The sequence below is a fragment of the Diadema antillarum genome, unplaced genomic scaffold, assembly GCF_040938485.1.
Source record: "Diadema antillarum isolate AM-2024a unplaced genomic scaffold, OU_Dant_1.0 seq00000382_RagTag, whole genome shotgun sequence".
In the NCBI taxonomy this organism is placed as follows: Eukaryota; Metazoa; Echinodermata; class Echinoidea; order Diadematoida; family Diadematidae; genus Diadema; species Diadema antillarum.
The window spans coordinates 2,725,445-2,797,533 of NW_027271380.1; the positions used below are offsets into that span (position 1 = coordinate 2,725,445).

The following is a 72,089-nucleotide window of genomic DNA, read 5'->3' on the forward strand; positions in this document are numbered from 1 at the left end:
ATGAAGGTATAGGACACAGCAACGACGTGACACCACCATGAACACGGCACAAGTCGACAACGCATCAAAACAGAAACCATTTTAACTCATAATGGATACGAGTCAAAATTGAATTTTGATCACTCGGAAATTGCTTCATCACAAATTGAAATATCATACAGGACAATATGACACGAAACGAACGGCAATCTATACAGAATTTCGTCCTATCCCACTTCTCCTATATTAGTAACCACTGACTGATTCGTATAATTGTTGATTGTAAAACGCTTAGACACATTTTGTTTAGGCGCTTTATGAAATGACCATATAATAATAATGATAATAACAAAACAACAGTAATAATAATAATAATAATACTATTATTATTATTATTATTATTATTATTAGCATCATCATCATCATCATCATTTTAGTATTATTACAATACTCCTAGAATGCAATAAATACTTTACTGTCCTCAAAAGAGGATAGGTTCAATAACACCATCTCCCTAGGACCTCAGTTCTCTCGAGTCTAGTTTGATAATTTTCTCTGCAGTCCTCGTCTCTAGCAGGTGATAATGTGAGACGACACGATATGTTGAGCCAGCATACAGGCCTTTGCGAAATTATCCTGCACATGGGAAGTATAACTAGAATAATAGGACTTCCAGCACTTTTTAACCAACGGATGCAAAGTGCTAACATGTAAATTATTATCATCTACTTTGGAAATGAGACAGATATATCGGTGTCTAAGCAGGGGATGTCTTTTTTTATTAATCATGCACCTTGATTCTGCACTGATTGTCGGGAAATGAGTAGGTAACACAGTAAGGAACGGAAGCCGAACAATCAACAAGTGATTCCGCGTCCATGGCATCAGACTCAATATTCTCATTAAAACACCGGGATTATACACCTTTTCATTCAGCTTTTGATTTCTCGAAATTGTTGTAAAGCCGTTCTGCCGTTCCTATCACCCTAACCAATTTATAGCATTCTATATATCACATAAATCACTCAGTCTACCACTAATGCACATCACTTATTTTGCTTGTCTCAGTATGTCTCCGCCTCGCATCAACCGCTTTTTTTTTCTTTTTGAAATCTACACTTATTGTATAAATGCATAAATTTATTATTCCGATATATAATTATTTCCGGAACCGTCTCATCCGAGTTCAATTATTGACACGCTTTAAAGCGCGGGTCTGATTTTAAGCGCATCCCCATCCCATTTCGAAATTAACGAATTGGATCCGCATTCTAAATGAAATGCCGATGATGGAACGGGAAGGGGGAAAGGAAATAGTCGATGCCGCAGACCGGAATTCCCCAAGGTCCTTCGGCGTTGGTAATGGATTAGTTTTCACATGGAATAATCGCCGTAAAAAAGAAAGAAGAAAGTGAAGAGGAGAGGCGGAATAGATATGGAGTGTGAGAAGGGAAGAGAGAAAGAGAGGGAGATGGGGGTGAGATGATGGGACAAGAAAGATAGATTGTCTCGTCTTTAGCTCGACATATCGTTCTGTTTTTGCCCAAGGCTTTTATCTGTTTCTCTGGAAGAGAAGAGGTGGACAAGAGAGGCGATGAATGTGCCTCCTCATTATACAGCAGATTAGGAGAGTGCTGCACATACCGTGCGTTGTTGTAGTGGTCACAAGGGCTTAAGGAATTTCGTCTCGAAATCGATTTCCGATGCCGATCAGGAAGGGAAGCTCGGTGAGCTTCGCGCTCTTTAAAAAGACACAACGGTGTGGGAGAGTCAATTACCGTACTGCATAGAGCAGGGCTTAGTTTGGACTTCCACACTACCATTGATAACTGTCTGCTGGTTATGAAGTTATTCACGAGAGATAGCAGCCGAAAGAAAAGGTGTGCGCCAGACAAGAGTTGAACAAGCACACGGCAGTAACAAAATTCGCGCTCGGAAAAGAACCTCCTCCTCAAAAGTTTTGTACCTGTGTACATTTCCATGGGAAAGTTTACCACGGGTTCGGATTGGATAACGGGAGTTTGGACTCATTTGCATGTGCGTAGCGAAAGTTGATCGTGGTGGATTCGTGGCGGTCTCCACGCTTAGTGTGAGCAGTGTCCGGTTCATGCGTATGTTCACTCCGTACAACCACAGCACGGTATGGACCTCGGTTAGTGCAGTGTGTAGGCAGCCACCTGTGGGACATACTAGTAGATGGTTTTCTGTCGAGACCACTCGCTGTTTGCCATTGCAACCTCTCCTGTCGAAGAGCGGAGCTGATTTTAGCTGCAGCACCTCGTTACTCAGTACACCACCGGCACTTTGATCTAATAAAACGGATTCTTATACTGGATGTGTACTTGGATGTATTATCTCACTTGGATGTCTTACACTTTCTCGAAAGCGGAGAGTAAGTATTATTCAGTCGTTACCCCAGCAAGAGCGTCCTTTTGTTAGGGCACGGAAAGTGTGAAATTGGCACAATAGAGTAAATGGCCTAATAATGCAATGAAGCCAGGACGCGGATTACCACTGAAAGTCCATTTTTAAAAAAAGTATAATGTACCCTAATCTGTTGATATCTAAATTAACCAAATCAACCAAGCGTGTGTGTAGAAACTATTTGGCAATTTGCGCTAGTTTCGATAGCTTTTATTGTGGGAACATGTGAGTTTTTCCCTCTAGTTGATTCAAAACTTGTGTGTCTACACATGGTTAATGGATATGCACACGTGTATATGGTATACATAACTGTATATAAATATTTGAATTGTGTCAATTAAGATGTGTGTGTAAATGTTTCCCTACATGTATTCAAACTAACATTTGATTCCACTCTTGAATACTCTTAAAGTGGATGTCAAGAAATCCTCAACTGCATCCTCTCTCTCTCTTGATTAATGTTATAACGGTTTAGCGTCTAACTTTGCCAACTGTGGAGAATTTGAACTTGCATACCGTTCTTGTAATTCCAAAACATACACGATGTGATATAGATACGTACCTTCACTTATGTTAAGTACAGGAGCCAATCAGAATTAGGGACGTTTTGGCTTCTTATTTGAACATATTTCCGGGTCGTTGACACAAATCAGGCACATCAGGCAAGTGATTTTAGCCACAGTGCAGTCCCAAATTGCTGATTCAATAATAAATGTTTACATGTATCGTACCATAATAATATTATAAATCAATCCCTTAGTTCAAGGTAGACATGTAAAAACAACTTACTACACTCTTCTTTTTATGCTTCGAGAGGGACCACGTTCTACAGGAATTAGACAATAAATTTATTCGCAACACAGATTGTTGGATAGATTAAAGGATATCAATGGCCCAAACATCCGTTGTGGAAATGTTCTGAAAATATTTTCATCTGATCATCACAGTTAAGGAAAAGCACGTTGATAAGCAGACACGCACAGAAATGTATATGCACATCAACACACACGTTTGAACAATCTTTCTGTCTACCTATCTATCTACCTATCTATTTATATTTATATTTATATTTATATGCACATATATATACCATAAATATATCTACTTTGTTTGTTCGGAATGTGGAGTATACTATGTCACTCAGAGTCTGTTAAAGCATGACACTTTTTATTATGACTTCTTTCTCCCAACTGATGAAATGTTTGGAAACGTTTTAAACAAAAACAGATCACGAAAATCTTATATATATATATATATCTATATCTATGTGTGTGTGTGTGTGTGTGTATGTGTGTGTAATGGGGACATTAGGGTAATCTTTTCTAGCTAAGTAAACTACATGTAAATGTGTTAGTGTTGGTTTATTCACAAGAAGTCATGTTATATCTGTTTTTGCTAGCTAATTATCACTGGATAAAAAAATCCATTTAAAGTGACAGACCTGTTTTCTTCTGCTCTTCTATACTTGTCTGTAATTGTACAATGTATCAGAATAATTGTGCGATTGTGCCGTGCATGTGGTTTCCAGGAGGCATACTCAAAGATAGTTCGTGTGACATTAATTTTGTAGAGCCGCGCGCGTACGTACCCGTCGAAAAACAAATGTTGTTCTCATTTACTCTATTTCAGGTTGCAAAATAAATGTCATTTGCACTGTCATGAGGTAAAAATGCATTATTAGAAAGAGAGGGAGAGAGAGAGAGAGGAAGAAATTCTCTCAAAGACAAATGCAAAGGGTGATTATGAACTCTATGTCATTACAGTGACATCATGGTCACATATCCGTAGTAATTACCTTGTGGTTTCCCCAAAACAAAATGTTAAATGATTGTATGTGTGTGTGTTTTATAGAAGCATTCAATATAATCGTAATGTAGGACCCTATTGATTGTTTTTTTTTTTTGCTGTTGTCGGTGCTGCTTATTTCCCACAAATCTGAAACGGCCTACAGCTGTATTTGTGTTTGTGTGTGTGTGTGTGTGTGTGTATGTGTGTGTATGTTTTCACTACAAGTGATATTATCACTTGAGCAACATTCCTTATCCACAAGAGCCAACTGGTTTCCGAATTCAGATATGCACATATTTTAAGAAACGTATTTGTTGAAAATCTTTCACTCTGCATTCCCAGAATACAACCGAATGGTGTCCTTCAATTTTCTCCCTTTTTATTCTCTCTTTTTTTGTAGGCCTGTGATATTATTGTCTCAAGGCCATTTTTTCAAAGAACATAATTTGATACGCAATGTTTTTTTCATTTTCTTTTAATGTATTGTATATATATAGCATCAAATTGTTTAATAACAAGGACAAATCAACCTTTTCGTTGATGTGAATCGCTTTTCTTCATCGCTAGGCGTGATAATTCTGAGGCGTAATGAATGCCTTTCTGTCAAAGTGTGACATTTGGCATTCTTCCAGCATCCGCGTCTCACTCATTATATCATTTCAAGGTATGCTGAAGGCGATTGGTTACATACAGTTACAAAACAATGTTTCCCCCCACGTATAGTAATGGGAGAGGGTTACCGTTAAGTCATGTAAAAACACCGTGTTACCATCAAATATTCCGCCGTTTCTTCAAGTCTGTGTTTCAGCATCTGCAGCAATGATGCACTTCGGCGCATGGAAGTTCATCGTCGTACCGGTCTTTCTTCTCAATTTTTCTTTCCTCGTGTTTACTGTTCAGCCGGTTCTTTGGGAGGGCAGCCCGTTTAAAGTGCACCATGAACGAAGAGAGTTGCCCATCTTGTAACTCTTTTGCTCCACGTGAAAACCAATTCTCAGAATGAAGTTTAAGTGTCGAATTTAGCTTAAATTGTCTTGCTGTCACGCCTTGAGCAGGAACAGTGGTGCTTCCTTTGGGTAATAATCACACGCTTGTCATGGCTAACAATGAGAATCGGGCAACCGGGTATCCTCTCTTCCTTGGGGTCGATACGACAGTTGCGCCCTTTTGTCAGAAGACGGCTTCAATTCCCTGAGAAGTCGATTTTTTTTCTTTTACGCGAGAGAAAACATAAACACCTTTTGAGTAAATTGCCCTTGCATTGGACGAAAAGAAATTGTGGAAATCTGCTATCATAACATCTCCATGATGGGTTCCGCAGCTGCACCCACCTCATATTGTGCAGAGGTCGATGAAATATTTTGCTGTTCGTTGAATTTGTGCCTCTACTCGATCTCCTCATTAGCATTGAGATGAGTGTCAAGTGAAACTCATCCTCTTGCTCTGTATGGCTGCCAAATTGAAATTTAAGTGTGCTCTGTATGTTTGTGTGTGTGTGTGCGTGTGTTTGCGTGTGTGTTCAAAAAGTGTGTGTATATGTGTGTGTGTTGTGTGTCCCGTGGTCCACCTACGCTGAAGATAAACAAGTTCGGATGCTGCGCTCTTAACAGAATGCGTACGCTCGAAAATGAATAGAGTGAGAGTGGTATATTGTTACTTCTACCTACACTCCCTAGATTTTTCTTCTTCTTTTTTTTATTTCTACCTACACGCCCTCGATTTTTTTTTCTTCTTTTTGGCATTTCTAGAGAGAATACTTTGGTGAGTAATATCTTTTGCAACTGAAATCTTCTTGAAAGTCGAGGCGTCTTCAAAATATTGTTGATTCGACGTTTTGAATGTTTTACGGAAAAAGCACGCGTAAGATATATTCAAGGGAGACCTCGATCAACCCCCAAACTAGAGCCTGTGGATCAATACTTCATTCGTGATTTTTACTCAAAATCAAAATTTACGTTTGAGCCTTAATTCCTTCTAGGAGCTGCAGGAAACGGGGTTAATCACCTAAGATTTCTCTCTCGATCTCTCTTTCAATGTATCTTTCTATCTATCTTTCTCATTCAAGTTAGTGTGAAACCCATATTCCTGGAATTCGAGAACTAATGACCCGTCCACTATGGTGAATTAAAGTCAATGATTTCTACTACACGAAACCTCACAAAAGACAGACCTTCACGGAGGAAACAGGGAGAATGAGAATCGAATCGAACTGTGGTTTTGTCGACGAAGAAAGGAAAATAATTGTTCTGACTGTGTGCACTGGTCACTCATCTTTTAAGGTGTGACGTCGCAGCATCAATGACATAGCCTTGTCATCAAGAACTTGAAAAGGAAAAATAACCCCAATAGTAATCTGCAGATAAGAGAAAAGTCCACCAACTCTGTGAAGAGATAATGGAGTTGTTAAATGCGCATACACGTGTAGATAACAACCATCGACTTGTTAGATATCTATTGGAGAAGAACCAGCAGTAACATAAATTTGATGACATGTCAATGTTTAGCAAGTATGCAGTGTATCTTGAACATTGTGTGTGTGTGTGTGTGTGTGTGTGTGTGTGTGTGTGTGTGTGTGATAAATTGTTAAAGGCCACTAGCATTTTACAATATTTTTGACAAGCTTCCTATCATAACCATGTAAGACGATTGAAGAACCGCAATCATGCATTTCTCTTTAATGAGCATAATTTAATGCAATGAAATATATCATCCCACCTCCTCCACCCCCTCAAAAAAAGCAGGTGTAACAGATAAGTCTGCAAATATATCTGCCCTCAGTCAACTATATCGGTTTTGTCCATCACCGTACTGCACACCATACAATAATGTTTACTCAAAATGAGAACTTTGACATTTTCTGAGACACCACGCGCAAGTGATACACAGATGGGACGCAGGCGGGCAGTGTTTTACGGAGAAAGAGTCTGTGCATGGCGCCACAATGTCATTGGGTGCCTGTGAAGTCTGACTTGATTGGCCGTGGAGGGTGAGGGGACTCGGTCACGTGATGCGCATCTTCCTCACGTTCTTGCAATTTACTGCGCAAATGTCAGAACACAGAATCTTGATGGGAACCACTCTGCTGTGCGGGAAATCAAAGACAATAGAGATGTCTGCACTCGAAATGTCATCAAATTGCTATCATTTGTCGGAAGAAACTAACAAAGAGCTTGTGCTTTTGCTGACTATCGTTGTCATGTCATGTTTGATGATCTCCGACACTTTGACGCCTGCCCTTTGTCATTTCTAGAAACGAAGCGAAACTGGTGCCAAAGAAGCTAAAAATCGCAACTTTGAAAAAGATTTTGCTTGGAACCGGAATAGAAATATGGCTGGTCGACGAATTGACGACCTACAGCTGACACTTGATAAATATCCCACTGCAATGAATCCAGGCTACGTGTAAATGTTTGGTGAATCCGTGCATGACGGATCCAGATTCTGCATTGAAATTATGCTGATTGTACTGCTTGCTTTCACATTAGATGTACGAGTGTGGAGAGAGAGCATACCAACCGCAAATTTACTATGACCAAATGCGCTTTTGCTATGATGCTGTTCTCAGGTATATGTCACCATGACCTTTGCAATCCTCACCCTGATTACTTCCGGTTGGTTAACAAAAATACTCTGCCTGAACAGAGGTTAAAACAAAAATAAGAAGAGAAAAGAACAGACACATCATGGAGTTGAGTTTGCAACTACCGAAAACGGAATTCGAGTTTCCGAGCCATATGGCAAAATGGAAGTAGAAACAAGTGCGGCGCAAACGAGGCTGCCGGGAAACGTAGTGCTTACTGTCTCATCAGTCCTGGCTCCTGGTAGAAAAAGGGAGAGAGATAAAAAAAAAAATGAGAGAGAGAGAGATAGGGAGGGAGAGAGAGTTACAGAGAGAGAAAAAGAGAAATAGATAGACAGATAGATATGTAGAATGTATAGATATATATGTAAAAATAGACAGAGAGAAAAAAGCGATATAGATAGATAGAATATATTTAGATAGAGACGGAGAGAGAAAAGGAGAGATACATTGTATAGATAGATGAAGTATATAGATAGAGACAGATCGAGAGAAAAAAAGAGATACATAGATACACAGATAGAAAACATATACGTATAGATAGAGACGGTGTGTGTGTGGGGCGGGATGAGAGAGAGATAGACGGATAGATATATGGAATAGATAGATAGACAGACAAACAGATGGATGGGTACATAGAAAGAGAGATAGATAGAATATAGATAAAGACAGTGAGAGAAAGAGGGAGAGAGAGAGGAGAGAAGGACAGACGGAGGGCACTAAGTTACTGAGACGACATAAGCAACGAGCATGGAAAGTGTGCACAGTAATTAGTGTAACTGGTGGCTTTCCAGCTTTTCAGCAAGTGTAAGTTCTTCCTTACCAAGGCAAGAACAAGGTGGACAATACAGCAACACACGTAAAAATATGTTATATCTATATATTCTGCGGTTTAAATGTCCGTTGGAGATCGCGCAAGGGAGTGATCTCGTGGAATATGTTTTGTTTTGTTTTTTCTACGAGCCGTCAGGAAGATGACTTCCTCTCACAAGGAGGCGCAATGACAGCGACCACCGTTCGAAATCACCCACCATTAAGGTGCAGCCACAAATCTTGGAGCGACATCTTCTCATCCCCCTTGTGGTTTGGTAATTGGGAAGCTGTAATATTCTCCACAGTGCAGTGCCCAGAGAGTACATTTTGCGTGCGCGGGGAGAAATCGCGCGCTGCGACAATTCGTCATAAATGATAGATAACATCAAACCATTTCCTTTATCTCTATGTGGCGTTTTCCCCCTCAAAAGTGCACCAGCGGCGTTTAAGACGTGGTCTGGACCTGAAGGCAAGCACAAAGCTCTCCGATCTCCCACACATCCTCTCGCTTTCTCCTGAAGATGCCGTCGACATTGTCTCGCCGTTAATCGGGTCTGACAGTTGTCGGATCCCGGCGTAACGAGGAGCACCCTGTCGATAGGCCCTTCAGGATAGCGCCCATGGAGGATGGAGGATGGACCATGTGAACTGGGGTCAACACACTTCAGTCTGGGAAAGAACATGACGACTGTGAGGATGTATGTAAGGTAGACATGGCGACACATGTCACTTGTCATTAGTCGTGTTTAAAAACAAAAGGAAGTCTTATTAGATTCTTCTTTCGTATCTCCGGGCATTGAAACATGAATTGCTTGGGAATCGTCACAAATTATTGCTCCCAGTGACATTCTTTCTCCAAGTACAGAATTTCCGTTCGGGAAGTACATTTTTTTTTTAGTTTAATGTACCAGCTTCCTTATCACGTGCCGTACCAAAACAACAGTTTATCCAGTGCAAAAATAAAGCGTGTTTCCCCTCGCTTCCAATTCTTTATTTGTAATAATTTTTTTTTTAAAAATCCAACTGGAGAGAGAAATAGGAGCGTTTTACAATGTATGGAATAGATTATGATACTACCATGCGCATCAAATCCATACACATACAGATTATTACTTAGGCCCTATAAAAAGACATACGTATAGTAGACATACCCTGGGGACAATAACCTGATGTATGCCACTTGTGCGGAGACCGTGAACTTCATATAAACCAGATCACGGATGCACGTGCTCATGAAATTTGCATGGACGTGAAGTCTTCTGCATCCTGAAGGTCAAACGTGTTTTCAGACCTTTATTCTGTTTTGTTTTAAATCCCATCAAACCAGTCTAAAACTGAGTGGCCCCTACATATTATTTAACTAAATCATCTCTATGCTGCCTACAATGCGACCATATCTCGTGTTGAGTTCGACATCGAGTGCCTTGATGACGATGTGATGATTCTAGGTTCACTCTAAAAAGTAGTAGGCCTATACCCGATTTATCCCCAAACGGAATGTCGCAACAATTAATGACCTGGGGATGTTTTTTTTTAAATAAAACAACCCTGACCTGTGTGAACAGGTCTCTTCGGGACCTGCAATATCAGTGGTGTCAATCTGACTGCGAAAGTGCACCCCGTCCGACACACGCAAACCTATACACGCAAAGTCACTGACACTAACACAAACGTTTTGGTTGTAGAAAGGGATTTACCTCAAATTTGACAATAATTCGCAGTATTTTTTAGTGCATCGTAAGTAGATGTGGTTATTAGTCATCGAATTTCTCTCGTTTCCAGTGGAAGTTGCTCGCATCCACTGAGAAACCACTCACAGAGTTGAATGCACGGGAAGGAGTTTGACCAAGCGATCCCCCCCCCCCCCCCCCCCCCCCCCAGCGATCTCCCTGACATAATAATACAAACCAAATACATGTATACCAAATAGTCCGTCATATTAAAATAGGCCTATTACTTCTGAGCTCAGAACTGAATTTCAAATACATTGTAGCTGCCCTGTCCGAAATTGCTTGACGTGATGTAATGAGTAGATAACGCATAGCATGTTGACTTGGCTGTAAGAAGCGGTTACAGCCTCGTAATGCTGAGGTAAACGATGATTTCTGCCCCCTCCCCCTCCCATGCAGTGGTAACACTGCAGAGGTTACTCAACTTTACATAACACCCATTTTTTCTCAATGTTTTCCTTATCAACATCAAGATCAATACTATTAATACAATTATCATCACAATCATCAGAAATATTGTAATTGATAATAGCAGAAGTTTCAATTCATATTGCTCTTGTGAACTCTCCAGAAACCTAAGTCGTCATTGATCGCGAAGTTGGGCTGCCCTCGAGTTTCTGTACTATTCCTTTATTCCTGTACATTTTGGTAAATTTTACTCATTTGCAGTTTATGCAAATGAACATTACAACTATGAACAACATACGCTTGGAATTCAAATATAGTAGCGGATGCCCATTAGCCTTCTTCATCCATGAACCTTTTCACCATTCATTTCTCTGACGAATCCTATTTTTCTTGTCTTCCCACTCGTCTTGTAGAAACACATGACACCTCGTTGTTGATTTAGACGTATTAATCTAAGAAACTGCGATGTGTCTCTTTGCATTTATAACGACGCACCCATCTTCACCTTAGGTAGGGACCACAATATAGTATGTTAATAATCAATAATATGCTAATGATTTATAGTATTCTATGCTAGCATATCTGATTTGGGTTGCTCTCCCTTATTCTAATCATGTTATCATTTAATCAAGTGATTACTTCATCATCCAAAAGGAAGTTGCATTTTGAAAACAACAAATATTATCATTAAGAATATATGATTATTATAGCTATTCACAACCCAACGCATTCTATTAAAGGGATCATAATTCAAATCTGTGTAATGGTGGGGTAGGGAAATCCCCAGAAGATACCTGCGTCTCATTTCCCTACTGTGTCATGTTATTCGTGTCCCAACTCCAACACCGATGGATTCTGAAAACAGCTGCATGGAAATAATTGCAAATATGTACTTGAATATGAACCCAGATCTCAGGACAAAATCTGGTAGGTCACCAACTCAATTTCCATCATGATATGATATCACTAGATTTTAAATCAGAGCTAATGAGTATGCAACCAATATTCATTGTAATCAATCTTATTTTTTAGACTGAAAAAGTAAAAAAAGCGATACAAACGAGTCATAATAAACCTTTGTGTTTTGTTTTTTTTTTTTGCTTTCAGCTTTGCTTTCATCCAGGCAAAATGTAAGCTCTTGCTATGATTTGTCTAATGGCAAGTACACTTGGGATCTAGATCATCTATGGTAATCCTCTCTGCATACATAACACATGTTGTTCTGAATAACCAATATACATAATTCTTTCGTGGGTGGTTTACGGAAACGGAGAAAATCTATTCCAAGTGCATGTTAGCTGGACATAAAGATGCCCGTGCGGTTAGTGACCCTGGCAAAACTCTTTTATTTTTTTCAAACAGGTGGCGTATCATGGGACTGAATTCCACATTTTTTCTTCAACTGAGTTTTTAATCCGGCACAAATATCATCCCTGCAGCTTAGACGTGATCTGGCGAGTGTTAAGAGCGAGGGAATATTTAAAGCCTACTTCAGGTGAAGATACGGTGCCATCTTCTTTAATCCACCTGCCACTTTGCGCTGGGTCACCTGGCGAACATCCCCCCCCCCCACCATGTCGTCATTTTCGTATTGTCGCTTTAATTCAGTTCAAAATTGTCTTCTTTTATTTCACTCTAACTCTGTGAGAAAATACCATAGAATAGACGATTCGGCGAAGCAAAATTTTTCCCTCCTCATGGAAAAATATCTTTATATTGAAAGTTAGATAGTCAGATAGTCTGACAAAACAAAATAAAACAAAACACAGAACACAAAATAGCGCCACCATTGGCACACATGCATACATAATCGCAAAAATATGTAGGGACTTATATATATACATTTATTCATATATACATGGCGCTGAATATTGACACACACTCACACATAGCCAAATGTATATAGATATAGATATAGCTATAGATATGGATAGATTAAATCAAATCATAAGGAAGTGTATCTAGATAAAAGGCAAGAATTGCTATGATGTACAGAACACGAAAGAATGATGTCTTTTCGAGAACTTATATTATCACATGTATTTATGTTATGTTACTTACGTTATTTACATTACGTTACTTATCACCGTCATATATTTTGTTAATTTACGTTTTTGCAAATATTACAAATATGTTCTGCCTATTCATTGTACATAAATTTCTCTGTTTATTTGATGGAAATGAAAATAAATTCTATTCGAATTGAATTGAACTGAATCGAATTGAACTACTACAGCACACCTGGTGAAATCTGATGATTATAGTGACATACTTTAGTGAATGCGAGGGATAAGCGCAGCACCAGGGAATAGTGAGAACAGAATACGACTTAAAAGAAGCTGACATGATGGAATTATTGTAATCCTGGAAGGTGTACAAATGTTCCTGTCAAGATCAACCACGAGGTGGCATCTTGAACGAGTTAACAGGAGCTGAAGGTGTGAATATTCCTATCGGGGGTCACCATGTTTCTCATTCTGCTATCGGTTTAATATGGATTACGTCTGTATAAAATGAGAGCGGCTTGTTCCTGGGAATGAAAAGATGTTTGAGGTGCGTGGAGAGAACTGTAATCAGCTGAGTATTATATAACGTCATAGGTAGATAAAGAGAGACAAGGGAACGTATATGCGTCTTTCTGACGTCACGGGTTCATCTTTATCTTGCGAGTCCTATTTACATTTCCGGACTGCCATTGTTTTTACGTGATATGACTAAAAATCATTTAGGTCGCACCGTTTGTTTGCACAAGCGATATGGTGAAGACTGTGTGAGACAGAGACGAATTCGCGCTGTGGTCAGTGCTCGCATTTTTTTTTTTCCGAAGCCCGTGGGTGCTGGCTGCGGCGCGCCTTTAGCTAAATGCCAGTCGCTTTCCCCGCATGTTGAATTATTTGCTCGTTGTTTTTACGTGGGTACGCGGAAGAAGATCTGAGAGGCGTAGACACGAAAGGGTTCATTCTACGGCCACGTCGCTCAATATTTGATCATTTCTCGTTCGGCTAAGTCAGAATCGTGTCGCATGTTAGGAAACAAGCGAATCTCGCTCTTAATCCGCCGCTACAGTGGTATTGCCGCCGCCGCCCCTAACTTCAGCCGCCTCAGTGCTTCTACCCCAATCTAGGGGCCAGCTACGGGTGTCTCTACATTCACATCTCATGAAGCTTTCGACCTGTAAGTGTGCGTTTGTGCGTTTGTGCGTGTGCGCGCGTGTGTGCGTGCATACATGCACTGTAATATTACCTGACTAATGCACCTAGGAGTGTCCGGCGAGGTTGCGTGTCTGGCTGTGTTTCTAACACGCGGCACGTAACAAAATAATGTCGCTCATACTCGTGGCATTAAAAGTCTGTTTGTTACTTGGCAGGCGACAAAAACAGTTGGGGAGCCCAACTGGCGGACTGCAGCGATCTCTACTGTCCGGCAAAGTGAGAATCTCGTCCTATAGGGGGAATCATCGCCCAGGGGTGGATGCGTTGACTTGTGTTTTATGGTACTAAAGACTTTGATTTCAAAGACTAGACGTCATCACGTGTCACACTTGTCCGCACTCTTTCGTCATATCTGCCTGCAAACTGAGTCACCTGTGACATATCAAGTGCTTGGACTTATCCACTGCCAAGACTTGTATTTTTCTCCCTGACATTTTTCTCTACCTTCTCGCAGACTCCTTTATGCATTGCGTCTTTCAATTTGGTTACACTTTCCATCTGAAGTTGTTTCTAAAAATAAAGGCACCACTTTAATGCCACCCTTTGAAACGTTGTGCCTACCGTTAAGATTATAATTAGATAATGGATAAGGTCTTCCGTGTAAACACACTATAATTGTCCGCTTTGTGTTTGCTCACATCTGCAGGTTGCACCTGAGACACCCTCAGCTTCTGGACTACTAGGAAATATTCGTGACCTGCAGAGGAAAGTTCCGTGCCCTTGTTCAAGGATCTACTCTCATCACAGACCGTGATCGGATCTTACGTATGTACTCCACTGAAAAGCTGCTGCCTGTTTTATAGCGCTCCGTACAACGAGACTGCACAAAACTAATCATCATGCAACTCGGAATTCGCGCGTCCGCGTTACCAGTCGGCATCGTCTATCTGACCACGGTCGTCACCGCCTTCTGACGGAGCGTATTCCGTCACTCGTCGGACGTCGTCACGCACCATCTTTCCTGTTTTAGGCTTTAGCCCCCCTCACCGACCCGCCCACTCCCCGACGTCGCACAAGACCTAATCGGATTAAATCACACATGCTCCCATGCCTCTCAGTGCGACACAGACGCCAAATCAGCCATCCATTTCAACATCAAGGTAAGTCGCTCCCCAAAGTTATCATCATAAATACTAACGTTTTCTTGGTTCACTTTAAATGACTAAGATCATTCTGTTAAGATCTAACGGGATAAATCCATTTGTGTACTTCAAGTTGAAGGGACAAAATCATGAACCTATACTTGGACTGCATGTTTTAAGAGGAGTACAATAGTTAAGTAATGTAATATATTCATGTGAGGACGAAAAGTGCCTACTCAAAACTGTATTTGTTGTCAGTATATGAAATACACATCATGGGCATATTATGAAATATGTGCGTATGTATTCATGTGTGTCTGTGTATGTGTGTGTATCATGCGTATGTGATATATATATATATATATATATACACATTATATACATGTAAGTGTCTGTCTGTCTGTCTGACTAACTGTGTGCGTGTGTGTGTGTGTGTGTGTGTGTGTGTGAGTGTGTGTTGATGGCACAAATGTGCCTCTGACAACCAAGCAGTAATGTTGTCATACTGCTTGTCACAATTTGCATTACGCATACTCCTCTATACACCGGTTGTTCGTATCACCTCTACACGGAAAATGCATCGCTAGGTCAGTGGTCCTCTGGTGGTTTTTGTATAATCTATATATTTATATTCCTTAGTCAAAGCTTTATATGGAGAGGCGCGAATGAAGCGACCAAGATTTGCAAGTTTGTGACAAAAACAGCTACGACCAGACTTTTCTACCTCACAAAACACGGCTTCTTCACGGCTCGGAGACAGCTTGTCTCTGGAGGCAGATCGTGCGGTTATCTCAGCTGTGAATTAAGTCTGCATTAGCGCCACGAAAAAGAAACAGCGACACACGCGAAGTGATCGCGATCACATCATGTTCTGTCGCGGAAGAAGTAGGCAGCGATATTTTGTTGTTAATGTTCTTGTTCTTGACGTTGGTCTTGTTCTTGTTCTTTCCTTTGCAATCCGGGTTATCTTTGCATAATATTGATACAGGGAGTTGGAACCCCCTCCCTGGTTGACACATCTGTTCTGGTTGTTTCAAGGATTGTCGATTGCAATGCACACATCAAGTTCCGTTAAGATCTTCAAGTCTTCCGAAGTATCTGTCATCCTACATACTACAGCATGTACTTCCAAAAAGAAAAATTCGTATATTCTGTTTCTGATAAACAATTACGTGTGAAATACGTGTAATAAACACACTGACAAGCTCTTGATTAATATCTTCCTCGTGATGAAATAATGACCTGGTACAATACCACCAAAGCAGGCAAGAAATTCTGCATTTTCATGATACAATATTACAGACACAATCATTATACCATTTTGCTGTTCGTTTTGTATTTTGACTTTCATTTCTTCCTAAGTTCTGGGATCGTGGCAAGATATGATGTTGTAGTATACAGATGTGTATACAAATTGCAATCTACGCTTAATCGTTTTTCCCAGCGAGATCTGTTTATATCTTTGTTTACAGTCTTGTTACCAAAATAGTATCTCATGAATTGTTTAAAGGCGACCGATCAGCAAACAATAAAACAAGAAGAAAGGCATCACTGGCCAATAATAGAAGCAAGTCTCGTGAGAGGGGAGCAAGACACCCCCCCCCCCCCTCCATCCCCGTCAAGCCTACGAGTCCCGCTGGGTCTATAGAAGGGTCTTCTATAGGCGCTCCAACAGCCACTGACCAAGGAATTGCACTGACCAAGGTTAGCCAGTTAAAGAGCTGACAGGTCTGCCGGCGACGCTATCGATCCGGCGTCATTCCATTCCCTGTCTGTACGTTATGCAAGTTGATCGCATTTGCTATACCTGCCTATGAATACATTAATACAAATACGTGGTAAAAGCTGCACACACGAGCTGCCGAACTATATACCGGCGCCAACGTGGTTCCTCCACATTTGCACCTTGTATCATGATCGTATTGCATCTCGTTATCTTAAACAATTCTCATGTTATCAATCTCCTGCATTATTAATAGAAGATGGAAACAACTCGTGTCTGCTGCGATCAGTGTTCCGTCTGAAAGCCTATAATCACAGAAAACGCACAAAATGCTATATCATATCTGATACTCACATGGCATGAGTAACACCATCTGTTGAGGGAATCTTCTACTGAAAGTTTCGCATTCAAATCTTCTTTTTGCATCGGTAGCGGTAGAATCCAAGAATGCTCAACCAAAACACGTCTTTCTTTAGTCCTAAAAACGAGTCTGTCAGGGATGGTCATATCAATGTCCACAATGAAGACCGATACGAAAAGCTTGATAGAAGCCTCTGATGCACATAAATTGCTTTTAATGCTTTACTGTACAGTTGGTGGTGACTGCTCTGAAGCTAGAATCGAGTCTTATTTTCGTGGTGAAGGTCAATGATGGATCTTTCCTAAGTCTCTATACAAAGAGGACCGGTATCATCAACGCACATTCTGGGACAGCTCATTGGGATTAGCAGGCTTTCATCGAGGCGTCTCATCAATACGGCGCCCATTGGCGATGGTGAGCCGATCATAGGAATAAGGACTATAAGGCGATCATCGTTAGTGAAGGTCATCTCTCGTCAGTACACGGTGTCTCATCAGTGTACTGGCATTTATATACTGTTGTAAAATTGCGGCGTTGCCAATTTGACACAGAAAGGAATAGGGTTGTATTCTCTGGTAAAAAAACAAAACAAAACAAAACAAAACAAAACAAAAGAAACAAACAAACAAACAATCACACAAACAAACAAAAACAAAACAAAACAAAACACAAGGTGGGTTTAGATGTTGGTATGTTTGGATTCGTCTTCTGACAGAGATCATCCATGACAACTGCAAAACTTTCTGACATCTTTCTGAGGTTTCCAAAAGATAGCAACTGCCGAAGGATTTTATGTAATTTTTGACAATAGAAATACACATAATGATACTATGAGCAGTTCTAGTCGGGGCATTATAAGTCCTATTCCTCTTTCAGTATGGGGGAAAGGAAAGAGAGAGAGAGAGAGAGGGGGGGGGGGGAGGGATGACAAATGTTTACACGAAACAAAGTCAATCTTGTTTGGTGTAAAAGCATCACAAGACCAGGTAGGATGTTAGCATTCATGGGCACGTCCTTGACTAACGCTATCTTTTGCGTTTGCAAAACTATCCCGGTATTGCCCAGTAGCATCCTCGACGTAGCAACTGCTAAAGGATTCCAAATGACTTCTGCCTGCAAAATTAACACAGCTTGTTTAGATAAAAAAGCAGAAAAATAGAATGGTTGTCATCATTAGGCATGCTCAATCTCCTGTTAATCCTATTTTGATTCGGGAAAAGGAGAAAAAGGAGGGGGGGGGGAGTGAGCGAAGACATGCTTACACCAACCACAATCAGTTTTGTTTGGTGTAACAACATTACTAGGCTGGTTAAATTGTTAGCTTTTATAAAAGTGACGTTCACATAGGCCATCCATGCTGCTATTCAATTCAATTCAATTCAATTTAAAAGTTATTTTATTTTGCAACAGAACATGAATTAACAAGATATCAGATGGAATGAAATACAATGAACTCAAACCCGCAGTTATTATGCTTTCAAAACGAATATGCTTGCCATGATAATGGAAAGTACGACACAAAATTTGAAACTTGCAAAGCTTTCCCTGACATTTCCAAATGGGGTAAAGTGCTTACAAATTCAATTTTAAATTTTGAAATTGAAAGGTCAAAACAATAGGAGATGATATCAGAAGCAGAATAAATGACTCATTAGAAGACATTTGGACCAGAAACAGTGACGATTTTTTTTAACATCCGCAAAATGTTGCATTCCAAGAAATGATATACTATGATATAAATATTATGATATATGAACTATGATATATATGACATCTTTTCGCCTTCGTTTTCACAGTGGTTCTCTTTAGTTCCCTATTTTGATCCTTTTATTGTCAGGCTAATGGGAGAAAATGAGGGATATGGATAAATAACAGATATTGGTTACACCTCCGTCATTTTCTTAATCATGTAATCTGTGAGTAATTGTCATTGACTTGATGTCAATATATCATTAAAATTATATTTCATATATTCGCTACGTGACTAAGAGAGTCCCACTGAAGGAATCTCCTGGGATGTGCTAGGTCTTTAAGTGATTCCGCAGCTATGTGATATATTAGACTGTCGGAACGATAAGGAGACACCAAGGCTTGTTTCGCAGCAAGACATGTGGGTCAAGGGACAACTTGGTTTGTCTGTCCGTTATCTTATATTATGGCATTTCCAGCTGAAGTTGAGGTCCAATTTTCACTATTGAGGTAAATTCCCTTCCTCACATATTTCCCTGTCCTTTAATCGAGTTCAGTGAGACAAGTTTATCATTGGGTATTATTATTTTTCCGGGGTACCGTGTAGCCATCACCTTGATAATTCCGGAAGTTTCATTTCGTTCAGGACTAGGTATCATTGTTATTGGTCGCATTGGATTTAAGTTCGTTAGGTCCATTTAATTCAATGTCAGGATGATATTGTGTCACTTAGAATTCGATGTAATGGGATTATAGTTCACGACAGTACATTGGTACGGCTACATCAGAACGAATCTAATACAAATATTACAAATTCAAAATCTGCTAGAGCTAATCCCTTCTATTTTAAGATCATGCAAATGCCTGGTAGACCTATATCAACTATTTTAGTGTCATCAAAATTTTGAAGTCGATTATCAAGTGTTGGACAACCGTCGCATATCGTGCCGTCTTCTTTCGAATCAAAACATAGCTGAATTTTAAAATTTTACAGGGCGGCAAAATCGAACTGGAGTATTGACCCATGTCAATTCGACGCTCGCACAGCTCCAAAGAAAAAAAAATCCGGAAATATAATTATCCTGACTGTGTTGTTGCTGCTAATAGAGATTGATTTGATTATTTCCTTAGACGCAAGCCATCGGACCGCTGTTGGAAATATGCGAGTCGGATGGCAAATAAGGAAAAAAAGCCCGCCAATTTGTTGTATAATAGGTGAACAAAATCACAAAAGGCGGATGTTATTAGAGGGCACCGCAAGTTTTGATTGAATGTATTCTCAGCAATATTAAAATCGACCGGACACATTTTGTTTAAGCTTATAATAAAATCGATCGTTTTTGAAGAGGAAAAAAGGCTCGAAACGGTTGAAATTAAGTCGGTATCTGCAATGCATCGTCAAAGGCGTTTGACATTTAGTAATGTAAAGGCCTTAATAGATCAATTGATAACTTCCAAAAGATTTGCATATCGTGTATTCAAAAAGACATTATAGAATCTGCAAGGAGCAAAAAAAAAAAAATGTGAAGGATGATAACATACCCAACGAAATATACATCTATCTATCATCTATCTATCTATCAACCTATGTAGTTCTTTATCTGTATCTTTCTACACACAGAGAGACGCACACACATACACGTATATGAAGCGTGTGTGTGTGTGTGTGTGTGTGTGTGTCATGCATAGTATACGCATATATGGAAGTTATGTATAGGTATAACATTGGAAAAGGGTATGATAAAAACAAAGAAAGGAGCGATGGAGAAGGACATAGGAACCAGTTTGGAATGTAATTCTCGTCATCATCTTGGTGAAACCTGACCTTTTGTAAAACATATTATTTTTACGTCCCAGGCAGCGTTAGTTGGGCGCCAGAAAGAGTGAAAAAAAAAGATAGAGAAAAGGTCTTCCTACTCCTCTTTCTCATTCAAATCAGGGATAGATGAGATAACGAACAGTTATGTGGAGACACATCCCTTTAGCCCTGGCTCCTCCACTCCCCCCCCCCCCACCCCCCCCCCCCCCCTCCTCAGCTCGTAGCCCTCGCAACAATGCTATAACAAACAAGGGCGCAGCCACGTCTTCAATGGACCACAGACAGCCGCGTACGCTTCTCTTGCCGATATCGATCCAGCACGATTGGAAGGTGATCCGCCGGAACTTTCACACATCCCACGCAATTCTTCCTGACATTTGTAAATTATAGATTAAGTCTACCGCACTGATTTATACGAACTTTTTTTTTTTCAAAGCTGTCTCCTCTGTTCTCCATCGGGAGAAAGGAGCCATTCTTTCGAACTTTTATGATGATTATGATTAACCGATGTTTGTACGTGACCCAATTAAATCTTGCCAACCTGACAATAACAGGCCTAGTCGCGCTCATCCACTCTGGGATTTCGTGAGCTCAGTCGGCGGGTATCTTCTTGTGTTCCAGTGGTAAGGACACCAGTTCGCTCGCCGTATGCAATCATTCAGAGGAGATCATCGGGCTTGGGAGATAATTCCATTATGTTCGGGTGAATAATTAGGAATTGAAAAAAAAAATAGACCGCGCTGGAATGACACATCTCTGTATGTAATATTGGAGTTTCCCTACAGCTGATGTGAAGAAAGGACTAACAAATTGCACCTCGTACATATCAATTTCATTATTATCTGTAAGCTTCTATCAAAGGAGCGAGTTTTTATGCGGCTTGAAGAGATGTAGCTTTGAATGATTTTATGTACAGAAGTACGCCGTAGTAATATCAAGAGAGTATCTATGCATCATCAACATCATGTTGGGAGTCCGTAATTTGAAATAATCTCGGTGTGAGTTGCTAGAGAATAGCTCAATCAGTCACTACATGATTGGACCATTGTGGAGTCAGACAATGGGGATAATCAGCCCGCAGGGGCTGGCTGTTTATTTTCGGGGGTATGCTCTTATTGTTCCTAAACGCCGTAATGGACTTGTTTTTTGTTTTCAAAAGGTATCCATCTTTCCGGGGTTGGAGATTTTTTTTTTTCTCTCACATTCGGCTTCCGAAGGTTCAACAGTGGGTGCTTAGCGCCTATATTGCATCGATTGCATGCGATTGCTTAATATTCCTGTGACATTTTTTTTTTTTTTGGTCTCCTCAAAAAGTGAAATTCTGCCCCATTTTAAAACAATTACCTGACCCAGCAGAGCAGCGAATTATGAGAACGTGACGTCATCCCGAGTTCTCTTCCCAAATGCGATGGATATTTGATGGTAAATTGAGCAGAGATTTATAACTTTCCTCTCCCATCAGTAACATCATCATCAGCACACACACACACACACACACACACACACACACACACACACAGTCACATGACTCTGACCAGGTAGGAGGAAACACTTTTTTACCTCCTTACTTTGACCACTCAACGGACACATAATTTTCAGGCCCAAAATGTAATTCTGCGCTCGCTCACGAGTTCATACTAGCGGGATAATGTAATGATGTTAAAGAATTCCTCCTCATCGATCGTGCACAACAAGAACCAGTATGGACCAGCCAGATTAACCTTTGCACAGCCGACCACGTGTTGTCAGATAGACTCTTCTTCTGGCACTCAGTGTTGGTGTTGCCGGCAGGTCGATCCCTCTATTTTATGGAAGACGCTGGCTCCCCAAGTCTTGGCTTGAAGAGTTCTCATCAGACAAGAGTACATGTTTACCGCTCATATTGTCTCCCAGGAGTCGATCTCCGCCATCCACGGGAGTTCTCTCGCGTCAGGCTTTCACGGCATCAAGCTTTCAACTCTCCGAGACGCATCCTAAGCACGTGACACTTGAGACGAGCATCTCACGAGACGATACCACTGTTAGAGTTGTGATCTTCGTGAGGCCTGTTTACCGACTCAACTACGGGCAAGTAGCTTGAATTACCATCGGGGTCGAACGCGGCGATGCTGCGAACGCATTAAGGTCCTGAGACATATTGTTCTTCCTGAAAATGTTTTCTGACTCTGCTGAAAGCTTTATACATGTCAAGGCCTGATCTGGATTAACCAAATTTGCGAAACTTCTCCTCGAGCCAATGTCGGGTTTGTGTACAAGGGTAGGTATTTTATTATACGTGAAAACATGATACAGTGGCTGAAATGTATAATTGATTTGATTTAAAACAGGGAAGAAATGATAGCGGAACTAACATAATGACTTTTTTTTTCGCAGAACATATACGATACATGCATTCCACATACGAAATGACGATGACCATTGGAAATTGGTGTTCATATAAAGAAGCATTATGGCAATTCTAAACCAGCCTGGATGCATCTTCTCGGCTTTGTCATGTCAGTGCTATCACATGGTATCGTATTCGCTAATCTCCCAACACGGATATATTATGTTGATATAAGCATAATCCTCATTAATAATGCTGAAGTTAAGCAAAATATCAAATTGCAATGTCTGTACTATATTTCATTTTTTGTTTTATTTAGGAATATCAAGTAACATTTATGAATCGTGCTGTAAGCATTGTACATTGTGGCAAACTTTCGCGCCCACTTTAATCGGAGTGTCCTTGATATTAACCTGTCTTTCGTACTATACTCGTGATTGTGAATCGTGGAAATGCCAATGTACTTCCCTGGTGTGCTTTCAAATACAGCCCTGATATTTATCATGTCACGACAATTGATGTATTAAGGAGTGTAGAGCCTGGTGTTTACACTCCAAGCTGCCATATGGTCTAAAATCAAAATAAATGCTGCATGCCTGCGTCGCACGTACTATATTGTGTCATCACGGTACTGCCTTGCTGAGTGAAATATTACTATTTGGCGCGTGTAGCAATTATCCAGGGGCCCGAAAAATTATCCTCATACCTCTTGAACCTTTCCCTCATCCATCGTGAACTTCAGATGTAATACTGCGAAGCATTCTAGTTTAATGGTGAAAGGGGGGAGGAAGAAGCACATACCTTCAATATGCAGGCAAGCATACGGTGGTTCAAATAGTCATGAAGTATCAATGAGCGAGAAGTATTCTTGAGGATGTAGTGATCAAAATGTGATTAGATATTTATGAAAAACGAACGCACACTTGCTCTGAGTACAGAATTTCAACCTCTAGCAGTGAATAACGATATGAACCTTTGACCACGGAGGAAAGAATCGAGCGAGAGAGGTACGGTGGTCATTGCAGTGCATTGGCTCTCGCTGGCGCTATTTCTGGTGAGTAATACGCTCATTTTGCTCATCAGCGGCTTAATTGAATAATTCTTCATGCAAATAATGCAGTTCGTATGCCGCCAAAAAACCCTCTTCCATTCCCCCTCTCTATCTCGATCTCTCTCGAAATTCAAGGGCAATGGCTTTCGAGCTGTTCAATGACCACTCGCCCGTAAGGTGACATTTTCCCCCATCTTGATCCCAACGACTCGGGTAACTCTCCGGTCATACTGATTAATTGACATTGGGAATGATGAATGGAAGTGTGATAGAGGGAAAAGAAAATTTAGAAATAATGTCATACACGTTCATACACAGGCACACACGTACAGACACACAAACTGGCATTTAAACACAGCATAATGCACAGTGTACTTTACTAGTATCCTCCGTATCTTGTATGGATATGTCGTTGTCATTACTTCCATATTCTTCTTTCTGCATCTCTTCATGTCACAGTAATTATGTATGACCTAAGATCATCGTAACTATTGCATCAAATCTAATCATATAAAATCGAAATGGTGTATACCAATTCAATAGCTTCTTTATGAATAATATATGTAATTCAAATGAGACATTTAGTATTGAAATGTGAAGCATTATGTAGTATGGAACCTTCGAGTCGGCACAAACGTCAAGGTCTTGTCGAAGTAGACTGGACGCAGAGAACAAGCCCGTAGACTGCGCCTTTGATCATCTGAGAAACATCGGGAAAGACGGGAATAAACAGGAATAAACAAAATATGCGGTGACCGTATACGCAATGCCGGCCAAGTGTGCAGTATGCATGCATACCAGGCCGGCTTGGCCGCGAGAGGTCTCTGCACTTGGATGTCTAAATCTCCCCGCGTGCCGTTGTCCAAAGCATACTGAACGTATTTGCTTTCACGGGGATTACTTGAATCTGTAGGAATCACGACTGGCTTTTGTCGTTGTTGGCTTTTTTCCTTCTTCTCCTTCTTCTTCCGTTCCTTTACCGGCGAACCTGCACAGACAACACCGACGGTATGTCTGGCCTTTGAGGGAAGAGACAGCGCAGAGCTTTGGCGGTTTTTCCCTCGCTTGTTTGACCACTCCAGTCTGATGAGAAGGTTGTTCTACTTTTCCTCGTTTACACAACTCCTTGTTGTTTGCGTTGATATCACACTCTCCCTCTTCCTTTCCCCAGTGGAAATGATCGTGTACTTCGAAAGTCATGAAAGCTCTTTCGGATTTTTTTTAAATGCCTTTTTTCCATCTTGTCTGCTCTTCAAACGAGAGCATAGTTCAAATTCAAGAAAATGTTTTTCCTTTATTCTCCTGAACATCGTTAAAACGGAAGGAGCGATCACTGTCCCGTCGGTGCTTTTTACTTATTGTCATTTGTTCCCTTTCGATTATGATTCATATATGGAACATAATACATTTGCATAAGTGTCCATGCAAGCAATTTGATCTGGGCGCAACTTTTATCTATCCGTGCTTCAAGTACTGCTTTATTGCATTTTGTCCATTTTATATGTCATACCGGTATTTCCCTGTCTCCTACCGTCCCCACTCGTAAATCGATTCATCCCATCTTCAATTCGTATGTCGCTTTATGCTTGGCGCTTTTATGTATTATTTTCTCTTTTTTCCCCCGCACACACAATTTCCCCCGCCCAGATTTAATAAGCCCTCGCTACTTTGACCACTCACAATGTAAAATATGAAGCGCCGAAGAGGGCAGACGTGAATATTGATTTACACTTTTTTTTTTTGGCGCGCTCCGGACTGTCTGCAGAAAGTTCAAATAGACAATTAAAGGAGATGGCATTTAGTTCGCGCGTGAAATGCCGTCTATATTGGTGTGGAAAGCAATATGGTCAATTTGATGTCTGATAAATGCAGTCTTTACTTGTCGTGGCATATAGCTGTGTCGAAATGCCTTGCTCTTTTTTTATTTATAGATACCATGATATTTCTACGGCGAACTGTAACAGTCGAAAGGAGCATACTGTTACAAAAAACAACAACAACAAAACAAGACATAGCTGAAGTTGAAGAAAGACATGCTGCTTTCTTGTCCTTTACTTTATAATTTTGCATATGAATATAATCATTGTATTGATTTATATATCTATCTATCTATTGCTTAAAATGACATCTAGGAATTATGCATGTAATTGATCTCTATAGCACCTTACCTTGTGAACATGATATAGGCCTAAAACATGTTGTAATCAGATCAAGCGAATCAAAGTGCAAAAGAGATGTGGTTCAAGCTTACACCTAATGCTACTCGATAATCGAATCCCTTGAAAGAGAAGACCCGAAGTCAATTTCACGAACCAGTCGGCAATCGCAAATTAGCGCATTTTTTATATCTGTCGGTGCATCCTCCATATTAACCAACGCCGCCCTTCAATTTTGGACTATATAGAGCCTTTAACGCATTCACTGAGTGATTTACTGGCCTCATTATTGCCGCGATAGGTTCTGCGTTTCGCAAAAACAAACGGTCGCTCACCCTGCCCAGCTGCACTTTAACTAGAAGGTCACGGATATACCTGCGCCTTTGGAAAAGCTGTCAGCGCTGCGTTTTAACATGCCTTGCACACGGAAGACAACAGTTAAAAGTGAAACTAAGTATAGATGAGTTATCAACGACCCTTTTCTCTTTTGCACACACTTTCAATAACTCAAATAAAAGCTATACAAGTTTCCTTTGAACGCAATTCCATACCAAGCTCAATTTAGCTTTAGGAGATAAAATAAATGAAAAAAAGTGAAAACTGTTTGAGGTTTTATGGAAATCAGACGTGTAATTTGAAAGATTCACATTTATTCACATATGATATATATATAAATATATATATATATATATATATATATATATATATATATGTGTGTGTGTGTGTGTGTGTGTGTGTGTGTGTGTGTAATTAAGTCCTATTTAATGAAACAATTGCACCATTCTGTTCGTCTGCTTATACTCAGTTAATCGAAGCCAACTTGAATAAGATGCGGGATTACACTTCAAAATATTGTGGATGTTTAGCGTGAGTAAAAGCTTTCATCTTTCAGCATTCGGAATTCGCATTTGCGCATGAGCAGAAAGGGGTCTCTTCCCACCTCTCTGGTCATTCCACAAGTGCGACGCCTTTTTCTAACATATCGTGTCTCGTGTCGCCCGTAGAAATACGCTCTGATCATTCATCATTTATTCATGCAATGGCGGTAAATATCATAAAGGCGCAGGTGGAGGCAATCTTTCAAAAGAACTAGTAAAAAGAGATTCATGGAACGTCAACGTTGAGCAACATTACTTGCAGAGGGAATGGGAAAGATGGAGATTTAGATGCAATGGCTTGGGCACAGGTATGGGTCACGGGGGTCAATGAAGAATGGATCTAGCGACAATCTTATCCGTTACCTCACACGGTGCCATATTGAAATACATACATACATACACACTCGTACTAATATGTACTATATGAATTATACACGCAAAGCAAAACACAACAAAAAATTTTACAAATATATTTTACAGATCATTGAAATAATTTGCGCACATTTGGCAGATAGCGGGGGGGGGGGAGGAGTAGAAACTGGAAACATAAACAGGGTAATGAACAATAGATTACCGTTTATCTATCTCGGAGAATGTAACACCATGTGGAATGTGTGTTACCATGGCAACGGGAAGCTTGGTTCTAGCAAGAGAACGTGTCGATACGTGGCCTCCTGACGTTTTTGGTCGACCGAAAAGGGAAAAAAAGATGGGAAAAAAAGAAATCATCATCATAGTAATAGTAAAGAAATCAGATCATGGAATGACAGTGTCACAGGTTGCAAAGGTGAAAATTGAACTTCTCACACGTCACGTCGAGAAAGAGGCGTATTACTTTGTGACATTTTTATCAAAAGCAGGATCAACAACACCGCAAAAATTTGAGTAATCAAATTATTGACGAAAGAACTCCTGGCAGCAGCGAAGTCAACTGAGGTTTTGGAAGGTGTTCCTTTCAATTATTATTGGAAACCACAGGTAAACTGTTAGAAGGAGAAACTTCATCGACTCTTTGACTTCGAGAGTCGCATCAAAACTGTTAAAAATTTGTTGAAAAGCGGAGTAGCAACAAGAATAGGATATGTGAGGAAATCCACAATTTCCGTGTTTATTCTTTTTTTTCCTTCTTTGATGGAGATGCTATTTTTCATTTCACACACACGTACTCACACATGTACACATACAGTCATTATACTGAGGAAGATCTTTTACTGTTTTTTTAGCGATTTTAGTTTCTCAAAACGTCATTGTGATTACACGACAACAATACTATATGCCCATATTCTCATTCGGTGATCTTGCCTATTGTAACCTGATTGAACTCGGAGACGTTTCCATCCAATGTAAGGTGTTCTCTTTTACCACCATAGCAGTTCAATTCAGCTTTTTTCCACATTCGATGCGTCGTTACGATGTGAATGGCACTTTAAACACGCGTCCCTTTGCGAGGTAAATGTCTACCTTTTTGTTCGTCAGTACTTCAGATATCATTAACCCCTGACCTTCATAACAACTGCTGACGAATTCTATTCGGGTTTTTTTTTTTTTGTATACACAATATTAGATAGTGTAGTAGAACAATATATGCCGAGCTGGGCTATACCTTGCCTAGAATCTGTTTTATTGTGTTGATGATGATGTGGTGTTCCATTTGTTTCTTTCTTTGCAGGAATTCACTCACACATGCATGTACATGTAGGACGTTGGCTTATCATTATCTAATATATGACTTCGACGAAGTTTGATAAGAATCATTGGTTTAGGCGACAAAAAATGCATTTTCTTTTTTGTAGCCACATGCCAGGGATGAATTCCACAGGTCGTATCGTTTTGCGATGTTTGAGGCTGTGGGTGGGGAAAGTATCGACTGTGTCACTCCCTCCTGCTATTATCGTGGCATTCTCACTCACGGCGCAAAATTGCCCTCAATTTAGTCAAACTTCCACCTGCGATATGATCCAAACCGTGGAAGACATGGAGAGAGAAATACAGACAGATAGATAGATAGAGAGAGAGAGAGAGGAGAGATAGATGGATAGATAGGTAGATAGATAGAGAGAGAGAGAGAGGATAGATAGATAGAGAGGGAGAGAAAGAAACAGAGTGGGGAGGGAGATAATGGAGGGAAGGGTGTGTTTCTGATCTATGTTAGGCCCCACAACGAGTTGCTTGTCGAGACACTTTGGATAATTCGTATCGATCAAAACTGTCTCTATGTCTTTTTTTTTTAGAGAGAGAGAGAGTTACCAAAATTACACGGTGATCGAGAATTATCTGTATTTGATAGAAAGATTAGGGCTACGTTTAGGTTGTATAACACGTATCGAAACTAGGATTTACTGGAGGAGGATGGCGTCCTGTTAGTAATGTGGAGCAAGGAAAGAAATGAGAACGTTCTTTGAAAAAGAAAAGAAAAAAGATAGAGGCTGCGTCGTAGATGTCTGTGAATAACGATGCATATTCTGAAGGAAATATAAGGCTTACTATGGTTGAGGTTGTCTCACAGTATCAAATAGTGGAATTAAAGAAAACTAAGTAATAAAACAAGGAGGATAAATAGAAAAACAAGAAAACAAGGACTGTCAAAAGGGAAAACTCGAGCACCCCTGAGATGACTGAGAAAAATCATAATTCAAGGAACTTCCCTAGTCCAATATACGAGTAGAAGTGGCGATAAGAATGATTTTATAGATTTGTTTGGATTAGATGACATGAAAGCTTGAGACAAAAAAGAAACTCGTGAGGAATATGTGATGTCACAATAATCAACCTTTTCAACTATAGGTTTGCGCACTCACCGCGCACATCAACGTGATAGTTTTTTTTTTTTGGTACAATGAGATAAATCGTGCAGTATATTCGCTGATATTTTGTGTTTTGTATCGGGTCTTTCTCTCCAGCTTTTTTCCATCTATCTTCGATTTCTCCTTTACTTTCTTGAAATATATCGAAGACTCAAAAGGGAAACATACCTTGTAGCTCTCTCTGAACCTGATATTCATGGTAATTGTGGTCATGGTTAAGCAAAACCGCACGTGCATCGTCATTAGCAAGTAAAATATATCCAGAATAATACGATGAACTGCGCTTGAACTTTAGAGGATTTCAGGCGGTGATATTGTCCTCGGCCTGTTTTCATGGTAAAAATTCCTCTTAATTATACATGCAGCGTTCTCAGACGTTTGGAAACTCTCCGCTACTGTCCGCCGTCCGTGTGGCGTGATCACGGATCAACGTGCGGTCGATGCAGAGTGGAGTGGGATAAATAAAGATAAATCGCATTTTCCAACCGTGCTAAGTAAGAGCCCATTCACACCCAAATGATAAGAGTGGCCATGCCGAGATTGACCAGGTAAAAGACTGTTCCGGCGTTACTCCGCTTGTGTCCTTTTTAACATCACGCTGGGCGTATTCATCCATCTCACTGCAGAAACGCATCGGTCATGTTGCCATGGCGACGGATGTTGAGGTTGACTTCGGGTTTGAGAAAGGATGCGTTTCACGCTTGAAGTTGAAGTCCCGTCTCAGAGCGTTTCGTGCAATCCAAAATTGGATTCATGAGAGCTCCGGCAAAACACTTTGATATTATAGTTGATATTTTTACAGCGTCTTTTCCACTGGATACAAAGATCTAACTTTCCAACGCAGGTTATTGATGCATTTATTTCACAACTGTTTATTGCACAGGAGTAGCTCTCATTCTGAAGGGAAAAAAGGAAATGAGGAGAAAAAGACAAAACAAAGGCTCGCAATATTTTAAAAATGACGGTTAATTCATCAGGCATTTCCCACCATGGAAATTTGGTGTTATTTTAACGTTTACCCACCGAAGTAGGTCCTTTCATCTATTTGAAGGCGAGTTCGCCCTCAGGGTGATGAATGTCAAATTTAAATGGACGCCTTCATAAGAACAAGCACTGCGCGTGGGCAGTTTGAAATATGAATATGGATTTGATAAATGAATTTGTGATACCAAGGTCTTTTCAAGTCTTCTTCTTCTTCTTCTTCTTTAGACATTGGAAGGACGTGTATGATATTGCCACCACTGTTTAATGTTCGCTCGCCGATAGCGCTCTTATATATTCGGTGTAAACGGTATATCCACGTCCCCGTTGTGAGGATATGGTGTACACGCTGTTGACGATGGAATGGAAAGTCACATCAATCACTGCCTTTGACAAATCAAAGAGTGCAAGTGGGGTGGTCACGAGATACCAAGTCTGATATCATAATATTTATTATGAGGTATGAATTGGGCATGGCAATGACGAATACCACGGCGAGAATAGGGGCATTAAAACCTATTTCATAATTAAACCAATGGCTGACTACAACCGGAATTAACGTTGCTTTTTTGATGAGTTCCAAACACTGACCCATCTGCGCGCACACACACTCACACACACAGACACCCACTCACGAAACCACGCACCCACACACACACGCGCAAACACACGCACACACATGCTCACGCAAAAAAAAAAAATGCGTGCATAGAAAAACAAGGTATTTACGTGCATACTCATGTACCTAATACAAACTTGTACAGGCCTGGCAATGGACACGTGATACCATTTGCTACATTATACTAGTAATTGTCTTTATTTTGTTCAATCGCAGTGGCATGTTATTGAATAAATGGGTGAGCGAGCATCAGTGTGTCAAGTACACACTCAGGACACTCAATCTGAAAATGAAAGAAATTGCAAAAAATACAAAATAACGAAAACAAAAATCTGAGATCTTTTTAAACGTATCGTTCATTTCTACGTGCCGAGTAGAGAGGATTTCATTTGATGGAAATCGAACAGGATAAAGTGGAATATTGTTACTTTATTATTGCATTCTTCTGGATAGTGGACGGAGCTTAATCCGGAGCAGCTGCAGAGGATTAAGGACAACGCGATGGTTCGATCATGGTCTTGTTATCTCGTAAAAGAACGTCTTTCGGAATTGAGATAGGGGAGAACTCGCTCACCAACCACCTTAATAATCGTTTCATTCCACTGTGTAGCTGCATTCTGTGGTCAATTTCGATATGCGTTCCATCAGTTTTAGACGCGTTATGACGAAATGTTCTACCAAAACAAATGCCAACAACACGGGTTGTAGTCCATCCATCTTAACAAGATAGCAGAATTCAGTCGCAAAGGGGTCGAAAGGTCAGTTATGCAGGGCATTATGAAGAAGAAAGTCAAATGTATCGTTTAGAATATTTGAAGAAGAGAGAGAAAAAAAAACCCTCCAAAAATCGGAGAAGGTGCGGGAGAATAGAAAACGAGAAACGGATACCACAGGTGTCATTTCCATGGCAACCGGATGCATGCCGGACGCGTGGAGATATTATTCTCTGCCCCCACTACAGATCCTTAATCCCCTTAAAGCACAGGCTCACACGTCGAGGCGTCGCGGCGATGGTCAAGTTGTCACCTCAGATCCACGAAAGGGGGAGGACATCCGAAGTGGATGATCACCAGTGGTTGCCTCCTCTAAAGATGATGAATGACAATGGATTAAGATATTTTTCGTCACCCGACATTCCACTTTCGACTTTGCCACTTCTGGTGACAGCGACGAGGCGTTAACTCGAGAGAAAAATGATCCGGTACATTCTAGATAGTAGAAATATGTAGGCCTACCTTGTGTCACTAACAACAACTGTTATGTGACCATGTTACCATGGTAACACAAATAAATGAAAGCGAGGAAGCGCCTTACCGTTTAGTTGTGTCGAAATCTTCCTGATGTCGACACTGCTCCTTTCTGGTCAATGGTGTTGACAATGTGGCCTTTCTTAGTCTTGCGATAGCACATTGTGAAGACTGTAATTTTAACTGCTATTTCTGTTTGACTGTCACATGCTTTCTGACTTCATGATTATTAAAGCGAAAGGTATCTAGTTCACACTCCTTTTTTCGTCCCTGTTGTTTTTCCTTGCGTTTGACTTTTGTGCCTTCTTACAACAACTTAACTGTTCCGATGATATAATAACGTTGTTAAACTTTTCCCATTGATTCTCAGCTAGCCATAGGAATTGATTTTACCCCATTTTGATTTATCTTCATTCTGCCGGAATTGCTGTTCCTTTTTTTTTCTTCGTAGAATGAGCATACTTTGTGAGCTATACAATTCGCGTCAACTATCGTCTTGACATTTTGGAGCCCTGGGGAGGGAAGAATAACCACACTAAACGACAATGCGCGTGTGCGCCTGCTTGTGTTTAGATACTACACCCAAACTCATCCAATGTTTCCTCGTATGTCTCACATACAGAAGGAAACATTTCCATTTCTCCGATTACATGCCAATAAGATCTGATCACACACACACACACACACACACACACACACACTCGCACACATACACACACACACGTCGTGTGCAAGTTTTGTCCTCCTCTCCATCGCGTCTTTTCGCCTGAAGCGTGAGGATGTTGTTTGTAGCAGGCAACCCGGAGCCCACTTGTCTTTTTTGCTCCCTCTCTCTCTCCTCTTGCACCTGTTCCTTTCCCCCGAGTTCAAGTTGCCTCCCATCCATCCTTCCACCGCTTGTCCTCGTGGTGAAGAGGTTCCGTACCGACGTTTGACGCGCAATCGTGTCGCAAGCAGCTCGACCACTCTGCTGTCCGCTGCGACGTAACATACCCCCCCCCCCCCACCACCACCACCACCATCAGAAACACCCACACAGACACACAGACACACAGACACACACTTTACGTACATAATTATATCAAAGTATGATAGTATTCTACAGAAAGAAAAGACATACATAGACGAACACACCCATCTTTTGGGGACATAGGATTATGTTACAGGTTTCTGCATTCTTTCTATGTTGTATATTATTTAGTAGTGAGTTGTGGTTGTGCTTTCTTTCAAATTTGTATCATATCTCAGCTCTTCTCTTGATATGAATGCTGTCAATCAACGTTGTAAGCTTGTTTGTTTGTTGTGGTTTTTCCGTCACCTTTCTTTATAGCAGGAAAATGGCAAAAACGTATTAACAACATGAACAAGGACGGTTGTGTTTGTGTTTGTCATAGCAGAGCAAAAATTATGATTTCTGTACAAATTAGGAGCAGATGTATAGGGTTACAGGGACTGGGGATAGGAAAAATGCACGAAGGCAAGAGTTCAAAGTGATCGACATAATTGTATCCCCAAGTGTCACGAACTTCAACGGTAGCTGCAGTCTTGTCATCTAGGCAGAAATTGGGTCAGAGAGTAGCAGTCACCCGGAACGTTAGCCGGTTTGAGGAGGGTTGGAAGTACGGGCCGCAACTAGCAGGTAGCCACATGGTGCGCTAGCACCTCCGCTTCCAGTTCGCCTTGTTTTCGCAGTTTGTGAGTTTTCTCTGGTTTCTGTTTATTTAAGACAAGATAGCATTCGGAATGTGTCATCAGTCATTTTTCAGAGCACTGGGACTTCTCCGTCAATGTTGGAGCGCGTCAGATAATTCTCCTGTGATTGCTATTGTTTTGTCTGTTTGGTGGCTTCTATCACATAGCACCGTAAAACTGATTCGTGTTGACCCATTTTGTCTTCACTGACGCTTGAAAGGAGTTAAACAGTCACAGCACCACTGTCTAAAAATGACAGGGTTAAACAGACCGACATGTGTTTGCAGTCGAATTTGTATAACGCGATATGGATGGAATTGCCACAGGTGGTAAGCAGCAAAGGTCTTTAAGACGAGACACTCCAGCTTAGAGATATCATGATACACCTTTAACATACATCCATATTAACGTGTCTCATGGCTGTGAGATTAGTTCTTGAATAACTGGCGATGGTTAAAACATATAGCGAATTAAGTTGATTGGTTGTTGTAAACGTTTTGACGAAAACAGTGCTGGTGATGTTCGTAATTCCGAAAATGAAATAAGGTTCGTTATCCCGCTAGTAGATTAAGGTTCGTTATTCCGCAGGTTCGTAATTCCGAAACATATTAATTCCATATACCTGTATATTAGTTAATCTAAAAATGAAATAGGTTTCGTTGATCCGAAAATGAGGGGGGGGGGGGGAAGGCGCGTGTACTAAAGAACCTTCGGAATCTCGAACCTTATTTCGTTTTTGGAAGAACAATCCTTCGGAATAACGAGACTTTTTTCTTTATTTTCGAATTAACGAACCTTCGGATTAATGAACCTTCGGAATAACGTACGTCATTTCATTTTCGGATTTACGAACCGTAAGAATGACGAACCTTCTTCTTCTTTAATTTTCGAATTAACGAACCTTCGAAATAGCAAACCTTGTTTTATTTTCGGATTAATGAACCTTCGGAGTAACGAACGTCATTTCATTTTCGGAATTACGAATCGTACGAATGACGAACCTTCTTAAAAACGAATGATAACCGACAGAACTGCCAAGAAAGATTTGGAGTCTCTAGAAGACGGCAGCCGTTTCAGTGCCTCGTCGTTCGCGTCTCTTTATCTAGGCCAGGTTATCATGGTGTTGAACAAAATGTCTGCCATTAGCTGACGGTAATGAGCCACGTTTGGCGAAAGAGAGAGAGAGAGAGTAGTCATGTTTGAATTAGGAGAACACATTTCTGAGGCGTAACGCGAACGTGTCGAAACAAAGTGTTCATTAGTGTCACCGTCTGTTTACCGTAATGGGATAATGTGGCTAATAGTTTGGCCACGTGGTGTTCTCTCCATTGGCTACCCTATGGTGAGTATGTCGTCGGCATGGGACAGAAGGCTGTGTTTCTAACAAGGGGAAACCATCATTGACCAGTTTTGAACAGTGCCGCTGGCTTTATCGCGCATTAGCCGCGATATATACACACGTACATAGACGTACCTGTCACGCTCGCTAATTGAAATTGATCGATGCTTTCAGACATAACATTCCCCCCAGTTCTGCGTTTGACCGTGCGGGCATTTACAATGTGCCGAGCGGGTCACGGAGTTCACGAACTTTTCCCCTCCTTCTTCTTCCTTTCTTCTTCTTTGTCTTCTTTTTCTTCCCTTTCCCACATACCACCAATAGTGGTGTAATGTCTTTTAGAACAAGTGTAGAAAGAGCAAAATGTTCATCCGTCTGCCTCTCTTGGCGTCAGTTCACTTTGAAGAGTTTCGAGGAGTATCCCGAAACAAAATTATTCAAAGATACCCGTGGTATATAACAAATTGTGTACATACCCATCAGAACTATTTCATTCTTTCGTTGTAGCCTCCAACTCAGTCCTCCAATACCACGTAGTCCAGCAAGTGGTAAGACTTTAAGCCGCGACTTAAAGCCGCGTCCAGTGACTTTAAAGGACAAGTCCACCTTCATATACATAAGGATTGAGAGAATGCAGCAATATTAGTAGAACACATCAGTGACACTTTGAGGAAAATTGGACAATCCATTCAAAAGTTACGAATATTTTAAGCATCTGCGCAATCACTGCTGGAAGAGAAGACTACTACAGTGTATGATGTCACATGCGTACAACTATATAAGGAAAATAAAAAGAGAATTTCACAAAACTTTACTTTTTGAATAAAGTACACATTTCTTCGACTTGCTGCTGACGTATGTTAAGGGTAATATTATTCCCCCAGCCTTCTGAAAGAGAGAAGTCATGTGTTCTTTTGTGATGCGAGAAAAATGGAAATATGCTGAATTTTCTTTATTCTTTCTTTATATCGTTGTACTCATGTGACATCACAAGCTATAGTAGTCTTTTCATCCAGTCGTGACTGAGCAGAATCTTCAAAAATTCATAACTTTTTAACGGATTGTCCGATTTTGCTCAAACTCTCACTGATGTGTTCTACTAAAATTGCTGCATTCACTCAACCCACATGTCTATGAAGGTGAACTTGTCCTTTAATAAGTTGTCCTCCGCCAATCAGAAAATCTGCATCTGTCTAGTCTAGTCCAAATCATTGCGCATGAGAAGTGTCTATTTGTTTTCAAACATTTAATTTGTAGAATTCAATATCTATTAGTGTACCATGCAGTTTAGAATAAGGTGATATTTTATCTTACGTTTGATATTATTGTGTTATGTATGACTTCCCTCAAGAGCTCGGAGTCTGTTGCAAAGGAACGCCATTAATATCGTCACTATGTGTACGTGCGTATGTGGATATTGGTGTCTGCTTGCATTGCATGTGTGTTTGTGTTTGTATGTGTGCGTTTGTGTGTGGATCTTTTTCTTTTTCCTACCATTGCCACTGGATGATAATTGGATTTAAGAAGTTTACTATAAAAACATTTCCGTGATGAATTTACTAAACACGCCGATTCGTCATTATTTCAACTGAAATGATAATTGTTGAAAATTTTCTTTTTTCAATAGGAAATTACTTGATGAAAACGTATTCTGACAAAAATGTTGTATTGCACAAATGAAGTGAAGTGAAAATGACCCACTTGAAATGTAGAACAGCATATGAACATGTTGGAAGGGAATATCTTTGTAAACTAATTGCATCGTATTTTTGTTGTTGATACAATATATTCCTATCTTAGTTTGATTTTTATCTAAAGCTCGAGAAGAACAATCTCAAATGTTGATATGCAAACTTTTAACATCATAAAACATGAAAAGACCGTAATTTCCTTGCCATATAGACAATTTCTCGGAGAGCTACGAGCTCCATTCAGACTAATGCAACTGGACAAAAGACCATTTCTTCGTACTTTAGTAACCAATTTGTTCTTGTTGATGGAACGAAGCAATGGATTTCACTCATCTAATGTTATCCCACATGTCCACATCTACGTTAGCGTGCGGTAGAAATAATGACCTTCAAAAAGCTTGCGTAGTTTGTCGAATTGCGGTTGGTTTACCAAAATGTCATATTACGTGATGATATACCACATTGACTGCACAATCAATCATATGGAACAAGGTTCAGATATTTCTCTTCGGTTTCGTTTTGTTTGCTTTTAATTCTTCTCTTTTCGTGCCGAAATGACATCAGGCGTCGTGTTTTTGTGTAGCATTTACACTGGTATACCAACGTACAGGCCTAATCCTCATTTGAATAGCCGCAACGTAACGTACCTCCCGCAAACCATTAAAGGGTATGTACTGATGCCATCGATTGGGGGACATTACATAATCAATGCGTGACGTAAAAATATTGAAATATGTCCGATGCGAATGCATCCGTTTGTGTGTACATGCGGGATTATGTGTCTGTGCGTGTGTGTACTCTTTACATGTGTGTATATGTAATCAGTATATAATGTTTGTGTGGGAGAGACGGGCAGAGAAAAGAGAAAGGGAGATGCGCGTGTGAGTTTTATGTGTGTGTGTGTGTGTGTGTGTGTGTGTGTGTATGCGGGTGTGTGTGAGTGTGTGGTGTGTGTAGAAAGGGGTAGAGAGTATACCCAGTGGATGATGTAGACAAACACGTTCGCGTGTTCCAAATTGATTGAAGTCAATTACGGTGTGGCAAAGAAATGGCTACTCATAATAGTTAGCCCCTAAGTGGACGGACGACCATTCTAATTGGCGAAAACCACAATATGTACTCGAATTATAATGATTATGGATACGAAAGACTTACTTTCAAATGTAGCAAAGCCTCTCCATACATTTTCTTGAAGAAAAAAAATCAATCTGTGTAGTATCTTTCTTGAGTACTCCAAAGCCGCATAACCCGATATTGCTGTTAAACATTACATTATTTTATTATGCAATTAGAATGCTCGGATTTCATAGGAAGTGGATTATTCAGCTTTCAAACAAGCCATTGGGACTTAATTTCATTTTTAACACTTCTTTTTTCTCATTGCATATATATTACCGCCCTATAGTCCCCTTTTATGTTGTAGAGTGCGTTACTGGATTTATGATTTGGTTTGCGTGTTGTGTGTGTGTGTGTTTGTTTGTTTTCTTGTTTGTTTTTGGTAAATAACTGACATGTATCCCACAGATCTATAACGCTATTTCATTTTTACGTTTTGCTCGTTATTACCTTTGTCATCCTCAACTCCCTCGTTTTTCTTGTTTCTGTTCTGTTTTGCAGCATATTCTTATCATTATTGTCTTGATAGGTTTTTTAATACCACTCTCATTACTATGTGAAGTAGTGATAGTATTAGCAGTGGTGAAAATGACACTTGACATAGTAGGTCGTTTAAATGTTTTCAGAAGGCGAATAAACCCACACACTTGCTGCCCTGTTGCCTTTCTTGTATATCATTTCATGTAAAATTGTAATTTCATTCATTTCCTTTGTGAAAGTGGTTCTTTTTTTGTGCAAAGATTACTCGTTTGAGATATCTATTTTTGTGCGTGTGTGTTTAAATATCATCATAATGTGCAGATCTTGACAAGAAACGCCTGCCATAATTATCATAGATTAGTCACCATATGATTTTTTTTTAATAGTTTTGCTGGACATAAAATAAGATTTAAGAAAAAAAAGGAAGTGATGATGCGTGTGTGTGTCCTCCAAGCGATAAGGATAAAAGACAAATGGACCAAAAATCCGTTCCGCGCAGATAGGCGTGATCAGAATAGAGGTATTTCATTGATCTCTTTAATTTTAATCAGAGTATAAGTAGCAGCCGTTGAATCCGGTCGATTCACAGCGAGAGCAATCAATATTGATTAGACCTTTGTAAAGAACTAAAACGGGCTTCGAGAAGACCATTGATATCGATGTAGCTGATGTGTCTATACTGCCTGTGCAGGTTCTGGAGTCCAGATAAACCACATTGCAACACTGCTATTTCAATGCACCGTGTTCCAAATAAAACAATATCATTACCAAACACAAATCCATGAGCAGGTCTCCTACTCTGCCTTATTGAAAGGAGGAAATTGGGGCAGGTGGTCCATAAATTGAAATCAGAAATATTTTTTTTTAACGCAAAGAAATGCATGCATGTTGTTTATTCTTACACTTACCAACTTTATCCAGTCGTCCTGGTCACTCCTGTAATCTGCAAAGCGACACTCCTTACATCACCATTCAAGAATTTCTGTCCAATTGGAGACCGCTATGTTTCGATCTAACGCGGACGGCGCGAATCAAAACAAAAACTCGAGCGCATTGTATATAGTTAACGTTATCTTCGACCACCACATGGAATTATGACGTCATTGTAGTCAACGAGACCGTTCGACCAGTCAATGGGAGTGTGTGGATTAGTGCACGACCGTCTGTTGTGCTCCTGCATCACACGGCGGTCCGCGTTTTGCTATGTGACGGAACTGACAAAAAACATCCATCGAGGAATGTGAGCATTTGATGATAGAGGCCTTGGAAAACTCGAGCTGAATGTAACCGGCGTTGATAGCTTCACCAGTTGAACACTGAATGTTGTACCTTCATTGATCCTTCGCCTGATCAATTATAGGCTTGTTTGTCTCGTGGCAGCTAGTGATAGACGCGAATAGCATTACTAAACAAAGTAAAATGATGTACTGTAAAATTTCATTTCGTCCTACAATGCCATTGAAGATCTTCTAGACCCCAAATTGTCATCTTCATGATTTGTTTCTTTTGAATTTTACAATCTTATGAAACGAAGGACCGCTATACTTCCTTCTCTTCTTTAAGCCATTGGCGAAAATGACGCTTCAGGGTTACAAGAGGAGCGGTCGTCGCAGACAGCTCGCAGACGACACCCCAGTCGAACCTGTTTAGGGCGGGAAGTTATTCCCCGCCATGGCGCTCAATTTTCCGATGCACTCCAATTAAATTTGGATAATGTTCGAGCGGAAGGCAATCTTAAGCGGAACTGTCATAATTTTGCTGCTGCCGGCGCGAGCTGAAAGGGATAACTAAAAGGAACGATGCGATCTGCACTTCCGATCATGAAAACCTCTCACAGAAAGATGGGCGCATCCGGAAGTATTTCTACCGGTTAGACCAGGGTCATTTCCTGCGTTATCATTAGAAGGCATTTTCATGCTCTCTCGTTGTCATTTTTTTTTTACTGCACTTTAACTGTGATGTGATGAGGACCAACACATGCAATTAGAAACGTCCTTAAGGTAGCTAAATAAGGGAATTTTATCCCTACTGTTTTTAATTGAGGGGGATGTCATCCTACTTCCTATGATACTCCCAAGCAATTGATGAGTAGTGATGACAATGCGAAATCTCTCACTCTTCCGGTCACCATATTGACAAAGTTTTTAGTGATGCGGATATTGTTTGCAATTACATGTAAGACGGATCTTTTCCTTTAATGGATTTGTCGTGGTTCAAGTTTGGCAGAACTATCGGCTTTTATTTGCATTTCCTCTGTCCTTCTCTCCTTCTATCTCTCTCTCTTTGAATTTGAGAAGTCGTTTTAACGTGACGGTTTCTTATTTCCTTCTGTATTTCGTTTGTCTTCTTTAATTGTCTGGGTGTCTAGTGTCAATTTAGGACAAATTATCATTTGATATACTATACGTGAACAGAGAAATAACGTCGACATGTCCTTTTATTCAATTTGAATGAGATAGCTGCTCCAATTTGATTTCGAGCAGTTGATTAAAAAAAAAAAAACCTATCTGCAACTATCTGCCAAGACTGGCGACATCACCACAAATGGCATGTTACACCTCATGTCCAGTCTGGGAATATTCATTTTCGTGTCTCGGACACTTTGAATCTGTGTAGGTAATTCTACTTAGTTTTAAATTATGCCAGACAGTATTGCGACAGTGAAACACGACCAGACTATTATTTTTCGATTTTCATCAATCTCGTTTCTGCGCTCCTTTGATGGCCCAGTCTCCGGAATCCTGACAAATCTTGGTTCCGACCGCCTGCCGTACGACGAGACACAGTCTCCATCGATAGCTCCACCGGACGCCCCGATTTGAACCCTGACATTTCCGGTATCGACACCGGCCAGGCCCATCAATACGAATGTTGTATCCCTAATCGATAATTTGTGAGGCGGGAAGATATGTGGGTGACGTCACTAGATGGTCTTCCCTACCGGGTTTTTGGATAATTGGCAGAACTGTCAGTAGCAGAATGGCAAATAATTTCCATGTAAATTAGTCGCACTGACTCGGCTGAGTGTTGTAGAAGGTCATTGGTAACGCCTATGAGGACCATTAACTGGTGTTGCGTAATTATGGCGGTAATGAGATAGATGCGTGAATATATCGGGACTATTAATAGACGACAAGAGACCCAAAATATCCTGAAAGGCGCTCTATAAAATCCAGCCGTGCAAGTGTGCCGATTCACAAATGTGTAACATCACATACCAATCACATCCGATCGAAAGTGAAAGATGCGCCAACAGTGGAGTCAACTTCATGTCTCAACAAGATCAGTCGGCCCGTTGGTCAACTGACGGGAAAAGTGCGTCTCTTTTCCCCGACTTTTTATCAAGTTACTTACTCCTCTTTCTGCTGTCAAGGAAGCGATAGTGCAAACCATCCCTTGCTCCGGGCAATGTGTGCCTTGCTGACTGGTGTAGACTTTCTCGACTGTCGCTTCAAATCGCTCCGCAGTCTCGTGATCTTAGCCTCTTCACTGATAGGGTGTTTAACAACACCTCTGGATGATCAGCCGCTATTATTGCGCCCCCGGGAGGTGGAGATTGAAAACAATTGCCGCGAGCAGGAGTCATTCAGAACATTTACAGTGCCGCGAAACTGATGAATCTGGCACCAATTTTCTCGAGAATGTCGAACTCTGGAAATACATCGTAGACAAACGAGAGTGAAAAACGAGAGAGACAAGGTTCAACTGTTCCAAGTATTCTTTCAGACTTACGATAAAGAGTGGAGCAATTTCTTTAGACAATAATTGCGGCTGGAGCTGCAGTGCCATAGAGCAATTTCATGCTCATTTCATGAAGGTTATCTCTATTCTTGTACAACAGTGCACAGAGCCGGCTGTGACGAATCCAAAGTGGATCATTTAAATTTATTTTATTGCTCAATTGACGCTCACTGATCTCCTCTGTCTTGCTCAGCTATTTGTTATCAATTCTTCGCCCGCATCACTCGTCAGAGTTTGCCCAGGATTTTACCCTCCACTACATCGACGTTTAGAAGAGGCGCTAACCACTTCGGGGAGAAAACTCAGGGTTTGTTCCGGAGTTCCGGACACTGTCATGTAAGTTGGTCAAGTGGTCAATCAGTTCTAGTTATTTCTTATGAGCAATAATTAAACTCTAAATGTCATGCATAAATGCAAATATTCCAAATACATAAATTAAGGGTGTTCAGTTGTTAATTATACAGGAGCTGGATGTGCCATGGCTTTCGTTTATTTGGAGTAATTACTTGGGGCACTGTGGCATAGTGGATAATACTCTTGACTTTAAATGGAAGGTCTCGAATTCGAATCAACTGCCTACGTCCTTAGACGAGATGTGTTAAACCACCTTGCCCCTCTCGACCCAGGTGTATAAATGGGCAAGTGGTATAACTAGGGTAATAATAATGGGCCCTCTGGAAGAGGCTAACAGAAGACCACATTATTATCATCATCTACTCGAGACGAAGTGTTTGAATCAATTCATAAGGGATTTTTTTTTAACAAAAGCAAAAAAAAAAAAAAAACGCAGCAAGGGATGAAAACATTTTTTTCAAATTTCCATCATAAAAATTGATTTTCTACAAACGTAAAAGTAAATTCTCTATCTCGGATCGAGATTATTGCCTTGGGTAGCCCAAGCAGATCTACTTTGGTGATGAAGGAAAGCCTTCAACCAACATTTTTCGACTCTCTTCGAGTTAAGTATTTGGGTCATTTAAAAGTTCAGTGATGTAACAGTGATTCATGCTCTTTACTTGTTCGCCTCTGACTGACTTGAAAGATATATTGCATGTCATTCAATTTCTTTCTTAGCCTCTGTGCTTTGCTCCTCTTTCTGAATCCCTCCGTAAGAGATGCTCTCGAGTACACATACGTTACATGTGCCCAGCACAATTTGTTTCAAATGCTCACAAGGACAAGTTTTCCGCGCACGGCAAAAAGTAGGTGGCCGCTGAAAGTCGACGAGGCTTGAATTAATGCGCCCTGTGTAGCGAGGAATCGGGTTATTCTTCAATGAGCACCGAGAAGTCAATAACCGCTGCGAAATAGATTTGACAGTGAAAGTCTCGCGACATCTTAACTGGTGTCGTGAATGGTCGAAATGATGCGTCAACACGGGTGTTTTTCCAGGCAACCTGAATTCAACAACACTTCACTTTCCTCATCTTGCCGTGGTGCTGCTTCGGATGTTACAAAATACCCTTACAATGTTTGATTTTTGTTTCCATGAATAATGTATAGCCCCTCTCAACCCTTTCCAGCTTCCGTTTTTGCCGGCTTCACCACCGTGCCAACGGCGCATCTCCCCCTTTCTTTTCATTGAGATGGATGAAATCCAAAATGGCTGCCAGACCACTCACTGATATGGGTCCAGACGACATGCACGGTCAAGGCACGGTATTGGCTTCTTGGCGACATGTCGCCACCACTTCGCAGGGCTGAAGTGGCCGGATGCGTCGCGGGGAAAAAACAAGAAGGATGCTATCCTCTCCCCATCCCCATTTTCCCTTAGTTTGCCATTAACTTGAATCACTCATGTCACGTCCCAATATGAAAGCCGAGAGGTGACAGTAGTATTGGTCCGCGGGCGTTAATGTGAAGCATTTTTCGTGTTTGTTTGTGATGTGAAAGCCAGGGCAATTCCGTTTGGTCACACACACACACACACACACACACACACAAACACACACAGCACATCCCCACAAATTACGCATTCTGCCGTGAGTTGTGAACCTGAAATAAATAAGGCCTGTTCAGAGGAATGTGACTTGTGATCAAAATCACTCCAAGTGTATGCTGTACTTTTACCCTTTTGAACAGAAAAAAAGTGTTTATCTTTAGATTAGCATATATGTGATATAATGTTTGTTTATTATTTGTTACAGTCTTCCATCCATAAGCTCCACCTTAAAGACACTATGATGACACCATGAGATATCGTGGGGAACCGAGGAAAGGCAATAACTAGGTTAGTTTATAAAGTGTACCGCGTGACATCTAAACAAAAATCTGAGAAACAAGGATGTGGTGTTGAGGTTGGTATTTTCAGTCACCCTTAAACTCACCATTTATGGCTACCACGCTAAATACATCAACTGCAGTGTTCCTGTAAAGGCTGTTATGATTATGAACAGTAAAGGACCTTCGAAATGTCGGTTCAACACCCAGATCCACAGTTTTTTAGTGGATGACTTTATTTATTTTCAGAACCGTTAATGTCACTACCTTCATCAAATCTGTTTACTCTTTTTGGCTGCAAATGCGGCATCAGCTTTGCCAGTGGAATCACTTCATCCTCTTGAATCTCTGGTTTCCCATGGTCATTCTCCCCTCATGTTACCCCCATACCACCTCAGAATCTGGATTAATGTCTTTGCCCTATCATATTCTCTGCTAAGGTTTATCCAGTGTGGCGGGTGCGTCTATTTTTTACAATCAGCACCACCACCATTCAGGCTACCAAACATCACTTCAGACTCCGAATCTACAGTACTGAAGTTACAAGTAAGACCAACTACCACTGCCGCTACTTCTACTACTATTACGACGACGACGATTACAATTACTGCTCCTTTAAAAACTACTTCTACTTCTACTCTTGATAGCTTCCCCTCACTGCGTTTACTTCCACTCTCTCTCAGTATAGTATTGCTGCAGTCACATTTTACGTAGATAGGGCGATCAAGGATTCTGTACTGTATGTGTCGTAATCCTCTCGCAGATTTTTATCCCACTCCGCCCTAAAGATTAGGTCATCTTTTTTTATGGATTGTGCGTCACACACCATTCCATCATCTCGCTATTCTGTAAAATAAAGCAGCAGTAGCAATAGCAACAACAACGACCAAATTCTCATCTTGGGGGAAATCCCCGAGGCATCATTAATGGGTCATCGTACATTTATCATGGCTGAGGCTGATTCCAGCCGCTGCGGATGACTTCCCATCCGAACTGTGACGTCATCATCCGCACGGCGTTGTCGGATGGAGAAAGGAGCTAGCTTGCCCAGTAATTAGTACTGCTGGAATGCCTTCACATCCCAACCATTATGTGTATGTTATACCGAGCACGCATGTGTATTGTTTTGCGAATTACTATGCAGCGCAAATATGATTAATAAACAGGGTGCTTGATTTCTGTTGACCGACCTCTCAGACAGATTTTGGTTCGTGGCGACCCTTTTCGTGCGGACCCCCAGTCTGAGATGTGTGGTATGTAATGGCTGGATACCGTTATCTTATCATTTTTCTTCATGAATGTGGTGTTGTGTCATGTTATGCCTTGCAGTGCAATTCATGTATTGTCCTCCCATGATATCTTATCACACGACGAAGCTCTTAACCTTTTGTGTCAAGTTAGTATCGATGGTGTGTTATTTCGTCTGTATCTGTAGAAGATGCAATGGGCTATTGTGCGGAAGGTCGTTGTCATTCACGGGACCTAAATGACGTTTTCTTCATGGTTTGTGTTGTCATCCTCCTGCGTGATCCGAGGTTTGGTAAATTCGCTAAAAGGGAGGGCACTGTTCAAATGTCTTAAATTACTGATTTCACAGCTTTCAAGAATGTACCTAAAAATCACTTCATTAAGAAAATGAGAGGAATCCGTATGTAGCATATTTAGGACACGGAGATATGGTACATTTTCAAATTGATATGTTTCAATCTGCTCCGGCGTCTTAGAATGAGCAGATGGCTGCATAGAATATTGTTTGATGTATCATCTGGACATAGTAATGTCCGATGTGGAATCGAGCGAGAAATGATTGTGTAGGTTTCATTTTGGATATGCGTGCGTTTGCGTGTGCGTGTGCGTGTGCGTGTGCGTGTGCGTGAGTGGCATCATCCACACAGTACGATTACAATTATGTGGACCCCTCTGGAAAACAAATATGCCATGTCGTCACGGCCTAGGTCCCTCCACCAGTATCTTACTTAATTATCAAAGTATTATCATTATTTGCCAAATACATTTTGTTCATTGTTTTTATTTTGAAAGAGATTACCTTACCGTACCATTTTCAATCTGCTTGCAAACGATATGCCAATGGCGTGTTGAGGTGGTATCCCCGAACGGGTTAATGATAGGAATCTGGGTAATGATATCGAGTCACAAAATCTAATACCCTAGATGATTTGCGTTCAACATGGGTAAGAGTTTATGGAACAGGATCTGTATCAGACAGTACCCCATGCAACTCTTTAAGAATGCTTCGGACAAAAACTGTGTCATCAAACTTTAGCTGAGACATAACTTGTCGTGTTAACCGAAACGCCTCATGCTTACAGTTTATTTTGATTCGCTCTCGCGCCGACATGTGTACGTCGTGTGGATTTAATGCGAGAAATCCCTTACCGTTTTAAAGCCACAATCAGAGTATAATCGCTTGAGGACGAACTAGCTCTTCAAGTGCCCCTTTTCTCCCTCCATACAGGCCTAAGAAGTGCAAATGATGAAGCCTTAACCGCGTGTAATTGCCAACAGCTCATAAAGATAAATATCAAAACACGCCTTGCCATGAAGCCGTCACTCACTGTGTGGTGTGTACTGGACCCAGTAGTATACGGTCTTCCATGTAGGTCCGTGGATCTCTATCACTCGTGCCGTCCACACGATAGATACTTACCGCTTGTCTGTATATCCCGTACGCAGAAATCAACCTTTCGGCCAGTCAATTTCTCGAGAAAGCGCTGACCACAGTTCCATCAGCGGCAAATAAAGTTGAGTTAACGAGCGATAAGCGATGTCAGTGATATGATAATTCGTCCAGGCTCGTGTGTGTCTTAGCGCATTATTGCTTGACGTAACTGTTCAAGCTCCCGTTCACATTTTTGCCGGAAGAATTTCCTTGGAGAAATAGTCTCATTTTTCCCTTCAAGGGGAATTCCGGACATTTTCTAGATCAGATTAAAACTAAAGAAGTTATAAAACTTAAAAGAGTTTTTACAAAGCAGTTTTCGAACGATTGATACGAAGAAGCAATGAGTGAGCTGATGATGTCATGACCTCACAGCTTTCCATTGATCTTGTACAAAGAAATGACGAAAATTAATTCTTCTGCTATAAAAGTGTAAAACATAATGTTATTCCTGGCTGAATAGCTTGAAAGTAATAAACAGTCATACGTATTTACAAAAAAAACCATAAAAAACATACGAGCAAACAAACAAACAACCAAAAACCCTGAAATTTTATACTCTTATGAACAAACTGTATGGCAAGTTGTCATCGTCAACAACTCATTCTTAGCATATTCATATTGACTGTTCAGGAACTATTTTATGAAAATAAGCGAAACTTAACAAATTCATAACTTCCATAATATTTATCCAATTTTGATCAAATTGCCACTAGTTTGCTCTTCAAATTATCGTGGGTGAGGTTGCAATGTTTTAAACACTCGTAAACAAAGATAAGTCATACTTTCCTAATGATATAGGCAGGAGGTATCTTTCGAAATCTTTGAGCAGATTCTAAGAACTTCGTCCTCATCTGTCGAAATCAAGGTCTAATCTTTTAGGAGTAGTAAGTGAAGATCTATGGTTTAGACACTCAAATTCGAGATGCTATGATTTCAGTAGTTGCTAAGTCGACAGTTTCTATTGTTAATACTGACACTAGACAGGTTGATTTCCCTTGATTAAAAAAAATTAATGATAAAAACATCGACGTACAAAAGTATCTCTTAACACTAGAGCAAAGAAAAAAAAAGCTAAAGAGGTAAAGAAAATAATGACTTTACATTCTTGTTTTGCTCATTCAAAAATGAAACGACTAAAACTGGAAAGAAAGGACCAAAATTGTGCGGAAAAGTATAAATTAGGAATTTAGTCCCCAGTGATAAACCAAAAAAAAATTTCTACCTGCTTTTCTTAGGATTTTGATGATCAAATTAATCAAAGACTTGATGATCAAATTAATTAAAGACATGGAATACGAGTGAACTAATCTATGTACACTGGTTTAAGGCAGACGCAATGGCTCTTTGAGTCTTTCTGGCATCATCTGCAGCCTTGTGGCTCGCTGGAAGCGCTTCCATCCCGTATCTTGCGTTTATGCAGACAGGGCGAGAGTGCGGCACTGTTTGTTGCTTTAGTAGACATTGCGTAAAGTCGATGATGACATGTTAGTATAATAATTTGTGCGCCCGTGCCAGGTAGATGATCTTGATATACACACACGCACATTGCTTGCTCGTCCCTCTTTTGCTCCGAGACCACTCGCCTGACGGTGTGCTCGGCGCACTGTCTCTTAGCCACCGCATCTTTGCCACACTCTCAAACACAACCAAAACAAGTGCAACTGTCTGCACAAGAGTGTTAGGTGCTTTGCCCCTCCATTCCAGTAGCCATTTTTTTGTCCTTTTTGATCACCTTTGGATATAAAATATTCATTTTCACGAAAGGGGAGAGCGGAAGTGCAAGGTGACGAAGCTGAAGCCAAAGCGAAGCGAGATGGAGGTGGAGAGAGAAAGAGCACGCAGATGAAGGAAGACATCACCGGGCTAGCGTCCGAGCAAGAAATAGCATCATCACGGGTGCTGGAGAAGTAGCATTAAGCTGAAGAGAACATGATCTTAATGAATGCACTGACACGAATTCCGGACTAGAAAAGAAATTACTCCATCTGTCTTCCGTCCGCCTGCCCTTCGGCTGGTCGCCTACCTGGATCAATCCTCCACTCCTCTTTTTAACAGAATGGACGTCCAATCGTTCATTGGTATTCCGTTTCTAATACGAATGTGACTTACTTTTTTTCTCTCCATAATTATGAGAGACAGACGGTCCACTGGGTTAGTCTGCTGTGAAATCAAGGATATGACCATAGAAACCAACCCTCAGTAGGATGAGTGTATCACAGTCGTCTGTCAGAGGTGTCTGTAGAGCTGAACACACGACGCTATAAATCTATAATTATGGTCAATAAGCTCAGTTTCGGAATTCATATTTGATGTGGCGCGGCTGTGGCTACAACTGACCTGCATTTGTACCATCCCTCCATCCATGTAAATGTCGACTCTGAATTCAATTGTTGGATTTGGATCGCAGCCGATCATCTAACCAGGGTTCTACCACGGAATACGCCAACTGCATCCCATTGCCTTACAATTCGATAAACGAAGAACACATCTGCACTGGTTCCGTAAGTATAGCATGAGGAGGTATGTAAGTAGGTTGATATCGCGGTGATGACATATTATGAGTATGACCTTCCGCAATACAGAACATTATTATAGTCCTATCAGTGTAGTGCTACCATCAGCACTACTATACTCGTACTATTTTTCACCTATGCTTCTATCACCTCTACTATTTCCGACGGGGCATATTCCAGATCGACTATCACCCTCTTCTTCTCTTGTCGGTATTACTGCGAATGTTATTACCGCAAAACTTACCCCTTTTGCTACTTCTACATTACATATCTTATTTACTCTAGTATATTACATCTGACTACTTTCTAGGTACTGCTGCTACTTCTACTACTACTGCTGCTGCTACAACAACAACAACAACAAAAACAACAACAACAACAACAACTACTACTACTACTACTACTACTACTACTACTACTGCTGCTGCTAGGATACTACTATTATGCTAATACTACTTATAACAATATTACATATACTACGACTGCTCATAATACTATTAAAGCTACTGTTATATGATCGAGGGATGTGTTGTCTATCTACCGTACACCTGTTGGGGACCACAATTGAGAATCTAGGTGTTTACATAGTAATAGTATACCACCTACTTTTATTCGACCGTGTCTTCTGCCATCCTATCACGTGTAGAGTGACTCTTGATCTGTGATGAGAGCAATGGAGTTAAGATGTTATCAGAGTCAGTGCGTGAGGTTACCCATGGATGTGATACAATTGTACTTTTATACTTCGGCAAAACACTTTCAGTTGACAATAATTGAATGGTCTTCGTGAAGTCCGCAGCGTTGGTTTAATTAAATCTGACCGGCTTGAGCTGAGGCTATGGTTTCTTTTCAACAGCGTGCATGCTATTGGCAAATTGATGTCGGATACTGGGCCGGGAAGATCTCAGGATGTGAAACATTCCATTCTTTTACTGCGTTTTGTCCTCTCCAAACTTTGGAGCAGTCTTTCCGGGGACACTAAGTTACATTAAGTTACTATGGTTTCGTTTCAATCAGTAAAGATACCTCCGTTTTTGGCAATTATCGTGAAATATTTGTATGACTCGTATCCAAGGTTCTTGGAGCAGGAAGAACGCTGATGATAGCAGAAGGAAGGGATTATACGGCAAAAAGATGTCTTGGTCTACGCCAGTCATTTGGAGCGTGACGAAGAGGTTTTTCTTTGTTGTTTTTTTTTTCTCAGTGCCACAATCCGTTTAATATTAATGTGCTCATTAACCAGATATGTATATTAAACACACACACACACACACACACAGTGCCACACACACATTGTGTTCTATGAATGACAGCAAACTGCATCATTGTGTTTCGTAGTAGATGTGCATGGGTGTGCGTTTGCGCGTGCGTGAGCACGCAATCACTTGTACCAGGGAGGTATCTATACCTCCTTGCTTGTAGGCCTACATTATACGTTCGTGCTATTGTAATGTAAGCCTGGTGACGTGTTGTTAGTTTTTTTCCCTCTCAAGCTCTCCCTATATTGCCTTTAGTCTAACTCGATGTTTGTTTCTTTGTCTGAGATGCACACAGTTACAACTCTACAGGGAATTTTATCTCTAAAATTGGCTGCGATGATGTCTCTATCGTTCGGAAGCGCGGGATATGAACACGATGAATCGATAGACTTTAGTTTCGACTTCATACATGAACCCAATAGTCCCCTGGACGAATTCACCCACGACTCATCTGCTTTCTATATGCGCATAGTCGGTGCTAATTATTAGCCACAGACGAAAATGAGCTTATTCGAGGAACTTTCCCTTCTCCACACAAAACCTTCTCTGTAAAGTACAATTAGCGTCGAGAGGAGATGCGCTATGTATGACATCAAGCATCCGTCATTTGGGGGGTAGTGTAAAATTGAATTATTTTCTGCAGCGCTCTATTCTATCTTAACATGCCTGAAAACATCGCCAAGTCTCCTTCAAAATTATAATCTCTTCCCGAAATGTTTGATGTGAAAGTTGCCGCACTATATGACCAAAGATTTATACAGTGAAAGCCTTATACCAAGCAAGTAGTCATTCCACAATCGAGTTTCCTCGGGTTCTAACCTGCTTTTGTGGTTGTCTTCGTGCACAAATCATTGAGAAAACCTAGAGGGAGATATTCATTCAGTTGTCCAGAACGTGGCATTGGTAAGCACTGGATTTTGAAGACAACCCGACATACACTTGCATGCACTGCTGTTTAATGTAGACCTAAAATATCGTTCCTTTCTTTTTAATAACGTAAAGAAGAAAAATGATATGTCATGATTTTGAAAGTATGGAATATCTTTTAGGAAGAGTACTGCCAGTAAGTCCGCGCACGCTCATACGAGCACTCTCTCAGTTACGTGCAAAAATCTAAAAAGTGGGTGAGCGCCGCTGTGAATAGATTGTGTCACATTACGCAGCTAAGCAACGAGCCGTGGGTGATTTCATGATCGTCTGTCCCATGCTCATAATCATCGTCGCCCATCGTGGGATTGCTCATATCAATGTTCCTTTCCCCTTGGCAAAGCTACACGCGAGAAATGACACGTTCCTCTCAACCCCCCCTTTTTTTGTTTGATTGTTGTTGTAGTTGTTGTTTTCTGAGGACATTGCGAGAAAACGTTGTGAATGAGAAATGATTTTCTAGAGATGTCACTCTAATGCACACCTGGTCAATGACCTGCACGTTCGTGATTCTGCTCCCCTCCCATCTCCTTTGCCCGAACCCCCTCCTTCTCCCCTCCCCTCTCCCTCATCCCGCTCTTCCCCGGCAGCCCGCTGCCCCTGCTTTCGATGACCAATAGATAATGACGCGCTAATGTGTGCCTTATCACTTATTCACGACTCCTTTCTCCCTCGCTCACCGCCTACTATATCTTCAAGGAGTTTCGGATGCAGACCGACCGATCGCAGGTACTCGCTTAGCGACATCTTTGCGTTGTTTCCATTGCTCTAAAAAGAAACGACGTTTGTCCTGCTCTTTTGGTCTTCTCTCTCGCTCTTCCCCCTTCCCCCTCTCTCTTGCCCATATTGTGATATACTCTTAGATGCCGAAGGTGCAGAAAAGGGGATTATACCTTCCATTAGTCTCCAGAGCAACATTTTCTTGTCTCTCTCCTCCCCCCCCCCCCCCCTCCTTCTCTCTTCTTGTTCTCGATTATTCTTATATATTTGTGCGCTCGAATTTGATTAAGATTGTTACTTGTACATTCGCGAAGTGATATAAGTTTTACCGGTTGTAGAAATCATACTTTGCTTTTGATTATATTTTTCTTTATCTTTTTTTTTTTTTTGGGGGGGGGGGGGGGGGGTTGCTGATGTCTATCCTTTGACGAGATTCCGATAATGCTAGGACGTACCCGTCTCGTATCTCGTGTTTCTGCTGTTAGTTGAACTGATTTCTATAGACACAATGGTTTTCATCAAACCACCTATGACATGGCACTGTTTGAACTCATTCTTGTGTATCGATGTATTTACATTTGATGTCCTTAGCGTAATTAACCCTTCGCTTCAGCTCATCGGGCGCACCGTTATATAAAGTTTTTGAACATTGATTCATTTCGGACGCAGTGGGTTAATTCATTTTTGTGTGATCGGGGCATCGCAATGTTTTTGTACGATATCTGTGCCGTATTTTCATCACATATCTTGGGAATGCTTGTATGTGTATGTTCTGCTCGATTACTGAATGTGGGTGCTGAAGGGAGTGAGTCATCTGAGCGCAGTGCTGTCTCTCTCTCTCTCTCTCTCTCTCTCTCTGTGTGTGTGTGTGTGTGTGTGCGTGTGTGAGATAGGGCGGGAGAGAGAGGGTATTGAGTGTGCTTATATACTGGTCAAGATATCGGTGATGATGAACAATGCAAATGACGAGGTCTTGTCGTTTTACACGGAACTAGGGGAGCGTATTTTTGTCTTCATTCCCATAGCAGAATATGTTACATTTTTTTTTTCCTGCTGTGAAAGGTAATCGCCCTCTCTTGCAAGTGATCCGGTCTGCTACACTATTTTGTCGACGGCTACGTCTTAGTGACGAAGCACCAGACGTGACGAATTTCAGCCAAAATTGTACAAGCGTTTGACCATGAAAAATGTTGTCCCGCAGTTCTCCTCGCCTTTCCTTTACCGATTGACTCATTTTCTAATTGCGGAGCGACGAATCATCCATTTTGGACATTATAATTCTTATCATGACCATAAATCTTGCTGTCATGATGTATCTATACTATCCAATGAAAAAAGGCATGATATTGGAGATTCAATGGATTTCACTAATGTCCTATATTGCTGAATAATTAATATTTGTATTGTTTGATGTTACCAGACCCGCGAACCAAGTTCTCTCATTGTAACCATTATCGCCTTGTCGATTGTTTCTTTTCTCCAGACTCGTGTTCACCATCCTCTCCATCCCCGCCGCCGTCATGAACTCACTCCTAAAGCCGCCGCTCACCTTCTTTCTGCCCCTCCTCCTCCTTGTCTCCCGTGCCAAGCTGTCGCCCTCGCAACGGTTGCCTAGCAACATCTTCGACGACCCGGAGCTGTTCCACGAGAACGGTATCATCCCCAACGGAAGGGAAATGACGGACTACGCTTTCCCTGACAGATCGAAAAGGTGAACCTCCAGACTATCAAAGTTGGTACATTATCCGAAAACATTATAGAAAATATGGTTTTACTTTTATCAAGTGCTCTGGTACTCCCCCCCCCAAAAAAAAAAAGTTAAACAATTGACAGGTTAAAACGTATGTTAAGCGATCAGTGAGATCGACAGCTTTTGTTCTTTAAAGGGAAATTCAAAGGAAGATTCTATCTAAAAGAGATTCTTCAACGAAAGCAAGGATTTAGAATCAACATCGAGGTAAAGATTAGGTAAAAATAACCAATTTTAAGATCTATTCTAAAGTATGAATATTAATGCGTCTATCAACACCCAGCACGTCCTGTCGGAATGGACACTGGGCAAAGATGTATACGTCACTGCTATCATGTGACTCAGTCACATAATAGCAGTGACGTATATCTTGAACATTTCATGGTGAATCATGTGATGACACTCATCCAGCAACAGATATCCTGCATGATATATTAGCATAAATATGTTTTCTAAGCTAAAACACATTTTTTTTTTTAAATTGATCCTCAATTTCTACGAAGGATCGCTTTCATTCCATGTCACTTTATTCCATATTATTTATTCCTTTCATCACGGGTGATAGTGTCTTTATCGCTTTCAAGTTGGGTCTCGTGCATGGTGAAACATAGAGAGGGTAGGGCTAAGATTTATATTATCTTGGATAGCAGGAGAGATGCTAATTGGTGATGATAATATTTCATACGCGAGCATAGATCATGCACGTGCAATACTCATTGACACGTGATGGCTAAGGCCAATACACGATCCAATTAGGTTGGCGTTGTGGCTGAACCAATTTTATGGGATACATGGCGTATATTATACTGCCATCGCGTTCTTCGGAGAAAAAGACAACAATGGCCGATCATCCCTCCTGGCTCGATCCAGGGCAGAGAGGAGGTTTATTTGTCTTAGGCCATATTGCAATATCACTCCAAAAATTGTCATCCCATTAAACAGTCGTTGTTGGTAATGCTTACACCGTCGCCGACCTTTGACCTTACCCTCCTTCTCTTCCCCTGCCTCAACGGTGGTGGTGACGACACCCTGTTCTTGGTCGAGATCATCTTGTGCTCCATTTTCTGTTTTTTGTCTCTCTCTCACTCTCTGTTTTTCTACTCCTTCGTCTGGATTTTTTTTTTACTTGTCGACACTGGAGTTGGCGCGACTCCAGGGGAACCTGTGCGCTTTGCAGCTGTGGGATTAGTGATTCAGTGTCCTAAATTGGCCCCTAGAATTATGGAGACCTCAAAGAAAAACGATGTCAAATATGTATGATATCAGAACAGTTTACCATGACAAGGAATATGCTTGACATTGAGGCATTCAGCGTAAGATCAAGCGCCCAGTGAAAATGTGACAATAACACGTACGTTGCGACGGCGTTGATTTAGAAAAATTTTGTCCAACCTTTCATAAGTGCACTTCAAAATGGATGTCTCGATCAGGTGACTACAATATCTATTTGGTTCAATCCCTACGAGGCAAATAAATCTCTGTAAAGCATACAGTAAGGCTTTGACATATCTCTACTAGACGCATAGAGAAATGTTTATTTTTTTCTCGAAATGGTTAGGGTGTTGTATACCTCTTTCTTTGCAAAGAGTGGTCTTACGCAAGTTACATCCCAATAACATTGCCAAGACCAAGAAGGCTCTTCTGTTGTCTTCTAAATCCAATATGATTGTTGGATCACTGCCATTTGAATCACTCCAATGTTCTTAACCGTCTGGTTTGTTTAATTCTTTCCGTCGAATATTTCTGTCTCTCTTCAGAACATTCACATTTGGATGAAATTATATACGTCCTGGAGCATATTGTTCGAAAGAAATTCTCGACAAACTTTAAGTAGAATGATGTCCTCCATACATACGATGATCAGGCCATAATATTCCATTGGATAAGTCATCTTATAATGTGTTGTGTAATCCATATTACGTTTTATTGATGGAGCATCAGATGGTACATGGGTGGTCGGAGAGAAGGCGCCTTATATACATAATGCATATTTGTTTCGTTTTGTATTCATGTTTTCTGATCGATCTCTCAAATTCCGTCGAATCACGTCATGGTGAGGATGTTTTGAAGAGAAGAAAATAAACCCTTATGATAAATCGAACGAGAACCAGCAATGTGAATATCTATCTAACCTTCCCATGACTGCAATGTCCAAACTACCATCCCCATTCCATGCAATATGATTATCAACAGTAGTAAGAGGCTTAAATGGAGCAAACACAATTGACGCAATAAGCGACAGGTTTGTTAGAACACGAATGGATTGGACACTCATAGATTTCGATGTTCTTCTTTTTTTTTCCTTCTCTCAGGTATTTCTTCTCTGTGGAAGAGGACAACACACCAGTGGTCATAGTTGTAACCCCGTGCTCAGCCCGCATCGAATGGAACCTATCCCTGCTCGATCCCCCGGAGGATGGTAGTGGATCCAGTGAGTAGCCCTCGGTCTTCCTTTTAGATTATCGGATCAGATCGAAACTTAGACGCCACATCAGGTTTTAATTACTTGTAATTTCCAGAGTATAATCATACTAACAGAACAGCAAAAGTCGCATTAAAATCGGACGTTGAATAAGAAGGTTTGACATGTTACATTAGTAACTTGTTTTTCCAACGAAGCAATGCTATTTGTAACAATTACAGACGTAAGATAGGCACGTTAGATATTTCGAACAATTGTCCTATTGATTTGGGCAAGATATTTGATGCAACTGAAGTTTTCATTACAGAGCAATCATTACTAAACCAAGATGAATATATTAAATCTAGCAAATATAAGTACTGAAGAGTTGTAGCTGTGACTGATGTTGCGGAGGAGGGATTCAGGTTGTTCAGTTGTCGACCGAAGAATGATTAGAAAACATCTCTATAGGTACCAACCGTCTGGATGTTTGGGTGGCGATGACGTCATCACCTCATCTCATTGGTATCCATGGGGTATTTTCTCCATTGTGTCAAGTTGTTAATACCATTATAAACACGTCACATCTCCCCCTGACCAACCCATGCCGACTGTCCACCTCATTTCTTTGAGGAGACGCTGGATGGGGTTAGAGACGAGGGAATCCTCGTCAATACCTCAAGAGTAAAGGATTTAAAAAGAAAATGGATTTTGCCGAATTTCACATCCAATATCAACTGTACACAAGAATTTCCTACAGATGCAAATTTATGTACCATTGTAAATGCTTGTATTGGTTACTATCTAGTTTATCGTTTCCCTTCTCTGATCATTTCGATTTACCGCTTCCCAGGTGCGGCCGATCAACTAAGTGAACAGCGCCCTCGACGACAGTCAAACACGAGAATCGGCACCAACGTGAAGAGCTTTTCGGGCTACGAGGTCGGCAAGTACGTCACTTACTCTTCTCCGGCTGGTATCTACGTTCTGGAAGTACGCAGCGTGGAGCGGGGATGTGCCTTTCAGGTCTATGCAACACTTTCGCCAGATTCGGATTACTTCTTTCCAGAACTGCCAAGTGACCCGCGTCTGGACGTGACTGGATTCAGCAAGAATCGAGTATCCCTGGCTTGGAAGCCAAGTCCCTCCGACTCCGTGCATCATCAGCCAGTCCGATATTGCCTTGCCATCAACACGAGATTACACTACCACACGTGGTGCGGAGTGCAGTCCAGTGTGAGCGGGGGTCAGCTTCCCCTCCTTACTTCCCCATCGGGCTTTGGCTTCGCATCAGAGCGCGCACTCCGAAAGGCCAGAAAGAGAATCCAGCGGAAACAAGCCCTCTTGAATTCGTCGGAGGAAGCTTCTGACCTTGTTGTCGAGTGCGTGGGTCGGAAGACTCTGCACACGGTCACAAACCTCGAGCCTGGTGTCAAGTATTTCTTCGACCTCTTTGCTGTCGATGAAAATACCAATCGCAGCGTCGCCTACACCGGTACGACCCTCACCACCCAAGCAGAGAACGCCGATCCCAAGGTACTGAGATTAAAAGATGGGCGTTACAGAACGGCCTCCGTCAGGAGGATGAGCTCAGTGAAGCTGTTCAGGTTCCCAGTCAGCGAAAAAACGGAAGGGCAGGATGTAGTGATTAGCGTGCATTCATGCTCCAAGCCAGTTATGGTCGAGATTTGGCGGGAGGAGGTGAAAATTAGAGAATCGTCTGTTAAATCCTTGAAAAAGTTCAACATACGAAATGTTCGAAGCGAACTCATTATCAAGGTCAGGAGCAAAAGGCGATCGCGCACGTCGTCCTTTTTCAAAATTTTCGCAACGACGAATCCGTCAAAGTACTCATTCCCTGTCTTGCCAAAGGACAGCAGGATAAACGTTTTCAGAAACTTAAGACAGTGCACGTCGGTTACCTTGGCGTGGAAAAGTACGAGTGACGCGTCAAAATACTGTTTATACATGCGCGAGGAGTCACGAGATAGTAGAACGACAGATAACCGCTGTCATGAACCTAGTATGCACAAAAGGAACGAAAAGGTTATTTGTCGTGACGTAGACGGTGCTGCAGAAGAGCGGGAAGTTTTAACAGAAATGGTTACCGGCTTACGGCCGGGAACGACCTACACTTTCGACGTCTATGTGACGAGCGGGATCGCGCAGCCGCCTCTGGCCACCGGCGCTGTAGCGTACAAGAGCAAACGCGTGAAGACAAAACGGACTTGCGATGACTGATGATATCGCCGAGTCGCATGGCATGCTCTCTTCAGTGAGGACAACTCGGCAATCTTCGGGTGGTGCGTTTGCCTCCGGAACAGCCCGAATCCCGGCGTGGTGAGATCCTGCCTGCGCCTCGTGTGTTCGGGAGTGCGTTCGGACAGAAGAATCGGGAGGGACTGCGGAGATATTAGTCTCTATATTGTCTGTGTTTTACTGTCGATCATCTACATTTCTTCTCTTCATCAATGCCTCTACGTTCGTCATCCGAGTCAAGCAGTCACGAACCCGGCACTGCTGTCAGCTAGGGCTCCGGTCAGTCCGCGTCATTGACCAGCGTCCGTCAGACCTTTGTCCCACCATGTCGTGGGCAGAGTTGAAGAAGTATTACTGCTCGTAAGTTGCAAAGAGCCCTACGACAGTTCAGGGAAAGATCGATCACGAGACTAGAATGAGAAATGCTTATGAAATGATTGTACATAATTCATTACGATTGCCGTCGGTAAGGGACTCAACTGATGTTGATGCTTGTTCATGATTGTATTCGTTATGACGAGAAATTGTAAATCTCTTCAAAATGGAGTCATATCCTGTGAATCATATTAGGATATAATTGGTGGCCTTCAAGATTGTATCACTATTGTTTCCACTGCCAAGTTTGTTTGTCGTCTAGTGCAAGTTTTCATCAAGTCCCCGCTGCAGAAGTCATTTTAAATGTATGTATTTCAACCAGTTGCTTGTGTGATTATTTTTTTTCCTTGTGTGTAAATAATGCAATCGTGAGTAGATTGAGTCTTTTCACAGTCTTGCCTCGTAATGCAATCTTTTCATGGTCTAAAATAGCCAGGAGTAAATGTGACAGGCATTTACAATAATTATACTTGTGGGAACTCAGTGGGGTATTTGAAAAAACGGAATCAGGGGCCAGGGGCTCGAATTCCATAGACAAAATGTTTTACCCAAAACGTCCCTTTTCACCCTCGCGTAAAGATAGGTACATTGCAATGCTTGCGTACTAGTAACTAACCGTTATTTCCATGAGAAGGTTCCCTCTGATAATTATGACCCCACTATTATTGAAACTATTCTTGTCGATATACAGTTCAATTCAATTCAATGCAATTCAAATCACCGAATTGAATTGAATTAAATTGAACTGAAATGAATTGAATTGAATTGCAATGAGAAAACTTCCTCTAATAAATATGATCCCACTATTATTGACATTATTGCCGATATACAGTTCAATTCTGTTCTATTTAGTTAAATTGAATCAAAACTGAATTGAACTGAATTGAATTGGATTGCAATGAGAAAGCTTCCTCTGATAAATATGACCCCTATCATTGACATTTTATATTGTCGATAGACTATAAGAGTTACTCTTATTCCTGTTATTATCATCATTATCATAATTTTTTTTAATTTGAAATTATGATATTAATATTTTGAGAAGGATCAGTCATGAATACCTTTTTATGATCTAATGTTGAATAAAGTACTCAACAAAACCTGAAAGGACGATTGAATATTTACAGTCAGAGTCGAAGTTTAGCTTCTTTATCTACACATACGCCAGCAAAAAAAAAAAAAAAAATCTGATTTTTGAAAGCACATGAATTTCAAAAATAGGATATCATAAACAAACATATCCGTATTTCTAGATTATTATGTACAAGATATTACATATATCTAAACACATTTATACACATGGGTTGGGGAAATTGATGTAAAGAATCGAAATATGCGCGGAACTTCGATGACATATCGTCTTGACAGGTAGTCTGTAAGTAGTATTTGAAAATGTTGGTAGTCTTGTAGACCAAGCAATCGATGTACCCATTTGGGTGTACTACGCAGTCCTGATTTGTTTTTTAAGCGATATTTCCCCGATTTATTTAGTTCTCTGTGTAACTGAAATGCCTTAACATAAGGTTTCAAGTTATAAAGCAATGTACGAAAAAAAAAATACAAACATTACACTTAATCGTATTATGGGGTGCCAAGATCATTGTATCGGCAAGTTGTGATTTTTTTTTTCCCGGATGATCTAACCTTTGTGTATTGTCCAAGTGACTCTGTTCAGTATTTTTACGTGATATGCATTACGAGTTTGTCATAGTAAGCGAATGATATAATGTGAAATTACATTGTTTGTATCTTGCAGATATGTAGAATTATATATTTATTTATATTTGTCAAAAATGTACAATTTTCTGCGATCCTATATAGATGACACGAAACTCGATATTGTGAATGTGATGTTTATGGTTGTATCTTAATGCTGGTTTTTATCCGAGAGAATGTCTAAAGGTTGGTGATGTATGAAATAACTTTCTCTTGTAAATTAAGAATTGTATAGAAGAACTGATATTTTGTGCCATATGTTTCTGTCCATTTCCTGACAATACTATCACGCACTGTATGATACTGTATTATGTAATGTAAATGGACACATTGGGCGATTGAAAGCTACAGCGACGCCATTAATCATACTTGTGGTGAAAATTTATCGGCATTTACTGTTAGTTGGGTCGTCGTAGCCTTAGTTTCAGACCGCACGACTTTTCCTGTTTATGGCGTAACAGCGCAATGTGGCACCACTTTTTAAAGCTCGTCAATGGATTGTTTATGTTGGTCAGGATAAGACAAGGAAATATCTCTTTTTTTTGGTTATTTTTTGTTTCAACAATTGCTTCACAAGTTTTCATGATTGTGTGTATATGTGGCAACTTCACATGTGACAAAACCATAACCTATTACTTAGTTGCACGTGCTAATTGCATCCGCTGTAACAAGGAACTCTCATACATAGCGACAAAACATAGCCGTATCAAGACATCGCCAGTGGGCTTTGGTAAAACACTAAATGATTTTTAAATCAAACATTAATTCCGCAGTTTCACTTATAATCAGCAAGGGACTACTGCTTGTATAATGTCGGTGCGTTCTTTGACGAAAAAAAAAGACGAAAAATATGTTTCCCATCATCATAGATTACCATTAATGTGAAGAATAGTTCATTCGGCCTCATTGTGTTACTACGTAATAATATGACGATTTTTGTTGTTGTTGTTATCATTATGATTAATTTCCTTAGGTTCTATGCAATGTTTGGATAACTACGTCTCTTCACTTGTGTATGGTCTTTCGTAAGAAATTGTCTGATATCGTAATGGTGTACACAAGAGTATAGATTCAACAATTCCCATGATGTAGCAATGAATGTATCGTTTTTACCTGTCGTAGTTTTAACTTGTTATCCACACGCGGTAATGGACGCCGTACATTGCCGTAACAAACGACGAGCACCGTGTCCGCTGCGGTTGCAGTATGCTGCGTTCGCAGTATGGTCTACCCTATCATTACCACGGCCAACCTCTCTGTGCGTACTGCCAATGACATTTTCTGGCGGTGGTTCCAAGAAGGTTAAAAAATACATCCATTTTTTTTTTTCACGGACTTTGAGTGAAAGGGTTGGACGCTGGGGGCGGTATTGACATTACTAACACTGCACCGTCGTGACCCCTCCTAGTAAGCTAGGTCATGCACAGCTGTGTGTTTTACGTGTATTTATGGATTTCAGAAATCAACAATATTGAGTCTCCATATAAAGCACATCAAGGCGATCGTTTGGTTTTGTATCTCTTTTGTGCGTTTTACAGTAAACTGTGATTGTGACTGGGCGATTATTGTGCTATTGTAAACATTACTTCTATTATCCACTTGGTATAGTTACGATGTGAACATCATTGCGGTGAATCCGACATCTTCTTTACGATATTAGACCGACCAAAAAAAAAAAAATGATGATGTTTCTTTACGTTTTGGCTGAAATATTTCTATTTATTATAGATGTAGATGTTTTAGGATAGAGGATTTTAGTGTGCTCCTGTTAAAATGCATTCTATGAAGTGAATTTAATGTAAATAACATCGTTTTGACATGAATTCATTTATCGTACAAAGGGTACAAACAGACAATTCTGTTCAGGATCCTTCGGCGATGGTTACACCCACATTAGGTCTCTGACGAGTCGTTCTTCTTGTCATTGTATAAGCATAGTCAAACATTTTTGTACACGCCTATTGGTCGTGTGGCAAAATGACCAGGCATTTCAAAGTAGTTGTAATCTTTTGATTTTTCTTTTAACTCGAGGGAAATGTATGTTGTAAGTTATTTTTTCACCGTCCCATTGTTATTTTGCCTTGATTACATTTTGTCTTATCATACGTTCTTTCTGAAAAATAAACCTATCATTATGCAGTCGTTTCATCAGAAAAAATACAAAATAAAAAGAAAATAAAGTAGTAAACTCAAGTAAATTATATAATGGCTTGCACTGTTGGCAGTTTTTGTTCCTATCATCGCGTCTCGGTGTACTGATTGGATTCATTGACCATAACACCCTAAAGAAACACAGTGTGAATGTGATGATTCAACCACTAATGTCCAGCACATTTCTTCTGTATAAGCGTGATGGTCAAACAAGCGCCTAGATTTGCACATGTTTTTTTTTTGAAGGTTGTTGTTGTTGTTATGTGTATGTGTGTGTGTGCGAGTGTGTGTGTGTGTGTGTGTGTGTTTCACTTTGGTTCAGATTGCAGGGTCTCAGAAACATGAATAATCTTCATCATGTAATCAGCTTCAACGTGACAGGGATATATTATATGTAAATATAATTATATATACACAAACATATCAAAAAAAAAAATATATATATAATGTGTGTGGGTGCGTATGTGTGTGTGTGTATGTGTGTGTAATACATGTATTTCCGCATGAAAACAGAGTACGAGTAGGTAGAAGGAATTTGAACAGAAACACTCATAATACAGTATGCATGACATACACGCGATTGTACCAAATGTCGTTATCAACATAACGTCAATGATGGTATTTTCATCACGATCATCATAGAATTTGCAGCGTGAGGGGTAAACAACAGCATATAATGCAGCTACAACATATTTGGCAATCCACGTGGGAGAGGTGCTGGGAAATATAACCTTCTTGCACAAACTGCACATGACATCAATGACCATGCCTATAAGTTACAATCATCATTAGATCTTAGTAGGGGAATACTGAGAACATGATGTTATGGACAAAGTAAGTTTGGGATGAAGCTTATCGACTATGAAGTCTGATGATGATGTTAGAGGGCCAGTACAGCTTGCTATCCGTGTTCATGTTTAGGCATTATACACCTTCATTGTATATCACGAAAATAGAAATTTTGTTGCAAGTACACTACCAAAGATGCTCAAATCAAATTGCCACGCAGGAGAAACACATGCAATGACAGATAGCTAATTTTACCAACATCTAGTGAAAATAAAGAAGACTACCGAAGAGGCGGGACAGCTTATGAGGGTTTGGTGGTTTGTTGTCGATTTCACGTGAGCCTCTTTGGGGCATATACTGTTGGGTACTAAACATCAATGTTGGGAATCGCAAATTACCTGTGGACGCCATCTAGCGGTGAATGTGGAATAATATCAAAGGCGGTGTCGATTTTCCCCCTTTCTTCTGGTAAAGAGAACGTTTGATTTTCTTTTTGCCTGATCAAAGAGAATATCACACACACACACACACACGCACACACACACAATACACACACACGCACACACAGACACACATACATGGGGATTGCAAGGCAAATGAAGAAGTTTGCAAATGATTAAACCACTATTTTTAAAGTTGTCTGATATCTGATAATGATTATCAGATATCAGGCAATATCATTTAGAATTTCATTCTTTAACTTCGTCAAAAATCTAACTGTTTCGGAGATCATTTTGATTTCTTATTGATCTACCTCAGAAAATGCGTTGATATGCTTTTTAAAAATAATTTTAATGGTTCTTAATTCTTTGAATTAAATCATCAATTTTCAATTTTTGTTGAAGTAATTTTCAGATTATTTAGATATTTGTTAACTTTTTAGATCAAACTTTAGATTAAGCACAACATCTTGTGTTTAAGTGTTTGACTTGTGGAAACGTACTCTTTCAGAAGATTTGGATATAACTTATTTAGACGATATTGCACTGTATGATATTGCATTATTATATTATGGCACATTATGCCATAGACAATTATTGTGATGTGTTCTTTTGGTAAATCCTGATGAAGGCCGTGACCGGCCGAAAGCTTGATTAAAGGGAAAAGCAGAGAGCAACGTCCGTCTCACACTTCATTTCTTACACACAAACACACACACACACACACACACACACGCTCGCGTGCGCGCGCGCATATATATATATATATATATATATATATATATATATATATATATATCGTGACAAACAATGTATGTCACAGGATGGTGGCTGGAATCTTTCGAAACTCGCGTTTCTTTAATTTTATTGTCTGTACACAATCCGTACACAAACAAGGTGTGATAAAGAAATTACCATATACTGAAGTGCATGCATGAGATAGAAATATTGAACATGGCATAAAATTATAAGCTGTGGAATAAAATAAGATGAAAATAATTGATTAAAAGTGATTCCAACATAACTGTTTCAGAACAACTTGGCGATTGAAATACAATACAATGGAAGACAGTTAAGTGTAAACATAAGTATGATTGGCATTTAGTCGAAGAATTACGTGGTAGCAAACAGAAATGAATAAACATATAACTTTAGTTGAGTGTAGTTACCTGCCGAGTCCGAATCTGAATGATGCAACTTTTGCATCTTGATTGTCATACTTAGTAATAATATGTCAGGAAGGCCCGCGAAAGTAGAAATTCTCATATTTCCTGTAGATGGTCACTACAAGTAGGCTTAACTACTCACTTTGTTTGTGTACGGACAATAAAGCTGAAGAAGACCAAGTGTACGAGTCTATACAGGGTCTCCTGATTTGTTGTAGTGCGTTTCCATAGAACTCTCAAAGCGAAAATCTGCCTTTTTTAAAATGCGAGGTTATTTTAGAAGGGTTACGTAAGGGGGAGAATTGCCGACTGCACACTTTACACTTGATAGATAATCCGCTCTTTTCTGTAACGCTATGCGGAAACCCCCCTCCCTCATCTTCCTATGAAAGTGATTACTGTAAAGTACGCACACACCCTTATCATTCATTGACATCTTCAAGACTTGCTTAAAAAAACCACCCACACATTCCAAGATGAATGCAGGCCCCTCCCTGATGAATGGGTGCAGGAGCACAATCAGGTTGGCGCAGTGAAACGGATAACGGGGGGGGGGGGGGGGGGTTGAATCTTGTGTACTCTACTGGCAGCGGTTACGGTAGTACAAGTTGTCCAAGAGAGTTTCGGGCACGATTTCGTACATGTTGTCGGCCCTGACAAGTTGTCAGTCTCTGACAATGTCAGTAAATTCCTTAATTTTGATTGGCCGAGAAACTCTGGTCGCTGACTGTTACTATGGTGATTGTCAGAGACTGACAACTTATCAGGGCTGTATGACAACTTTCATGAAACGGTGACCAGCAGCCCTGGCCCCCGACCGACCCATGCTTCTTGAATACAAATACATATAAATACACACACAAACAAACACTTTGTTACTTTTAGTAACTGTTTATCTTTCTTCATCCAATTTACATAGTACAAACAAACATTTACACGCATACATAGACACAAACGCACACACACACACACACACACACACACACACTCACACACACAAACACACACACAAACGCACACACACACACACACACACACACACTCACACACACACACACACACAACCTGCATACAAAGATATCTGTATTGCATGTATGTTCATAATGTTTTGTTGTATGATTTTTCTCATTTTCATACACACTTGTACAATTCACTGCGTCCGATGGTTACGTTTTCACTCTATCACTACTTTCTTTCTTTCTTTGTTTATTTATTCACTTCTCTCCCTCTCTCTCATCTTGTCTCTCTCCCTTTTGCCTTTTCTCCCTCCCCTCTCTTTTGCTACCCCCCCCCCCCCGCAAGAAAGGATGGGGGGGGGGTAGTATTGAGTAAGACGAAGAAACCAACAACCTTCGAACATCTCCCATCTATTCCCCACAACCCCTTGATGTCGATCTTGAACTTAAAGGAACCATTCATTACCTATATAGTGGAACCTGGGTGAAGTCCTGTCAAAACCCAGGATCTGGGAGGGAGGGGTGTATAATGCACCAATCTCTTGCCAGAAATCTGGTTAAGCTGACCTTTTCTTCTTTCCTTGGAACTTCAGACAGTAAATCTACTTGTCCTGTATACCTTCCCTCTGGCGGCTCATTTCCTCCTCCTCCTCCTTCCTTCTTTTTTTCTTTTTTTATTAAAGTATCGTTTAGTAAATATCACTTTCTGTTCAGTTTAATTTTTTTTTTTAATCAATGGAGGCAAAGTAAAGATTCTTGACCCTGGTACGTACCAAAAAAAAAAAAAAACTTTTATAAAAAAAAGGTTTTCAATAACATCCCGTTGTAGGTTTAGAGGCCTCTATGCTGCATACGCTGTAGTGGTGGATATAACATAATATCGATATCAAATACATACACATAAAAATGATGTAAAAATTGATGTGAGCAATTGTAAGTGTGTGTTTGTATGTGCGTGTGTGCGCGTGGGTGCATGTGTGTGTGTGTGTGTTTAAATACGAAAATGACAATAATTATCACAGTTCTTGATTTACGTTATATTGACGTGCGGTTTTAGTCTGTCATGGAAGATGAGTGCGATCTTACGAACAACAACTGAGATTAGCAACACCTCATCAATGTAATCTGATGAGAACTACACCAAATCCCTCTGGTGACGTCACAGTTATGTCGTCGGAGCATATCTTTTCACACACATGGGACTCGGTCTTTAATAGTTGGCGCAAATCAGTTGTTTCATTGTCTATCAGTATTCACCTTGCTCATGGTGATTGTGTCTGAGACGGCCCCTGGACGTTACGCTAAGCGATCATGATATTTAGACAATCAAGTACTTTAATAGTATACTCTCATTCTTCCCACTTTTCTTCTTTTTCACTCGTTTTGTTTCATTTTTTTCCTTGAAAACGAACTTTTCTTGGTTTTCTTTGACATTAACATTTTGGGTGCCTTTAATTTTTTTTTATCCCCGAGAAAATAACCTTCAAACAATCTGTTACTTAAGGGAACATCAACAAGCGCTATCTCTTTTTTTTTCGCGAGAACATTTGATTATTATTCGAAAGCACAAAACAACCAAACTACAACCCCCTCAGAAAAAAAAAACAGTAATGGTTTCTTGTGTTCTTCTATAAATGAACAGAGACACGCAACTGATTGACAAATTGCTCTACTTCGACGTAAGTAAGCACTGAATTTATTCAGTGCTTTTTCACGCCGATGTCAGGCAATTTGTCATTCAGTTGCACAAAAACCTCTCGACGGAAGAATTTAATGAATTTGAATGAACAGAGACATGTAAAATGTAATGACTACGATTGTTTTAGTCCGGATTTCCGTCTTCCGCCATATCTATAGAAGCAGTTCCCTCGTCAGTGGTAGCTAGACAAACTCTCACCAGCTCACTCTCGACATCCAAATGTTGTTCTTTGTGCAAACGAGTTTGCTCAGACTTTTGACAGAGATACTGAAAGACTTTTGACAGAGATAATGAACACGTTGCCTGAATGTTTAACGAAGAGATTGTAAACAAGTACCGAGAGGTATACATAATCCATTATCAATCAATATTGTAAATTCTGGGACACAAAATACCCTTCAGGGAGCCAGATCCCATTAAGCATTGACTATCAGGAGCATGGTTTATTACGCCCATTAATCTTGCTTCGATAAGTTTTGATTTCCTCAGTGTGTTAATAATATTTGCCTATATATCATACTGACTTGTCTGTATAGTATACAAACTCTGCTTTTTTGTAGACCCCTCATTTGTTTTTTTCCTCAGAGCATGGTTAATGTAACAAGTTTGGTTTGAAACTACGTATATTGTGATGATAGTAATGATTGTTATCATGATTTCCCTGATTTTGTTTTTCTCTTGAGAACATGTCATCCTCTTTCTCTGAAGGCATCTCTTTGCTTCATGGTGCCTTGTTTACCGATTCAAACGTGACGGCCTTGAGCTCCGTTTGACTGGGCGAGTCCAATTGGTGTACTCTTCTTCCTTGATACATTGGTATTAAAGCGCCCTTCACAAATTGACAGAAGGGTGAGTTGGATAGTGAACAAAAGCACCTATTCACTCTCACACTACCGTCTTTACCCCATCGGAACAATAAACGCTCCTTAGACACACTTTGTCGCCCAAGTTTCACCATGGGTGGGGTAGGTTTCTCTTCCATTGGAAGGCATCAGAGTGCTTCACGCCCGACCAACAGAGGCGTACACTAGCTCACCATCGATGGATAGTTTCGGTAGTGTAGCTAGCGGGTGGATAAGACTCGCTCGGAAAGTCGTTTCCTGCATAGCTGGGACACCTCGGTCATATCAGGATAGTAAATTACATCACATCTTCGGGTATACGTGCGATTTCACCGCAGTGAGGTTTGCTGAGCCGCCATTTTCCCCTGCTAGATAACTGTACATTGGAACTGCTTTAGAATACGTAAGTACTGTGTATAAAACGATAATTAGAGTTTGTTCATTACTAAGTTTTTCTTGGAAGGCGTCTATGTCTATAAACACACCCAAACTTTACCCGACTTTTATTCTAAAAGCCCATTCAGTGTTTTTTCGAGTTGTCACAATACGCACCTGAATACGTCTCACTTTATTCGTCATATCTTTATGATCTATCCGCAGATTAATACTGCGTGACTTATACCTTGCAAATGTTGTCTAATGTTGTAGGTTTTACTTTGCGTGTGTTCGCGAGTACGTGTGAATTCGTGTGTTTGTGTGCAGTAGGGCCTATGCTTTGCTTTCATGATAACTTTTCCACACAACGTATCATCTCAAAGTATAGGACCTTAATGAAATGTGAAGAATCTATGGGCTAGCATAATCAGCCATAAAATGTAACTTAATGACAACATCGTAGAAACGATTTTCAATAGAAATATATACATTTGTATATATAGTGCGAGAGTTTGTTCCTTTCCCAAACGTACGCGGTGCCTCATTGTGGGTATATAGCATGTATAAGAAATTAGACTTGAGAAGAAAGTTGCTCCTTGCCTCTATCTATCTATATAAGTATTATATATTATATATGCCTATATAGTTAGATATAGATACAGGTTATACAAAATATAAATAAAAAAAGATCGTAATGCAAAGTTAGCGTCCTCTGTTGTCCGAAACCCTGAAGACACGTGACGCATTGAAAATATGTTGCAACCGTTAAAAGTTGTTGAACGGTAAAAATGCATTACAATCTCTTATTTCCTTTCCATCTTTTGTGTGTACTGGAACCAACACACGGACGAGAATCCTCATATGATATAAATATACATTGATTGATTGGGTGATTGTCAAGAAAAAACCGTTGATGCATTTTTCACCAAGTTGTCTTTATTTATTTATTCATTCATTTATTGTTGGCAAAGATGCAATAACCGTTTTTCTTTTGACAATCAGTGTGTAACTGCCAATACTTTGCTAAATCAATAATACATATACATATGTCTATATCTGAGAAATGCAATGTATATGTGTATATATAGGCCTATGAAGAGCTTGCAACCAAAAGGCGCTAAATCCATTGGAAAATGATGGATTTAGCGCCTTTTGGAAGCAAGTTCTTCATATATATATATATATATAATATGTGTGTGTGTGTGTGTGTGTGTGTGTGTGTGTGTGTGTACATATGTAATATATAAAAGATAAGTACAATATATATTGTGACTGCGTATAGAAATAAGTGCGGGATGCAACTTATGATAGGCAGGTCCACCCCAGATAACCCACAGAGGAAGTTTTACTTTTGCTATCCACTACTATATAGGTGCAGAATGAAATCTCACAGCCCAAGGTTTGTGTGAGTTGTACATGTGGATTTACGCATTTTAAGTTAACCCGTCATTATGGATTTCCTCTCTGCAGATGAGTGATACCCTCTCACTGGGGGGTTCTCCGCGTCGCAGCAGGCAGCTGAGATGGCGTCGAGATTCTCAATCACTAGGGTAAGAAGATCTGACAATTGATAATACCACCACATACGAGACACCTTCTCTGTGAGGGCCACGCCTTTTACACATATGCAGGGACAACTATGTGACACACCCTTCTTGGCATTCACATGACTGTATTAAGGCAAGGCACACGATGACCATCTCAAGGGGGCTTACAGGTGCGAAAATAAGATGAGGACGTGTTTGAAAAGTTGAAAAAAAAAGTTTGGCATTCCGATGCATGTATGCATATAGCAACGACTGCAAAGGTAGATTAATGCAGAAGATTAGTGTGTTTTTTCCCCGTTTGAGCACCAACATTTTGTCCCCTTAACATGGCTCTGTACACTGAGCACTGCCGAAAAAAACGAGATCAGACAACTCAAGATGCGAACGGGAAGCTTGTGAACTGACTTCCAAAACCGGTTGATTAACCCTGGTATTCCCAAGAGGCAAGATGATGGTATGTAATAACGGTGAGACTTCGAGACATTTGCTCCGAGAGGGTTACTGGACACAAAACCTTATTGGTGCCATTCGCTAAGGCGTGGCTCGTTTCGAATGAAGAGTAAACTCAGCGG

General features: G+C 40.5%; 1 protein-coding gene across 2 annotated transcripts; it reads left to right on the top strand.

Moving 5' to 3' along the window:
• Window positions 1-22,799: 22,799 nt before the first annotated feature.
• Window positions 22,800-59,604, top strand: LOC139731612 (protein NDNF-like). Of its 2 annotated transcripts, none has more exons than XM_071642501.1 (4): window positions 22,800-22,865; window positions 54,535-54,762; window positions 57,114-57,232; window positions 58,056-59,604. In XM_071642501.1, exons 2-4 carry the CDS (start codon window positions 54,572-54,574, stop codon window positions 59,441-59,443), a joined length of 1,698 nt encoding a protein of 565 aa, XP_071498602.1. In that variant the 5' UTR covers window positions 22,800-22,865; window positions 54,535-54,571; the 3' UTR covers window positions 59,444-59,604. The 2 variants fall into 2 exon arrangements, with proteins under 2 accessions (XP_071498602.1, XP_071498601.1); XM_071642500.1 differs by lacking the exon at window positions 22,800-22,865 and adding an exon at window positions 50,031-50,133.
• The last annotated feature ends 12,485 nt before the right edge of the window (window positions 59,605-72,089 follow it).

Excerpts from the sequence above, each read along its gene's own strand:
- LOC139731612 (XM_071642501.1), top strand. The coding sequence starts at position 54,572 with ATGAACTCACTCCTAAAGCCGCCGCTCACCTTCTTTCTGCCCCTCCTC. Across the intron at positions 54,763-57,113 it reads TTCCCTGACAGATCGAAAAG|GTATTTCTTCTCTGTGGAAG; the intron begins GTGAACCTCCAG and ends TCCTTCTCTCAG. Across the intron at positions 57,233-58,055 it reads GGAGGATGGTAGTGGATCCA|GTGCGGCCGATCAACTAAGT; the intron begins GTGAGTAGCCCT and ends ACCGCTTCCCAG.